The 72,089-nt window shown below is 36.6% G+C and overlaps 4 protein-coding genes across 7 annotated transcripts in view; 3 read left to right on the top strand and 1 right to left on the bottom strand.

The window, feature by feature from the left end:
- The window catches only part of stxbp4 (syntaxin binding protein 4), a 25,830-nt gene extending 20,990 nt beyond the window's left edge, over positions 1–4,840 (bottom strand). Inside the window, exons 1-6 of one of the 4 annotated variants that reach the window (XM_043253092.1) lie at positions 4,605–4,839; positions 3,682–3,832; positions 1,028–1,101; positions 760–855; positions 604–673; positions 446–520 (exon numbers count right to left, since the gene is read on the bottom strand). In XM_043253092.1, the coding sequence (XP_043109027.1) occupies positions 446–520; positions 604–673; positions 760–855; positions 1,028–1,094 (308 nt within the window). In that variant the 5' untranslated portion in view covers positions 1,095–1,101; positions 3,682–3,832; positions 4,605–4,839. The other 3 variants (XM_043253093.1, XM_043253091.1, XM_043253090.1) reach the window with 3 other exon arrangements.
- A 33-nt stretch (positions 4,841–4,873) lies between these two features.
- On the top strand, positions 4,874–7,864 carry LOC122355098 (cytochrome c oxidase assembly protein COX11, mitochondrial). The gene is made up of 5 exons (XM_043253095.1): positions 4,874–4,984; positions 5,968–6,333; positions 6,407–6,562; positions 7,047–7,172; positions 7,302–7,864. Exons 2-5 carry the CDS (start codon positions 6,016–6,018, stop codon positions 7,482–7,484), a joined length of 783 nt encoding a protein of 260 aa, XP_043109030.1. The 5' UTR covers positions 4,874–4,984; positions 5,968–6,015; the 3' UTR covers positions 7,485–7,864.
- An 828-nt stretch (positions 7,865–8,692) lies between these two features.
- On the top strand, positions 8,693–20,952 carry rab40b (RAB40B, member RAS oncogene family). The gene is made up of 7 exons (XM_043254310.1): positions 8,693–9,000; positions 9,088–9,275; positions 15,361–15,421; positions 16,105–16,165; positions 17,288–17,365; positions 17,773–17,995; positions 19,924–20,952. Exons 2-7 carry the CDS (start codon positions 9,110–9,112, stop codon positions 20,193–20,195), a joined length of 861 nt encoding a protein of 286 aa, XP_043110245.1. The 5' UTR covers positions 8,693–9,000; positions 9,088–9,109; the 3' UTR covers positions 20,196–20,952.
- Positions 20,953–29,052: 8,100 nt separating this feature from the next.
- grin2cb (glutamate receptor, ionotropic, N-methyl D-aspartate 2Cb) lies at positions 29,053–67,225 on the top strand. The gene is made up of 13 exons (XM_043253147.1): positions 29,053–30,727; positions 37,310–37,748; positions 42,989–43,584; positions 46,341–46,455; positions 52,081–52,292; positions 56,476–56,644; positions 58,049–58,202; positions 58,533–58,658; positions 59,234–59,463; positions 60,241–60,401; positions 60,822–61,009; positions 61,528–61,760; positions 62,288–67,225. Exons 2-13 carry the CDS (start codon positions 37,326–37,328, stop codon positions 63,665–63,667), a joined length of 3,987 nt encoding a protein of 1,328 aa, XP_043109082.1. The 5' UTR covers positions 29,053–30,727; positions 37,310–37,325; the 3' UTR covers positions 63,668–67,225.
- Positions 67,226–72,089: the final 4,864 nt, after the last annotated feature.

Below are 72,089 nucleotides of genomic sequence, written 5' to 3'. Positions count from 1 at the left end.
CGGCTTCATGTTGCCAGTATGGACTCACTCTATAGATCAAGTCTCCTAAGAAGATTTATAAACAGCTTTACTAATGTTTGGAGTTCATATTTTAAAAAGAAATTGTTTAACAAAAATAAAAAAAAAAAACAAGAAATTTAGTGTTGGAAAAACAGCATCACACTAAACAAATGGCAAAATTTTCAATAAAGTGCTAAAGACGTTAATGCACTTAAGTGTACTAAGACTATTTTTAGATTTCAAAAAATCGAGACGCTCATCTGTACTCATCCATTTATAGGATTAAGCATATAATGAACAGTATGCATTCTGTGCTTGGCAATCAGTATTTCCTGTCTCCATATAATTAAAATCCTTAAAAACAAAACAACACAGAAAAAAAAAAAAAAAAATCTATTCCCTTAAAAAAATGTAACGTCACGCAATTCATGAAAAGTCATCTTACCTGGAAGAGTCGTCACGTACAATCAGTAAAGACATGTGATTTGTAGCTGACGCCATCCGAAGAACCTCCACTGCCCTAATATCAAACAGATTTCTTAGATTAGCCGTTTGACTCCACTTTAGGCATCTTCTGTTTTAATACAATTCAGAATGCATTACTTTTCATTTGTAACACCTCCTAAATTCATGTTGTTAACATCTAAAATGAGGTCCCCTGCTCTAAGACGCCCTGAAAGACAAAAAAAAGTATATCATATATCATTCCAAGAATCTAAGCAGAAACATTGAGTGGAGATTTTGGGTAAGAGAACATACCGTCCTGTGCCGCCACGCCACCTGGCAAAATTCGTTTAATGAAAATGCCGAACTCTTCACCGCTCTGTTCCCTGTAGCCACCAATAATCTTCACGCCTGTCAAATTGAGAACAAGATTTTTAGGATTAATTTTTTATATGGGGGTAAGAGAACAAAGCAAATCAAATTGAGCACCGAATGCTTTGAACAATAGAGTAAAAATAGAGTAAAGCAGTTTTCTAGGAACATTATTATAGACTGTAAGAAATGATGCTTGTTTGGTTCTCACCAAGTCCTTTTTTACAGTCTGTAAACTCTAGTCTCTCCACAGCACGGTTGATGCCATGGGGCCCCATTATTGTCCTGAAAAAAAGAGAGATTCCTTGAAATATTAGTACAAGAGATATTACTATAAAAACAAGATTTTCAGAGAAATGTTCCAGACTGTTTTTTTAAAATACAGATTATTAAATGGATGGTAATAATGCGGTTGACCCTCAGAGGCATGAATGATTAAATCCTAAAAGAAAGGACATCATAATCATTCCTATTCTTTTCCCTCAAAATATTGCATATACAGAGAGTAGCACATCCGTCCATTATGACAAAAGATCATGTCAAATGTGAAATATGTAAAAATAAAAATATTTAAAGGGGGCATTCATATAAAATAGGTGAAAAATAATTTGGATGCAGACCTGAATGCTTTTAAATATCTGTAATGTTATGGACATAATATACAAAAAGCTAAAAAGAAAATCGCTTTTGAGTATAATAAAACAGAATGGTGGCTGAACTAATAAATGCTTAAATACTTATATAGGAAGCAGGTTACTTGTGTGGGTTTACATAAAAATCCCTTAAACATGTAGAAAAACACTCAAAACACCAAATGATAAATCCTTTATAGAAAGAGGGTATGTATCAAAGCCAACGATGGCCTGATCTCTATTACCTTTAATCCTTATAACAGACTGAAAGCAACAGAATAGAATGTTTTTGCCTTTAACTAGGACATCGAGTACAAATTGAGTAAAAGATTTACAAATATTACCACATATTTTCTGGTATTTATTTAATCTACATTTCAACCTCCATCATGTTCTTTTAAAGTGTACTTTAAATGCTTTCCTTTGGAGGCTACATGCAACGATGCATGTATAGAATTTTAAAAAAGCGATTTGAAAACCGATACACAACGTTCCCTTCTTATTCGTTTAAATGTGCATCTGACTTCATCAAAATTCAGCAAACAGATGTTATTTAAGCTTTATCCGTTTGTTAGACAAAGAAGTAGGCATGCACTATTGAAAAGGCGATTGTTATTCAGTAGCAACGGTGGGTTTGTTTGAGGTCAGTGCTAAACACAGCTAAAAAAATATATAAATATATAAAGAAATATAAAAACTGCAGAAAAATGAAATATTTAAATTTTAAGGAGTGTGCTTGTACATTGTGTATAATATTTAGAAAAACTAAGCATGTGAAATGCACTGCGTTTATTCATACCTGGAGTCGCTGAGACTCCAGATGTCTGTACAGTTTTATGAAAGATACAAGTTTATAAACATATCAGAAAAAAGTATGTTTTTTAACTTAAAATCCAGTCAATATTTATTTTGCATCGGCACTGTAATATACATATACAAATTATGATAATTGAGAAAATAAGTAATACAAAATAAGTAATAAAAAAGCAAAAATACATTCTGTATTAGTGTAAAAATTATTAAAAGTACTAAACTCATACAAAAAAAACTAGTTAAATGGAAACACGCATGTATTAACAAAAGACAACGTTTTTCATGGAACAGATGATGATACAACTTTTTAAATCTCAGACTAAAAGTGCTGTTTTTGTTTTGTTGAGTTCATGTGGCGGTCAGCGCGAACTGAACAGGATGACAAGGACAAACGCCTGCGCTCCTTGCTAGTGCTGTATTTAACCTGATTCCCATCTCTGCAATAAGCGTTCTTCGTTATCTCCCCCTCTGCATCGTAAACAATGCACTTTAATCTCAGTCACATTAAGAGCAACAAAGACAATTAGAATCACTGTACGTTCATGACGACACGATCCGTCCTTGACTGCAAGTCACGGTCGCCGCGCGTTTGCTTCCATCCAAAAGATTTTTTCCCAACGAAACACAAACATCGTGAAGCATTACGTGAAATAAAAAGATTTGTCTTTAACGAGTCACCATGAACAAAGAGAGCTCAGATGTAGCGCGTGAGATTGTGTTACAAAAGATCCAGCATTAAACTGATCACTTAATTCTACCTAATCTGTCTTACCTTGCTCAAGCCGTGTAAGGATATGCGCTCGGGTGACTACAGCAAAACTACGCAGGCTTCCCCCCTACGATGCATCTCGTCTGTCTTTCTTTAACTTTCCGCTTCATGCTAGTTCATCGCCGAGACAAAGATAATGAACTCTAAACGACGAGTTCTCATATGCTGTCAGCTGCTCTCCAGTAAAGCTATTTTCTCTGCATTACCAGACAATAGCAAACGCTTGAGAAGGAATACGCCGAAGTGTTCCAAGACAACACGTTTAAACAAGCAGAAGAATCAAAGACGCGACTCGAGCGCAGCAAATAAGGCTATGACAGACATCAAATAAGCTTTAAAAGCATTAGTATTTGCTTAATCTAAAGTCACTCAGCCTGATAACAACCAGATAATGGCATTTCCTACCAGTAGAGGAGCGACAGCCCGTCAAAGTGTTCTGCCTCCACTTGTGGAAGCAGTGCCATTGCAGGTCCACAAGCAACTGATGGTTCGTCGGAAAGTCTACAGTATCACCGGGTTGGGGGGAACGGCGGTTCAAATCAGGTCAGTCTCGATGACCGAGAGACAGCAATCTACCCAGACACTAACAGACATACTCCTACCTATCCGCTAATCTCTCCTGATACCCCGCAGTCACATGGTTCGCCTCACCTCTCTCTGCGCTGTCACAGCTGATGATGATTCTGCCTCTCCGGAGGCAGGAAAGCTCAAAACTTGACACCGGCTGTGATGTGGATCGAGGGGACGGGAATCCGACTGCATGATTTCTGACGCAGGGACGCTGAATCTACAGCGCAGTCTACTTAAAACCGAAAAGACAATTAAGAAACATATGTCAGCTTTGTAAAAATAATAACTGCGTATGCGTGTAAAAAAACTAAATAAAAACAAATGGAAATGCATTAAAAGTGTTTAAAAATGATGAAGAAAAAAACGTTTTACCACTCGCATCACTGAGGACGGTTTGTATTTGAAATACTCCAAGAAAAAAACAACAACAACCCTGACACATAGCCTATAAATAAACCACAATTTTTAAATATTTTAATCTTTTAACCATTCGTGGCCCTTAATCCTTGAATGGCACCACAGGAGAAATAAGGTTAAATGATGCCATTCATCTGGTGACCATGAGGAGGCGCTTTGAAGCCAGGCTGCAATTTTAAAGTACAGTAAGTAAGGCAGCATGATGTTTATGGTGATAACTCATGAAGACTAGAACAACAAAAATTCGAACATTATGGGGTTTTGCTATTTTTTTCATAAACTATTAAGCCAAATTTTACCTTAAATTTACTTCAAACGTCTTTACCTTATTTATTTAAATGTAACCATTCACAGCAAATAAAACCCGAGCTTTAAAAAAAGTGCTGTCAAATGATTACATATATGCAAACATATTTTTTTCATTATATACGTGCATGTGTATTTATATAAACAGGACATACACATGTATTCTTTATTTTGGATGCGATTAAACGTTTGTCGGTGCTATTTTGAAAACTTTTTTAAACTGTGGATAAATTGATCCCTGAAAGTTAAAGTGTATTTTTTAAGGGTTAAAGAATACTTACGTGTTGCATATCCGTGTTGTTGAAATGTTCATTAGGCCTAACATCGTGAGGAGAGTAACGTTATTGCTCGTTCAGACCATTTCGCGCACTTTTTTGATGACGGATTAAGACGCTTCTTAAACTTTTGCCATAATTAACTTGATTCAAGCGGTAACATACGAACAGTTATTATAATGTAACATCGTTCATGTGGTAATCACATTTTGTCTCAGTACCTCAAGCTAGGTCAGTTTCTTCAGCAACAGCCGGAACTGTATCACAGTAGTGCTTCGTAGCCGGGGAACTAAAATCTGTTGCACCAATAGATGCGTGTTGAACTTGACGTCTTGTAATATGTTGTTGAAGGGTGTACGTGCACATGCCTGCATAATTTGAGCCAGGTAATGCTTCAGCATCTGCTGTGTGAAATGCTTGTGGTTGTTTAAAGTCATATTAATTAGATATTTATTCACGAGGTCAACATATGCATTTACAACAGTGCGAATAGCTTGATAGCCGGTAGATAGCTTGCACTTTTCTGCATTATTTACAGTAGGTTGTACAATACTTACATTAAAAAGACTTTCTTTTTTTGCGTTATTGGTTGGCAGTTTATGTTGCCTTATGTTGCCTTTTTTTTTTTTTTTGGCCTGTGATGGCAAAGCTGAATGGTCCTTCAAAAATCGTTGCAATATGCTGATTTGGTGCTCAGTATATCCTAATTATATCCTAATATACTCCTGAACAAAATCTTAACAACGGGCGAAGCTTTACAAGTATTCATAGTTCACGCTTGTGGATTGTAACCAGGTTGTAATTACTGCTTCAAAATGCCAAAAGAAGAAACAGGACCAAGACACAAAAATATAGAAAATAGGCAATTTATGGAAAATGCATTTGAACTCAAACAGACGTTCGTCGGCTGATTACAAGGAAATCATGACAGCGTTAATGCCTAAAGAACAATGACACGAAAGCCATATTTTTGTGCAGGTTTTAACAGTCTGTTTGAGTTTATATGCAGTTTTTGGGGGTTTTTTTTGTTTCTTGGTCCTGTTTTTTTCTTTTGGCATTTTGAAGCAGTAATTACAACCTGGTTATAATCCACCAGCGTGAACTATGAATACTTGTAATGCTTCCCCCGGTCTTAAGATTTTGTTCAAGAGTGTTTATATTAGGATTGCTTGTTAAGTTAAAGACACTTATTACAAAACATTGGTAGCCTAGGCCTGTGTCTTACCATTTCCATCAGTAGACTGTTTCTTCAGTCTAGGTACTAGGCCTTTTTTTTAGTTGGGGTCTGTTCGCAATGCAATCGATATAATGTAATTTGTCTCTCACTTATTATTTAAGTGATCATTCATGTCCATGTTTTGGGTTTTAGGTGAAACATACCTGTCTTGTGCCGCATTTCACATATACCTCTTGGATTATGCTATTACCATTCCTTCTCCGTGGGGGCACCGCAAAGCACTACGTACAGCAAGCGCTTTCTAGCTCTCAGCTATGCATTACGTGTTGCAACATCAGACGACTCTCTACATCCAGTGGACAACTCTTCCTCAGAAGGACCCCTCAACGATTCCTCAACCAGTCACGAGGGGCTAAAACTCACAAAAGGAAACATCAGAACCAGGAAGATGACTGGAAGAAAAGGAACAAGACTGTCCTCACCTACATCGCGGCTGCCGGAGTGGGAATGATTGGCCTGTCATATGCTGCCGTTCCGCTGTACAGACTGTACTGTCAAGTCAGTATAATTCTAATAGTTTTAATAAGTGGATTCATAGAATTACAATAATATGTTCCTTTTCTTTTGTCAGGCAACAGGGCTGGGAGGCACAGCTGTAGCAGGACATAACACAGATCAAGTGGAGACAATGAAGCCAGTCAGGGATCGTATTATTAAAGTGACCTTTAATGCAGACACACACGCCAGCATACAATGGAACTTCCGCCCGCAGCAGTCAGAAATTTATGTAAGATTACTAAGTTTATTTTTTTTAAATAAGATATTAAGCACTACAATTATTTTAAACAATAGTAATAATTTTTTTTGAGTCCCAAAACAGCATATTAAAATGTTTCCTGTGACTAAAGACTGTTGGTGGAGAAAATTCAGCTTTTCTTCACAGAAATAAATATATTTTAAAATGTATTCAAGTAGAAAACAATAAATGCAATTAAAACATCTTAATTATTCCAAACATTTGCATGCATGTTTGTATATATTAAATTAATTTCCATAATCATAAAAGAGGATTGTAAAGGTAATATTATATTTTTATTATAAGTCTGATTCTTTTCTAAATATTTTCATGTAGCATTTAAAAAAGTCTTGTAAAATACAGATTTTAACAATGGACGTTCATATAGTATACCGTACACAGCATATTTTTTATTTAATGTTGCTGAAGATGAAGACTATCCAAATTGATTATTTTATGTTTGAATATTTCCCAGGTCGTACCAGGAGAAACTGCACTGGCTTTTTATAAGGCACGAAATCCCACGAACAAACCAGTGATCGGCATTTCCACCTACAATGTTGTACCTTTTGAGGCCGGACAATATTTTAACAAGATACAGGTAAATATACATTTAAATAAATGCTGACACTATTATAATTTATGTCTGTCCATTTGCTCCCAGGCTCACTAAAAAGATGCTAAATTCAATATTGTGTGCTAATACACTGCTCCTTTGTTTTCCCCCTAGTGTTTCTGTTTTGAGGAACAGAGGTTAAACCCACATGAGGAAGTAGACATGCCTGTTTTCTTCTACATTGATCCAGAGTTTGATGACGACCCCAGGATGGCACGAGTTAATACTATTACACTCTCATATACCTTTTTTGAAGCCAAGGAGGGACAGCAGTTACCTGTCCCTGGGTATAGCTAAATATTTATTACTCAGAGAATATTCATCGGAATTATCTTCAGGAGAGTTTGTTTAGTAATCATTTTGGTAATGATTACTGTATATGTTGTCACATTTCACTTAAATGTCTGTTTAGATTGAATCAAATAATTATAAAAACTGAACAGTGATGAAAAATGATCATCTGTCAATTCTGTTTAAGTTAATAAATCATAAGTCATTGTTTTTTTTATACACCATAAGATAAAAAATTATTTTGATATTAAACTACTGAGCTGTGTATGCAAAATTTGTGAAAATCTGCCAGTATTTGTGAGGATAGTCAGAAATGAGCTTGTTGAGCTTACTTATGAACACTAGAGGGCAACGTTTGTGCATTTTTATTATTGTTCTTTGATGTAAAACAAGATCTTAACACTTAACAGTTGCATTGGCGTAAAAAGCGCAAGACAACTTGACTATTGTGCAATAATTAATATAACATGACAGGTAATTTTACAGCATACTAGAACATTAGTGTGTGCTTGCATATTTGGATATCACACCTATAGCTGATACATGCTTTATAATATGCTCAGATGCTCTCAAGTAAACAATATTGCACTATAACACTAATACTTACATGTTTCTTCAGTTTGGATTATACACAATCAAACTGAAAAAAATTTATCTATCTATCTATCTATCTATCTATCTATCTATATATATATATATATATATATATATATATATATATATATATATATATATATATATATATATATATATATATATTAGAAAAATAGCTAACTCGCATTAATGCTTTTATAGCCTTTATATTTTCTGACTTAAATATAGTTTCAAAGTACTGCTTTTAAAAGGACAGAACAGAAACTACAATAAACTGTTTAGAAACTACAATAATCATATTACATCATTTCAACACTACGTCATTCTTCGTGCCCCGGAAAACAACAAACCCGAGCACGCGCTTGAAGCGCTCTACAGCGCTGACGCAGAATCAGCTGACAATCTGTTCGCGCGACAAAAGCTAAATGGATGAACACCCGGGCTCTGATCTGGAATCAGCGCTTATGGGATCAAAACAGCAGACTGGCCACACCCTCTTTAACACAAAATGGGCGTTCTCGGGTTTTGACGGACGGGATTATTGTCCAATGAGATAGCAGAGCTGCCCTAGCAACTCCACACAGGATCCAATCAAGGAAATTTTAAGGACGAACTCGCATTTTTCTGTTTAGGGAGGCTGATAGAAGAGAGGGATCGCGGCTGAGAGCTGAATGGACCAGGTTTGCTCGAAATGTAAAGATGACAAAACATTAGGAGTGTTTTATGAAGCTTAACGTTTATTATACAAGTATAAACAACCGATTTTAAGAAGTTACTTGCCTTTGGTTACTATACTGTAAAAATACGAGAGTCTTTATTTATCTACTAATGTGACGCAACAGCATCAGTGGATCCACAACCAGAATCTTTGAACAATAGGACAAGCTTTAGTGTAGTGGACATGAGATTCTGAACACAGTAGAGACCAGTGAGTACTACCTAGATTTGTTTTTAAAGCAGCTATATTGTTCAGTTGCACTGGTGGTCTGAGATATTTAATACAAGTCCATCAAAGGACAGTTACATGATGTACCAGAATGGGTCATCGGGCTGATGTGAAGATGAACCACAGGAGCAGCCCAGCAAAAGCTTATGATTTCCTCCTGAAATTCCTGCTGGTTGGAGACAGTGATGTTGGGAAAGGGGAAATACTGGCCAGTCTACAGGATGGGTCCAGTGAGTCACCCTATGGATACAATATGGGTAAGTTTTCATCTCTGTGCACAAATAAAACTAATGTCAGTCGCTCTGTGCATTTCCGGATAAATCTCACTATGGATTGTAGATTATATAACCTTTGTATCACTCATTTGATTATTAACTAGCAGGCAAGCATTTACATCCATTTATTTTTAACAGTTGCAGAAATGTTGTCAGTCTAGACAATGTAAACAAAAAATGTTATACACAAAAACAAGAGATCTGCATCTGTTCTATGTTTATTTTAAATCTTTTATTTATTATAACAGTAAATATACCACATCAAGATCACATCGCTCATCTAACCCCAGTTTGTCCCGCACTTATTTACAGCTCAGTAGTAGTTGTAGTTATTAGTTACTCGCTGTTTTGGAAAAAGTAACTCTTCTCGGGGGACAAAATCAACTGTAGTGAATCCCCCTTTGGGCTTTCACAGCTTAACAACATATTTTTCAGGTGTCTTGTTCGAAAGACCAACAACATTCGTTATGTGACGCAAACATGTGGCTGGTATCACAAGATCACATTTATACGTCTTGCACGTATTGACTTGCATATCGGTTATTAAATTATTAGCAATCTGCTCTCAATGTGACAACACTATAGGTCTCCTAATTCTTACTACTTTACATATTTACTCCAGAATTCTGTTTCATTGTTTTTCTGCGTGCTTGGACAGGAAGAACAACACGTTTTTCATTTTCAGTGCCGTTTTTCATTGTCACAGAATTTGGGTAATTTCCAAGTTCTGATGACCGTTCTGAGACTCACTGTAACAGCTTAGATTAGACTGGAGTGGTTTAGCAAGTACGTTGACAGGCAACCTGTTTGTTTAGGGTCAGAGGCTGATGGAGATCTGGGTGGCTTGCACAGTTGTGTTCTCATTTATTCAAGCAGCTGAGGAAGGAATGCCAGCCACTTTTAGAAGAGGGGCAACAGGTTATAGAAACAAAATCTTCTTTAGGCCAAAAGACTTTAAATAGTATTCGCCTTGCTTGGACAGGCATAATACTGTATATTCTTAAAGGAATAGTTTCTCAGGACATCCAAGATGGAGATGAGTTAGTTTCCTTATTGTAACAGATTTGGAGAAATGTAGAACTAAATCACTTTCTCACCAGTGGATCCTCTGCGGTGAATGGGTGCTTCACAATAATCAACAACATCAGTAATTCAATTCATGTATTTTGATGCGAAAGACGTTTTTAAGAAACCAATCCATCAAGACTCCTAACTGGTAAAATACGTAAAGTCCTCCATCCATAATATTTCTCTTTCCAAGTTTTTTTTTCTGAAAGAGAAGAAAAATTAGCACAAATCAAGTTCACTGGAGAAAACATTATTATGGATTATGAAATGTTATTTTGGCCGGAGGAAACCGCTTAAAGTTAAACGCTTTATTGATGGGTTTATTTATTACAAACATGCTGCTTTTTACTTCAAAATAGGTTAAATGATTGTCTGGAGATGTATAGATTACTTGTTGATTATTGTGATTTTTTTGTCAGCTGTTTGAACTCTCATTCTGATGGCACCCATTCACTGCAGGGGATAGCATAATTTAATACTCACTTTCTCCAAATCTGTTGTGACAAAGAAACTTGGTATCTTGGAAGGCTTGTTTAGCAAATCTTCATTTTTTGGGTGAACTACAACATGAACTGCAATTAAAAAGCCACTTCAGTAATATGACAAATATCTGAGCATTGTGAAAAGTGGGGTTTCCAAAAAAGGTGCATTGATTAATAATTCACAGTAAGATCAGGGATGTGCATTAACAAAGTAAATGGGCTGGATTTTGTTTTCATGTTAACTTTAAACTAGTTGCTCTTTTTTCCAGCACAACAGTGATGAAAATTTAATAACCCACTGCAGTCTTGTGAAAGTGACTTCATACTACATTCATTTACAAACTCTCCAAAAGAAATATTTCCCCCATAGGGCCAGTAAACAAATTCTAAGACATTGGGTATGCGAGCAATTATTAGACCAGTGCTGTAGACCTTTGCTGTTTAGGTTGCGTACTAGATTCAGAACATTTCCTACGTCCTGTTCTGTCATATTTTATAACTTGTGTATTTATTTTGTATTGTTACCTTGGGAGCACCTCACAAAATTCCTTATAAGTGCACGCTGTATGTACGCGGTCGATAAAGTCCATTATGATTAGACAGGGAGAGCGCTTGCCTAACCACCTTGCCAGCAGAAGTCTCTGTTGGAATTTCTGTTTATAGAGATTATTACTACTGGCCAAAACTCTTACGTAACTGTGCTCTCCGCTGAGCACAATGCTGCTGAGGGGAATGAGGATGCAGCCAGGCTTTGCTGGCGATAAAGGAGTAGAGCGTTCTGATGTTTATCTAAACACTTGCATGAACCTCTCAAACCACTTGTTTGTTGCAATGATGAAAAGGGTGCGTTGACTGTTGATTTTAAAGGAACAGTGCCAGTTGAAGCTTTGCATCTGTTCTTCTCCGAGAGTGAAATCAGTTCTGTGCCACTGAAACATTTATCCTACTGTCTTATGAATAACGTACAGGCTGATGTGTTGCTCAATGTGTTTTAGGTTATGTAACGCCTGCGGAGCTTAATCGGGGTAGACGGCATATTAAATTTTGCACAAATTAAAACAAGGCTGTAAATGGTAGAAGTACAGTTTGTTCTGCCCGTTGTATTGTCTGGGATCACATCTAAGATGATGCAACACGCATCCAATATTATTTTGTTTATGTTGCATTACCTTATATTGGAATTTATACTGACACCTTCATTAACCAGTATTCGATTTTTATGTCATTTTTGGTATCAGTCAATATTTTTGTAATAAATATTTAATTTTGCTTGGACATTTTCCTTTTTCCCATTTAGATCATCTTTGCTGTCATTTGACACACTTAAAAACATTATACATTTCATAACACTGTAAAATATAATCTTGACAATCTTAAAGAAAATCCTAAAAGAATATAGATTTTTTTTATAGTATATATTTTCATGTTATTATGCCTTAATTTTATATCATTTAAAGTGACTGATTTTATTTTATTTATTTGTAATATTTTTGTTTTTGGTTCCCCTTGACTTCCCTTGTATTGGAAAAAATATGATGGAAATCAATGTGAAGCACAAATATTTGGTTAACAAAACATCTACCTTTGTCTTCAGAAGAATTGTACACCGGTGATAACAGATGATTTTTGGAAGGACTGTCTCTTTAATTTCACTTAAATTAATTAGTGTAAAATTTCAGCATTAGTCAATTTTGGAACTAATATGACTCCTCATGTGGGTCTACTTGATTTAAAAAAGAAACTTTTTTTTATTTACTTATTTTATTGAATTTATTTACTTTAATTAGAGAGAAATTACTGAGTGCACTTTTAACTTTTAGGTCTACTTGAGTTTAATTATGCTGCTTTAAATTCTGGCTGATCTGTTTGATCTTTTTTTGAGGTCAACCACAACGTCTCCACAGGCCACAAAGCAGCTTGCAGTATTTTTGGTTTTTTATCATTTCGTGACTTGAAGTTGCACAGGGATAGATCAGTAAGTGTTAGCATAACTGTTTCTCCCTCAGCTCTAGATTTTGAACACCATTATCCACGGAGGCTTCATCTTCATCCACTTACTCCCGTTGATCCGACGTATGTGTCATCCTGTCAAAAAAGGTCTATGGTTCGCTTGCTGGTTGCTGTGAGGGAGGTGAGGAGAGGTGCAGAGCAGGGTAATTGCGCGGGGAGACAGAAAGAGTTAGTGTGAAAAAATCTGTCAGGATGAATCAGAGCTTGCCCACACAAACAGGAAGACTGCATCCTACAGGCAGACATTTTTATAAACGAAAAAAAAAATACTAGAGAGCTGGTGTTATACAATATTTGTCTAAAAGTGAGGCATTGCATTAAATTAAATAATTCACAATAAGCCTTTTATCAAAAGCTTGATAAAAGATTTATATAGTTGTGGAAAATATGATGTAAGCGCTGGTCATGTTTATTTGATCATTCTGTAGTTGAAGTTAGAGTCATATATATATATATATATATATATATATATATATATATATATGGTGTCCAGCAATTAATAGCAAGTAATCACATCAAAAAACTTTATGTATATACATATATACATGTACATATACATATATATATATATATATATATATATATATATATATATATATATATATATATATATATATATATATATATAGCACATATCAGCACAGTACGATTTTCAACATTAATTATAATGTTAACACAATGTTTCTTGAGCATCCAAATCAGCATATTACAACGATGTCTGTGACTACTGGAAATTGAAATGAATTGCATTTTAAAATATATTAAAATAGAAAACATTTTCTTTTTAAATTGTAATAATATTTTGTATTATTATGTTTTTTATTCTATATTTGATCAAATAAATGCAGCCTTGGTGAGCATGAAAGAAACATTCAAAAACAGTAAAAAAAAAACAGTTACTATTGAATTTGAGGCATAATAATATCACAAATAAATGAGTACATTTAATTTTCATTTTGTTATGTTTTATAGATCTGAGAGTCCCAAACAGAACTAATGCATCATTTTCCATTGAGGGCTTGATACCTGATACGTGATGTGCAATTTACAGGACATTAAACCTCACCATTAGTGCATACCTTTGGATATGCTGTAATTCACTAAAAGTGACCTCGTAGTTCACAGGGTGACACGGGATTGCGATCCGTTCATTTGGTTCCATTCTTTAGTGACAGCGATGGTGTTTTAAAATCCTCTCTCTGTCACTTTAATGGAATCTCCCAGTTGTTCCATGTATATTTTCACAGTGTTGGGTTTCATTCTCATAGCAGTGGAATGCGTGATGGGCTCTGAAATTCCCTAGGATAAAGAGTGTTCAGAATGCCAGTGTGTGTGTGTGTGAGTGGAACCTGGAACCCCCGCAGAGGTGACACTAAAGCTTTCCAATCTCAGCTTGGGCATCCTCCCCAAGTGTCATGTTCATACCAGCAGACGTCACTTAATCATAGTTACTGTCACTCGAAAGCTTGATCAAAAGAGGCTCTTTGTAAATAAAATATTGCCTAAGAGTAAAAGAATGCAGTCTTTATTTAAACATAAAATGCAGACTCTCTCTGGAATATTCTTCAGTGTTTTTCACCACTTGCCTTTCCCATTTTCAGTTATTAGATTATTAGAGAACATTACTATTGCACATTCTAGGAATGCGAACAAACCCCTGACGATAAGTATTAAAATTATGAAGATTATTTATTTTGCTAAACCTTTGGGCTTTGAAATTTGTGTGGAAGACAATTACGTAACCATATGTGAGGCTAGAATATCATAGAGTTAGGAGTAGGAGAAGCTACAAAACAAAGTGGCAACATGCTACACACCAGTTAGAAGACATTAGTAATCACATAGCAACAATCTGGCAACAATGGTCTGGCGTCATTACAGTGAAAATGTCATCGTCATTGTTTTCTGTCATCATTTGATTATTAATATCATTATTCATTATTTCTTCCATCGCTACTTTGCTCTTTTTGGAAATTGAACATATTGTACAATTCCAAAAAAGTTGATTTAGTACAATTTTTGTAGAAAGTCTACTATGCTTACTATGTATTTATATAACCAGAAATACTTTAAAACAGTAACACTGTGATTTGAATATTTATTTGGTGCTCACATAATATTTCTGAAACAGTTGTGAAATTTGTGGAAATCCCGATATATATTATTATGAGGATTCACTGAGTAGTAGTAAAAGAACAGCATTTATTTCAAATATAAATCTTTTGTAACTTTTGTCTTACTGTCACTTCTTATCAGATGAATGGCTCCTTGCTTATTAAATGAACAAAAATCTTACTGACTCAACATTTGACTGTGTTTTTTATGTTAAGCTTTTTCCTATAGTTGCTTTGTTTAGCCTGATTAAGTCCACCAGTAGTGTGAGTTTGGACAGTGGCTATCTGCATTTTGACCAATAGCATTACTTTTGCAGTTACACTTGGTGCCGCAAAAATGAAACATTTCACACTTCACCTTCAGTTATTTCGTTATTTCTTCTTCTCTTGTAGGAATTGACTACAAGACAACTACCATACTGCTTGATGGACGCAGAGTCAAGCTCCAGCTTTGGTTAGTAGCTTAACATCACAGTTGGAAACACAGAAACTGGAAACCCATGACTGCAGCACCTGACATATCCTAGAAACGCACGTTGAACTTTAAAGTTTTAACTTGATTTCCTCCTATTATCTTCTTAAACTCAAACCGAGCATGAAGAGAGATTAAAGATCACCCCCTCCATTCCATCATGCTTGTGTATGCTCAATAAGGTCTCGTCGGTTTCCAAAATATGAAGTGAACATGCCAAACGTCTGGCTATGTTAATTACAGCGCTCCTCAACAAACTCTTCCAATGAAAAATACAGCCAAGTCAATCCCACTAGCCATGGCTAGAACTTGTTTATAAATTCTGGCGCATTTTAAGAGAACCGAGCTTTTTGCAAGACTCTGGAATCAATTATTGATAATCTGGCCTTGACAGACGAAGCATTTTAGAGCGGAGTGTTTGTGATACTCCAGTCCTACCCGCTGCAACATGACTGGCACATCTTGGTGCTGCGCTCAGCCCTGGATGGTGAATGATTCATTTCACTGCTCCTACTCAAAGTCTGCTGCCCTGGCACCAACCACAGAGAGCTCCTCATGTCACCAGGCAGAGGGAAAGACAATAGCTACAGACGTTTTGACGAACAGACGTAAGAAGAATGTGTCCTTTGTCATGCAGACCCTCTGTGTTGTGTTGTTTTTTGCAGGGATACCTCAGGACAAGGCAGATTCTGCACCATATTTCGCTCATATTCCAGAGGAGCACAGGTATAATGGCAATAATTGATAAAAACACAATTATAATTAATATATTTTGTATAATGATTTTTATTGTTATTTGTTTGAATTTATTTAAATACAAAGGAAAGTTATTAAAAACATTTAATCACAAAAATAAATATATTTTCAGTTATCAGTCACTACTTGTGAGCCTGTATGCCTGTAAATAGATGTGAATAATTTAAATCAAATGTAAATATATATATTTTTTAAATAATTCATTTAAAATAAGCGAAAATAATATTTTACAAATTATGTTTTTGTAATTATAATCGATATTATTTATTTAAATTGTTGTTATATTTTGTTCTGATTTTCATCCAAAATCATTTGTGTGGCTGTGTGTGAGCACAATGTATATTTTGTTCAGTAATATTTATAAATATTTATTTTAATGAAATTAAATAAAAAGTAAATTTTTATTCAAAAATATAAATATAATACATTAAAACGAATGCCTAATGCCTGTAATAGATGTCAATAATTGAGAATCAATGTACAAATATTTGTAGAATTTTATTTATAATTTTAATTATTTAAAAATAATGAATTTAAATGTAACTACATATTATTTTTATAATTTTCGTTGTAACTATAATTGATGTTATTTTTAAATTATTTAATTATATTTAGTTATATGTTTTTTTTGTTGTGTATTTTCATCATTTTGTGGCTGTGTGTAATGCATTGTGTATAATGGGCAAAGAGCCTTTAGGAAATGAGCTTTTAAATATCTCTGAAATCCCAGTGTTACCAGACAGTTGTTAAACACCCCACCCAATGATCAGCAGTTCCTGTTGAAAGAGTGGTATGCTATAAATCGGACTGGACTGTTATTGTTGATATGACGTTTCCTTGTTCTGGCAAACACAGATATCCTAATAACAGAAATTCTTGGAGCAAAGCCACAGTCTTTATTGACATTACATCGTAAATGTCTCTGCCAACAATTTTAGTCACATACTGCATTAGATGTTAAATAATACCACTTCCAGTACCGCACTGACTTTTTGAAACCTCAGATGGTAGCTCATTTTCTCTTTCTTTCTGAAAGTGCATTTAAATTTAATAAACCGTATGCTGTCGATTAACAAATCTTGTTTCTCACAGGGTGTTATCCTTGTATACGACATCACAAACCGGTGGTCTTTTGATGGCATCGACAGATGGATTAAAGAGATCGATGAGGTAAAATCGGGTCAATCATAAAAAAACCTCAGTACTCGGTATTATGTTAAATACAGTATAAACAGCATAGTATAAACAGACATGAGTTCATACGAGTGGCTTTGAAATCACATTAAATACAGCATAAGCTAATCATTTTGAGAAAGTGCTAAAAGAGATGCGTATCAGGAAATGTGCTTGTTATGCAACTCAGTGACAGCATTTATGGTTATAATCATCGCAATGATACATGATACAGAGGCTTTGTAACTAATTTGTGTCGATAGCAGGGGGCTGATGATGCACAGCGTTTTCTTTCAAAATTGCTTTATTATTAAAACGATAATAATATAAAACAAATCAGCAAACCAGTTATGTCCTGAAGCGTGCTCATGTAACTATTATTTATGCATTTATTTTGTGCCCAGCATGCACCAGGTGTTCCTAAAATCCTGGTGGGAAACAGGCTTCACCTGGCCTATAAACGTCAGGTGACCACCGAGCACGCCCAGGCTTTCGCAGAGCGACTGGGGGTCACATTCTTTGAGGTCAGCCCTCTCTGTAACTTCAACATTACTGAGTCCTTCACCGAGCTGGCCCGAATTGTGCTTATGAGGCATGGCATGGAGCGACTTTGGAGACCCAATAAAGGTAACACCCTCAGTTTTCAGACTTTATATATATATATATGTGTGTGTGTGTGTGTGTGTGTGTGTGTGTGTGTGTGTGTGTGTGTGTGGACATTATTTAGTTTGGATGCAGAACACTTTTGTAGCTATATGCTAAAATAAAATAACAAAACAAAAAGGAAAGTGGAATGATTTTTTTGTAATTATCAGATTTGATTTTTTTTTTTAATTTAAATATTTAGTTACAAAAAACAAAGTGTGGAAAATTAAAACAAATTAATTATGAAAAATAGTGGAAATTATTTTTTTTTTTTGTATAAGGACTTCTTTTGAGGAGACACTAAAGAGACACTTTTTTCATCTATTCGCTTGAAACAATATATTCCCACGCAATTATTACATTTCTTATTATTATTATTATTCTCATTAGTATTACTTTTTTACATTATAAGTTGCCTAAAAATATGTTAATAATAAAAACAACAACTCTATGTTCTTTAAGATTGGGAACACCATATTTTGCCCATGTTTGTACATAATTTATAATCTCGATGTAAAAATACTTATTGAATCGTAATAAAAATATATAAAATAATTTAGAAACTAAATTAAAGTTATAATACATATGTACTTACAGAAATGCAACTTTTTAGAAAATAATGTGTTAAGAAATTTGAAAATGCCTTCATTTGCAAAGATCAAATGTAAATACAGAAATGTATATATTTATATATATATATATATATATATATATATATATATATATATATATATATATATATATATATATCAAACACAAATAATATATGTATATATATATATATATTATATCATATTATAAATATATGTAATCTGTTAAAAAAATGTATACATGTATAAAGTGTGTGTTTATGTATTATATAAATATACAGATACACACATATATTACATAAACAGTTTTTTTTTTTTTTTTTTTGGGATGCCATTAATCATTTGACAGCACTAGTATTGTTGTCTGATGCAGGGCATATTATTATATTATATTTTATTATAAAGGTCATAGTTTTAGTTCCAAACAGGATCATTCTGATCAAATATTTTATTTTATATAAATATTGAATATTTTTATTTGAAGAATTATTACAGTAAAAACATCACTTACCTTCACAGTTACATAAACCTGAATTATATAAATCAATTACAGATAGAAAGGACAGCTAAACATAGTCAGTAGTTCACAACAATACCACCGTTGTCTTGTTTTACTACACTTCTATCAACGTCTTCCTATGACTCATTATGTAGCTAGGTTCGAAATGTTCTCTCAGGGAATTAAACAAGCTTCACCATAAACGTTTCTGACATGAAATGATGCATTAAGGAATGCTGTCATAGAATAAAGCCGACCTTTTAGTGGAGCCTTTTCTGAGAATCACCACATAAGCAACAGCAAGTTTTTTTTTTCCCCCTCAGACCAATGCTGCAATTATGTATAGGCCAAAGGAATGCTTTAGAAACCTGAAGTATGCAAAGCTTTGAGACTTTATACCTCTCACAGCGTAGACACCCAGTGTTCAAATATCAATGTAACGGCCAGCCGCCCACACGCCACATTTCAGCTTTTAATAATCATAGCTTTGGTTTATGCTAGAAAAATGCCTGTAGGAACAAGGTCAAGCGATATAAAAACATTTACTTAGCTTAGATTAAGGCATTTGAATAAAAGTGTTTATTTTGACTGGAGATTATTTAAAGACCAAGCAATATGATAAAACAGCGGTTTCCGTTGAATGCCTTCATCATTTAAAGACAAACGCTGCTGACTGAAGTTCTGAATTATTATAAACTATCAGATAGCTTGCATTTTATAGAGACATGATATCATTTATAAAAAAAATTCATGCCTGTGAACCGTTTTATGGCTCCTAATATGCTTCATTCAAGCTTAACCTGTCGTTTTCTTTTGTCCAGTGTTGAGTCTGCAGGACCTTTGCTGTCGTTCCATCGTTTCCTGCACTCCAGTGCACCTTGTGGACAAACTTCCCCTTCCTGTTGCCTTAAAGAGCCATCTGAAGTCCTTCTCCATGGCCAACGGCCTGAATGCCAGGATGATGCACGGTCGTTCCTACTCGGTCATAGCCAGCAGCGCTAAAAAGAGGAACGGAACCAAAAAATCCAAAATCATCTACCCACCGTTGAGCCCATCCCAGAACTGCGCACGGACGAGCTGCAAGATTTCATAGATGAATGCAGTACACAATGCAATTTAAACAAGGAGCTAGTGTTCAAAACCACCACAGTCTTAGAATAAATAAGGACAAGTTAGAGAACTGTGGCCTGTGAGGTCTTCGATATATTAAGTGTTTGACCAAACTTGTTCCTCATGTTGGGTTTGTTTAAAACACATGGCCATATCCAATTGTGATTGCTGGACAGATGTACAAGAGGGCATCTGTTTCTAAGTGTTGCCAAGCCTTTATAATGCTCTGCATTGTTTAAATATATGTACAAGTTCTTTTGTCTTGTAAATGTATTGATGGTACTGCATTTTCCTGTGGAGGACTCTTTTTGCTACTGAACTTGGACCAAGCCAGCAGGAGAAACAAACAGCTTTCCTGTTTTGTGATCACTTTCACAAGGGACCTTACTGATAAGTAATACCAGCTTAATTTCCTTTAATACTTTTATTCAGACACTTTTCAGGGGCTTAGAGAGTCAAGGTTGAGACACGCAGCTCTTTGTATTGTGTATATAATTTGTTTTGTTTGATACTACATTGTTAGAATTCTTAATTATTGTGATACACTTGATCTGTGACCAATATTGTTATTGAACAATACGTTTATATGGGAAACACACCAAAGACGTGCAAGATTAAAATGTGGCTTCATTTGCCACATTTAAAAACAACGCTAATATTTCAGATTTACACTGCAAGCAAACAGAAATTTCTAACATGCTATCATATCAGGTTTTAAATAAAGCTCAACGATGAAATCAGAAAGTCACGTGGTCTTTTTTTATTAACGACATGTCCAGTAGAGGTCAGTGTTTTCTTGAAAATGGTCTTTTCTACCTGGCCTTACTGTTGAGATGGGGTAAGGAAGATTTGATTAAAACAAATAATGAAAATAAATTATTATTCCAAGATAAAGGAAGTTACTGCGGCTACAATTTAAATAGATAATATCTGTGGCGTTAGTGTAGATAACCACAAAATGATTTTGACCGGTCCTTCAGCAAACGGTTATCAGAGTTTTTGAAAGTACTAAAAAGTATTTATTTATTGTTTGTTTACTTAAGTGTTTTAATGTAAGGTTTTTTTTATAAAAACGTACGGCATTTGATTTGAGCGACATTTGTCTAATATTAATTTTAGTGTGGGACTATACTGTTTTGCTTCCTTGTCGATATCCTTCCGCGTTTAACGCTATCAATTGATCAAAGCCCAACACGGCTGATTTTTAAATCAGACAAGAAGCTAATGTGAAAAGAAGCTAATTCTATAATTTATATACTATGATGTGAGATTAAAAGCATAGAACACAGTACATAAATCTGTAAACGTTAAACAACCTGCAGAGGGCGTGCTTTACACATTTATGCAATATAAGATCTGCTTTGGCTCCTGTATGCAACTTGCCATTGGCACCTCAGCAATATTCGACCATTTCATAAAACTAGACAGTCTGTCCAGTTCCAGTTTTGCCTTCTGTTTTCTTTGTGTTCCGTGTTGCCTATTTGAGATACATTTTGGCTAGCTTCACATAGATGCTGTGTAATAATCTCCCGTTTTTCTTATCCATTTGTCAGAATGTTGACAAGTATGTTGAAGTATCGTGGGAGAGGGATAAGGTATCTATGGTGACACTGTCTGACCTGAACATGTAGTGGTCATATAATTCTGATGAGGACAAGCCTCACTTCAAGACACAGGGTGAATGACCCTGTCACTATAAGACAAATGGCTGACCCGTACAGCTAAATAGAAGGTCGAGAACAGGCATGTGCACATGCATATGCTCTTATACAGTGACACATTGGATTAGTGGACCTGTCAGACAGGAGTTATGAGGGGTGTTTTTTTCTGCATGAACAACCAGAACTTCCCTCTGGACTGGTCAGTTGGCCTTCAGTTCTGTTCTGCCTCTTAGTGAGAAGCATAAATAGGGTCAGCTTTTAGAAAGGTCACAAGTATATTAACCATATTGTATATGGTGAGTTGTATGTTGTGGTTCAAACACGTTGCAAGGACACTGTAGAGCCCCCCCCTCACACACAGAAAGTTTTTCACTTGTAGACCATTTGTGAAGATCACTTACGAAAGCTTGGCATTTCACGCACATCTGTGCTCATTTATGCAACCGAGTCTTGCATCCGAGTCTTGCAGTTTGAAATGCATTTGACTATAAATCATATCCGTGATGACCTGCATCCAATGAGAAAGAGCAAGATCTGTACAAAGCAATGGAAAATTCAGAGGGAGGAGTCTTAGTCTTGCATCTCTTCTTATGAATGTTTTTGGAAACTTGTCTGGGATTCTTTCTAGTGAAAACAACTTGATAATCAAAACAATCGTGCAGTGTGAAAGGAAAAGTGATCGGAGTCATGTAGTCCAGGTGTAACAACACTATTGTTTTTTTTCATTTACATTGTTCAATCGGATCAAAAATACAATAATAAATTGCATAATATACACTGTCTATATTTATTAACTATATATAAATACAAACACATGCATGTATATATTTAAGAAAAATATCTTATATGTTTATATATATATATATATATATATATATATATATATATATATATATATATGTGTGTGTGTGTGTGTGTGTGTGTGTGTGTGTGTGTGTGTGTGTGTGTAAAAACAACCTATATACATGCATATACTGTACATGGAAATATTTTCAAAATATACTGTATGTGTGTATTTACATAGACATAATAAAAATACACAGTACACCTACATATATTATGTAAACAAATAATTGTTGGACAACACTAATATATATATGTATAAAAAATCTATATTTTTACCCAGCCCATCACACCCTCTAAAATAAGTATATAATAATTTTTTTCTTTTTTTAGTGTTTAATACTGAGATACATAATTCAAAGTTTGTATAAGTATAAACACTGTGCTGCTATAAAAACATTGCTCTTTTTTGAGTCAAATGGGCTCAACCAATGGTATAGCCTAAATTAGGGGTGGGACTATCTGTTTGTCCAACCAATGAAAGACAGTGATGAGTGATCGGTAAAAGTGTTTGAAACATTAGTGCTGCAGAAAATGCTTTTCCCCTTTTAACATTAGTCATTTAGGCTACCCTCCAAAATGTTGTAAATGTATAGTATTACACGTGCCATATTGTCCAGAGCAACAAGAAGAATGCTAAGTTAACTTTTTATTCAGTATTCCAAGCGCCCATTTTTTTCTGCTTATCTCATAGCTGCCACGAAAGCTGGAACAGGCCATTATTTTATTAGCTGTGTTCTCACATGTTTCGTTTCATAGATAATATTTGCACTCCAATGAAATATTCATGACGAGTCTCTATCTCTCTTTCCTTTAAATGGTGCTCCAGCATAGCTCATGTCAAAAACATAATTTGCCTCCTTTGATAAATATTAGATCTAGTCTTGTGCTGATTATATCGTACAAATTTGCATAGCCCCGCACCGCAGGCTACATTGTCCAAACGGTCAGATAAGGTGTGTTGCACTGAGCCCCGGTGTTTGGATAGTATATCTGAGAGCACGGTGAGCCAAAAAACAGACAGATAGTCCACAGGTGTGGCTGCGCATATGGAGTCAAAACTCATCCCACCTTGCAGACAGCCATCTGGCCGGCACAGGAAGAGCTACTTCAAACTTTATGGTCATTAAGCTTATCCAGTTGTCTATCCCTCTGTCCTTCCAGTCCCTGTGAAAACCACTGTCCTTGTTAAAGTGAGAATATCAACTCTTTTACAGTGGGCTGTTAATAATTAATTTGCAATTAATTCAGATGTGGTTTAATGGAGTTGTCAAATCACGTTAAGGGTCTATTTTTGGAAACTAGACCACCAGGTAGTGCGTGTGTACCTACAGAGTGCAGAACAGTCATGACCATGAAATATTTATGAGGACAAAAGATACATTCGTGCTTCTTTCTCCCGTTCGGATGAACCCTGCGTGTTTACTTATCCCATGGGGATTTTTTTTTTTTTTTTACTTTGCAGACCACTTGCAAGATGTCGATTGTCCTTTTATCTCCCATGTGAATACCGCTCTTTCTTCTCCCTTCATACCATCTCAGAGCGGCGATACAGTGTGTGCAAATTCATTCAGACAGGATGATCATGAAATATGTGCTTTAGTCTCTAGAGGAGCTAAAGGTTGAATATAAGCTGAAATAACATACCTTGAGTATTTAAATGAAGGGACATGTGCTTTCTCTCTCTTTCTCAGGCGGAAGAGCACTCGTGTTGTTCACATGTAAACCTTTTCTCTCGAACCTACGAGCGCAAGGAAACGGCTTGAAGAGATGTAAAAATAGTTTCCGCGCAAATCTGGAGTGTCTTTCAAAAAACGCAGAGAGTAAAACCAAGACACGTCTGTTGAGCATCTATTAGTAAGCTATTTCATAGGACTGAAAAAACAGGTCTATAGTGCTGGTGAAGTCTGAAGAGCTGTGTAATGACCCTCTCTGAATAATAACTAAGCTCTGGAGCTACAGAACGTGTTTAATGTAATGTCAGAAATAAGCCATTCATTGTCTTTTTTTTTTCTTTATGATTTTCTCTTTTTCTTGTCAAGGCCTATAGGTGGCAGCAAGATTATTCCACAGAGGATCAGCTGGTTTTCCTCCCGTGGTTTGATCAGTTTTTACGATTTCAGTCTTAAAAGTGGCTCAGTTAATTGTCCAGATGAATATTATTTGCCTTTGTTGTGAGTTTAAATCTTACTCGACAGCCTTTTTTGTTGTTGTTGTTAAAGTAGATGTACCTCATTAATAGTAGTGTGTCTGTTAAGGTTGATTTGGTTTAAGGGTTGATCAGATTTCATTGGAATAAAGAGCGCTTGTCTAAAGAGTTAGAGAAACAGAATACATGTCTGCGAAAGCTGTGTGTGGTACACCTCTCACAGGGAAAGGGAAGGATAGAACATAATGTTAGAGTTAATGTTTTAAATGACTGCTAATTGAAAGAATTTCAAGTGAAATAACTTCAGACAGCTATTGCGGATGCCCTTTTCAGCAAACATGAAGTGAGATCACATGATCACAAGGGTGCTGACAGCCGGGTTAATTGCAGATTTGTGAGTTGGCTGTAATGTAAATGTGAGATCGAAGCCCACCTTAGTAGGGTTTAACAGCTATTATTGGTACCATTACTTTATACGAAATGTATGACAGCAAATGCATTAGATGCATTAGAATTTAAACCAAAATTTGATGTTAATGCACAACATAAATTATAATGTACTGGTTTCATTAGCTTTATTGTAAAGAATAAAACATTTTAAAATATTTAAGAGTAGAGTAGATTTCTTTGAGCTAATCATTTTACTTTATTAGATTTTTTTAAACCAAACTGCGTTGCAGCCAATTGACTTCCATTGTATAGACAAAAACATTTATCAAAATATGTCCTTTTATACTACATGGGGTCAAGAAACAGAATTTCCCTTTAAGCTTATTGTTCCCATTGAAATGCTGTACACCATCACACAAAAGACATTTTCTGATTTAATACGGGGACAAATATAGTTGAGCAGTTCTATTTATGTCCTATGCGTATCATTTTTTGTCGAATCGCACATTTGAGTTTGAGTAATTGCATATTTACATACTATAAATAGCTTTTCTGCATTTCTGGTTGTCAGTAAAATATTATGCTGTCATGTGGAGCATTTGAAAGCAGCATGAGGTGATTGTCTACAGATGTATGTCATATCAAAACCCGTCTAGTCTGTTAATATTGAAGGTGTTGTCATATGTTAAAGCAAAGTTACGGTCCGAATTGTGGCTCCTTTGATTTTTTTTCCAGTTTGCTTCTCAGGGGAGTTGTGTAACAAAGTTAACCCTGCCGCACGTTTCCTTCTTATTTTCTGCCTTCTCTTAGTAAAGTCTATCTAAAAATAGCCAGCAGCGCAGTAAAAAAATCTGAAATGTCACATTTCATAGATGAAAGATGGAAGATTGGATTTATTTATATGCATGGCAATATTTATATATTTCCAGAATGTTGCTATTTTCCACTTTCAGTCCATCTGATGCTGTGTAAATCTGGCAGTTTTTTGCCTTTGGCATGTTAGCTGTTGATGCCAAGACACCTGATGGACAGGCAGGCTCCACCTGAGCCCTTAGGGGACACTTGACCGCATGACATTTCCTCCCCAAGATCTGGCACGGCTACCAGCTGTACCTGGTGAACCTAAAGCATCTCCATTTCCATTTACACCTCAGAGAAACCCCCACATTTTGACGAGTGACTTAACAAGAGATTTTGTGTTGTTGCACACATGATCCATATTTCACAAAACAGCTCAATAACCTATTTCATCACAATTACAGTTCAGGCAATTATTCTACAATTGTAGGTACCGTGATGAAGGAGTTTTCTTTATTTAACTTATACAGCTGACTGAATTGGTTTGAACCGAAGACCCTTATTATGAGAAGTGCAGCACAACAGTAACTGAGTTTAAGTTCTCTCAGACGCCATCAGGGTGGAAAAATATGACAATATTGACATTTAATCAAAACTTGAGCACAGATTAATTTTAGAAAAGACAGTCTGTCACTCCAGGTACATCTCAATACTATGGACTCAAACAATCATAGATTTCTTTACAGCGATGAGCGCACTGTGGTTAAAAAGAATGGGAGAATTTGAGATATTCCACCTCGTCTTACCATTTAAATAAAGTTAGATCGATCTTAAATCTCACATCATTGTATGAGAACAAAACTCGACGCGACTGGAGATGAATAATGACTCCATTGTCTTGCTACAGCTGCTTTATAGCACAATTTGTATTTTGCCCCTAGTTTCAAAGTTTGCATCATTGATTTGACTACTTTCCTGTTTGTTTCTTTAAAGCTATATTGTATAAAGGTGCTATAAAAGTAAGTGACTTGAGATGAAAGGAAAACAGACATTGTGCAAGACCTTTAAAAAAAAGCTTACAGATTCTTTCAATGCTAATGACACAGTCTTCGTTTTAATATAATAGAATTGTGATCTGCTCTTTCAACTTGCATGCCTCATGTTGATCATAACAAACTTTAATTAGGAGTAAATGCATGCAAAAACAAGCATTTTTTCTGTGAGCACCATTTGGTTTATGTATAATATGTATTTTCTGTCAGTTTAGCGAACTCTGCATTCCAAAATATGACTTTAAATAATTTGATTTTATTTCACTGTGAGGTTTTATATCTTGCAATTGCAATTTTATTACTCTTGAATATAAAAATAAACTGTGATGATACTGTAAATCTTACAACTATGTCAAAATGTTACTTTATTTCCTAAACTTTTTTAACTTTTTTTTTGCTCCAAGGCAGGAATGGGTTTCCAAACGAAGTACTGCTGTCATACGCTGTCAGAAAACATTATGCATCAGGTACTATTTTAAAATAAAATGTTCAGTTTTTTTGTCAAAAATGTTTAAACCCATTTGCTTCTCTTAAAGACAGGTCATCATGTGTTGCAAGTGGCTTTCACTGTGTCAAAATGCACAAAAAGTTTGCGCAGTTTGGCTTGAACATGTTTGAAGAGTCACACTGGTTTCTCCTCCTGTCAGTATGCCTCATCACCTGGCCTGCTCTAAAATAGCACCATGGTATTTTTAGTTTCTTAAAAGCTGCCATGTGCACAAAGCGATTTAGACAATTTAGAGAGTTCCTTTTGAGCAGACAGAAAATGAGAGGAGACAGCAGATCTTTAAAGCTGGGACAAAAAAAAAGGAGGGAAATAATTAACTCGGGGTGAAAAAAACACATTTGTGTTACATGACAGCATCTTTTTTTATTTTTTTTTGATAGTGTAGTATATATTTAGTTTTGTGCATGCTGTACAGGTGCAAAAGACATGTTTAAAATATGTCAGCAATCAAAGAACAAAAAGCTGTGTGTAGTTTATAGCACTGATTTAACACGTTTATTATTAGTAGTCTGCTTCAGCTGAAATACCAGTGTTCTGTCATTTAATGCTCTAATGAATGGGAAAACCAGAGTGTATTTATCCTGGATTATGGGTTACAGTATGGATGAGACATGCAGAATCGTTCTGTCTCCTTACAGGTGGAAAGTTTAATTTGCAGCATCAGGAACAAAACTTGACTGGATTTTTTATTATCATTATTTATTTTTTTACTAATGAAATTAAACCAAATCAAATCTTAAAATTAAGTTTTCACTTTCATCTTTTAACTGATTTGAAGTATCAAATGAACCTTTTCTGTTCTTTGCTACTCAGGGTATTTCTTCCGTGACCACTCGATCGAATCTTTTTAATATAGTTAACTAACTCTTAAGAAAGACAGGAAAAAAAGATATTCTCACTTTCATCTTTGTTCTTGTGTTCTCTGAACAGTCTTTTCTCCTCAGGGAGAATTGCTTATGTTTTATTCTTCATCTATAAGGCTTTTGTAAATCACTTTGGGTAAAAGTGTCTAATAATAGGGAATACATGTAATACATGCAGATACTTATATTTTAATTTATTTTTAAAGTACGTGTATGTAGGTTTGGGGTCAGTAAGATTTTTTTTCTTTAAATGCGTCTCTTATGCTCACCAAAGCAGCATTTTAATTTGAGAAATATTGATGAATTTAAAATATTGTGAAACAATACTACAATAAACAAAATTATTTTTATTATTATTTCAAAGATCTTTCAACAGCAAAATAACAAAACACACACACACACACACACACACATACATATATATATATATATATGTGCATTTAATGCATCCTTGCTAAAGAATATGAATACAGAAGTGTATAAAAATGAGTATTTAAATATGAAACCCGTGTTTTATTGTAAAAAACAAGTTTTCCCCATGAGAAAAATGGCTTGATAAACAAATAAATAATGCCTCTATAAAAATCTAGAAAGGTTTGTGTAAAGGTAGGTTTAGGATTAGGGGATAGAAAATGTCATTTGCTTAGTATTAAAACAAATGATATGAAAAGCAAACGTTTGTGTAGAGGACGGGGATTGATTTTGTAATAGCTGTCTGACAAAAAAGGACAAAACCGCATTCGTAATAACCACAGACCGAAGGACAAGCAAGGTTGAAGTGTCTAGAAGTGTCAGAGACAGAGAGAGAGAGAGAATCAACAGGACAAGGGAACTTGTCTGTCGGACCTGCTCATCTCAGAATGACCGGAAAGCAGGAAGGCTTGAAAAGAAAGAGCATTTAAATTGCAGCAGGAGGATAATGACAAAGAAGATGGGAAAGATGGACAGAAGCAAGAGTAATAGAGGTAAAGAGAACAAACAGGACAGGACAGGGAAGTGAAAATCAGACATGGTGAAAAGGGACCCAGGATGGAGAGAGAGAGGGAGAATAAAAGCACGAGAGAATGAGGAGGGGGGAGGCAGGATAAATCTGTACAGCATCATGATTAGGTATCAGAAGCTTGTTCTGTGGTCTGGAGAGCAGAAGGCAGATCACATCAAACAGATGAGACACTCAGCACATCTGCTCTACAAACTGGACAAACATCATTTGTGAATTCGTATTTGTGTATGTATTTATTCTGGATTGCTTTCATGCTCTTCTCAGCCAACACTCCAAGTCCAAACTTTCAGAATCCGGACTAAATCCAAAAGCGACACCTGCGGATATAAAAGATCCAGAAATAAGCAACACATTTCGACTATCCGAGAAGCATCTTCATGGACTTCCTCCTCAAAATCATCAAACCGCAGCTCCAGAGACGGAAAAGGTCAGATACACAGCTCCAGTCTTTCATTCAAATCTATTTTAATCAGCTGTACTCTCTTCCCAGCATCCTTCTCATTTCATCATGATTATTCCCCAAGGTTGGGGAACTAGGTTGGTCGTGATGGAGCGGGCGGAGGCTACGGATGAGCGGTTTGATTGAAGATGAAGGGTTAGTTCATGCCAAAAACTCTTTTTTTTTGACTGGCGCACACTTTCAAACATACTTTCTTGGCTTCTGGTGTACGTGCTATAGGCATATCACAACTTCAGACAAAGGTAAACAAGACCCACGTGAGATTTATTGAAGATTTATAGAGTAAAACACCACCTCAAGCATTCGCACGCCAATCCGGTGAGCGCAGGGAGTCACCGCCACGCGGCTCCCCACCTGCTCTCGCACCTTTCCTCAGTCAGAGATCACAACTGCAACTCTCCAGCTGTCTCTCGTCGGCGTCACAAGCTGCTAACAGCTGTTTCTCTTCTTTTTTTGGACACTTGTCTCTCTGTTTCTCGCTAATTCCTTCCATCGTTTTCCTCACCGTGTCACTGACACCATCTTCAGTTTGACCCTCTTTGCCAGGAAGAGCGAGAGAGAGCGAGAGGGAGAGAAATGCCATCACCACAGCAGGGTCTTCAGCTGCCACACAAGTAGACTCACACAAGTGTTGAGAGAAGGAGAGACGGAGACGGCGCGAAAGACGGAAAAGGCCAAAAGGAGGTGAGAGGAAGCAAAGGCGAGAAGCGGAAACAAGAGGAGGCGGAGACGCACAGCTGAAGAATGTACAGCTTGGGGTCGGGCTCGGATGCATCCAGCCGGCACAGGTAAGGAAAGTCCTTTTCGTTCAGTCCGCTGTTGACAGCAAACATGCAGCTTTGCTCGACCTTTGTGCGTGTGTCCAGGGAGAGCGGCTTTCCATCTCTGGGTCTTGTGTGTGTGTGTGTGTGTGGTGGGGGGAAATGCCTGTGGGGCTAAAGCTGCCGTAGTTAACAGGTGGAGCGCTGCTCTCTCTCGTGGCTGAAACAGTCCTCGAAAGCATAACCGGCGGAGTGCATGGGATTCTGGAGACCTGAATGCTTTCTGACACTCATACCTGCACTGGGACTTTTTTTGGCATTGGGAATGTCAGAGGTGTGCATATATCAGCTCACAGACTGTGTCAGTGATGCTTGAGTTATTTACACACAATTACAACAGGCAAACTGGGTCAGTCATGAAAAATGGTGTTAAAAAGCACCTGTTTTTAATCGTAAACTCTTTAAATTCGTATTAAGATAGGTTTTGTAACTCTGTAATCATGCTTAAATATTATAGATGTATATACATATTGGAGACAGGAGATTAGCCAAGGTCAAAGAAGGTAAATTGATTTTTTTTTGCCATCATGATGTTTTCCTGATGATTTATTGCAATATGACAGCCTGTGTGAGTGTGACAGACAAAACAAGGTTTATTATTGATGTATATGCAGTATGTGTGTATTTATTTATGCAAACATTTCAGTTTGTCATAATAATGCTTCTAAATAGATTAGAAGTAATAGATGCATTCATGAACATCTTGATTCATTTATCACTCAAGTGTCATTTCCGATAATCCTGTTATAGATATGCTGTGTGGTTTTGTCTCAAACGAGAGCTTACTCGAAAGGTCCAACATGTTATTTTGATTTATTTATTACCGACAGTCCGGCCCCTCTTAGCATTCATAAGACAGAACAGTTGATTGTTGCTGAAAAGCTCATCCGTTAATGTCCAATCACAACTGTTTGGAGTGTGACTAATACATCACTATTAACATCCCATTCTGTCTGCGCCGCCACACAGTTACAAATGCTGGCAATGGTGATACTACCGTCTGTATTTCAATGTCATAATCTGTTTTCGTTTTATAGCAGACTCACTGAAACCTGTGTGATTATGGCTGAGATCACAGAGGTTTGGAAAAGCCAGATGATATGCGATACATGCAGATTTTGGGGGAACACTAATATGGGCTCTGACCATGACATTCTGAGCACTTTCACCTTGGACCACTGTTAAAAATGTATACAGCATGCAGTGGGTTTGTGTGGAATACTAAATAAGGACGTGATCTGTTTTTTAAATAGTCTCTGTATAGCCACACGGACCTTGAGTCGTCACTGTAAACGAATAATATGTGCCGTTTCGGTTTAGATTATAGTTAGCTTTATATGTGACAAATTTGAGTTTTGGGCTGGCAACTTTTCAGCTTCTTTCGAAATAGCTCATGTCGTTTCATGTACTTGTATTTGAGCTGCGGTTGCTCATACAGTGGTTAAAGCAGCTGGTAACATCTGGATAGTTGGGCTCCTGTCAAAACCTTTGTGGCTGAAACTTTAAAGGAAAACTTAACATGACCCTTTCTTATTTTCCTGCGTGATTGAAGACGAATACAATAGCAAGCGGCTCGTGTCCCACATTACAGAAAGCAGACAGATCGCTCTTCGAAAACCACGTTGAGACTATGAATTAGCTTTGTGCGTGTTAACATCACTCAAGTGAGAATGTGTTTGGGATTGTTGCTATAAATAGTTGCGCGAGTGTAACTTCAAATTTAATTGAGCTTGAAACTTGCTAACACTCTCGTTCATGGCGGTATTTTACCTCAGAATCACATACGTCGACAGAAAACACAAGATGTTAATTCGGTGTTAATGTACCACACCATCTGGATGATGTGTAAGACAGCCCATGTATGTTGTACAGCTTTTTGATTGTCATTTTTGATAGTCACAGATGTCAGCCTAACCACAAATGTGAGCAGTTCAGCAAATGTCTAGTTTGTATTTGGAGCAGAGCCCAATCTACTGTACAACCGTTTGAAGTTGTGCCGAATGGTACGTAATACTGTGTTCTCGTGCTTTACCAGACGAGACGAGAATGTTTTCTTTTTCCTTTCAGTTATTTGAATATAGATATGTTTTGTTGTAAGGAAAAATTTATGTAACTGTTATTATTTCATTTTTTTTCAGCCAACCAAATATTTCTGATGCCCAACTACTGCAGTTCAGCTTATAGTCTAAACTGAATGGCGGATGTGGTTATAGTTGTAGATGTAAAGTGTATTAAAGCCATTGTGCTTTAATCAGCTTCACCTATCAGATACCGCGTGGACAGCTGGCACCCACAGCTGGTGTTTTACTTTGAAAATATTTCTATCTGCGATTATCTACATGGAAGGTGCAGATTAAATTTTGCAACAAGTCGTGTTTATGTGTAATTCTGCGACTCCAGGGGAGTGCCTTACAGTAACAAAGACACCCCTGTGCAGTTATCACAAACCTACACTATCTGATCTCTATCGTGAGAAATATACTCTCTATTTCACCAAGGAAATTGTACTCAAGTACTTTTTTTTTTTACACGTACTCAAGAGCTTCAAATAGAAGACCAATCCTATCCCATGATGACATAAAATAGAATGAATGGCAGCTGTTTTTTGCCTGACATTGATGAACCCTTTCATTTTCGTTCTTTTGTTGTTTTGTTTGAAATAAGAGCACATGTTCTAGCTGTGTGATGTGATTGTCCATAGGATCTATGGTCAAACACATATCAAAGTGTCCATTTTTAAAGAGATCTGAGGACTTGAAAAGGACATGAGAAGATCACATCAACAGCAGATCTAACAGACTGAAAACGGGAGACTGAATATATTATCGTGCCGCAGCCTGACTGTGTGTGTGTTCTGTTTGCTGTCATCAAAGCAAGGCTCCAGGTGTCTCACTGCTGTTCACAGTGTCACGTGCAGTAGGCCAGTGAACACACACTCAAGACATCCAATATAGGGGTGTTTCTTCATCTATTGGCACTTGTGTCCCAGGGGGTTCATTATTATTATTGAAACGAACAGTTTGCAAGTTTTTCTTTTTTTATATTAGGGTCACATGAAAAGTGTCTTGGAAACTTTTGGCCAGGCGTTCTTCATTTATTTTGTAACTTTTTTAAATGCCAAACCTGGAAGCTAGATTTTCCGTCTGTGTCTTTAAACTATGAAAATCCATTATAAAAATATGTAATGGTACAAAAAATCATAAATTACTAACTATTATTTTTCTTTTGTCTTTATGAATTTGTGTAGTTTTGTTACAAAGAGGACTGAACTGTTATTGAATAGCATGCTTGGGATTTATTGCATTGCTATTTTAGTATCACTAAGATACATAGTTTGTATTATTGTTAGAATTAGTTGAAGGTATTTTTCACATTTCCATTTCGATTTAATTGTAAATGTTTAGTTATGTTTTGGCAAATTTTTCTAGTTAAACTTTAGTTAAATGTAGAAAACATAAATGAAAAAATATATAGATAATTTTTTTCCTTTTTAGTTTTTGTTAAAGTAACAACAAAAAAGGTAAATGGATCAGATTTTAATGCATCAGTTCCAGTCGAGCTGTAAATTTGTCAGTCCCAGTGAAAACATTTACATTTGATAATTTATTTGTTTAATTGCATTGTTCACATGTAGTCCTCCAAATGAAATTTAATTATAATTTTTACATCAGTTTTGAGCAATATGCCAGCAAATATGTTAATAGATTTGAACTATACTTAGTATGGAATAGATTTCCCTAGAATTTTGCTAGAGAGATTTAAGTGTAAAAATGTAATTAAGTAACGTAAAAAAGTAATATGCTTTGCCAATTTACTCCATGTTTAAAATGTTATTACAACACAGAATGCTATTGTTTATCCCAGACATTGTTTGAGATGTGCTGAAAAAGACACCGGTGGAAATGAACGCTGCTGGACACAGTTAATAGACAAAGCTAAGTGTTTTAAGACAATCCACAGGATCAGAAGTACGTACCTAGTTGAAGAAAAACCCCTAGATGTACATTTTTTTAAATGAAAGATGATTTTTTTTCACTCCTCTCTGTCGTGTTCCCTAGAAACTCGCCCAGCTGTTGCTATGTTAACTCCACTGCTCAGCTAAGTGTGAGGATTTCGTTGAGTTACGAGCATACAAATATGCTCATTGATGCTTTGCCAGTATTGAGTGGAGTTTGAACAGTGTCTTTTTAATGAGGATTTAAAAAAAAAAAAAAAAGCAGACAGACATAGGAAAAAAAACGGAGGACAGAGACCATGACGGCTTTAACTCTCTGGGTTTCTCATGGCAAGTCTTTTGTTTGGTTTTGTTGCTTTCGCAATTGGAATGCATATCTTCCTTCTTACTTCACCATCTGTCTTCCGCTTGTGCAGAAAGTACTTGTGATCCTGCATTGGTTGAGAAGCGTTGCTAATGAAGTCCATAGGAAGACAATGCAGCATCAGAGCGAATGAGCAAATCCACATGCATTCTTATCATAATATATCCTAAATGTTGTAATTAGGTTCATTAGAAGCCAGATGTATTCATGGGAGCATTTAAGGAACATGATAGCCATCACAATGTGACCGTTGCATTTATCATGCATAGTAATTACAGTCCGTGGTCCAACAGCTAGCTCTGATAGTTTAATAGGCTGCGGTGTCATAGTCGTAAGATGCTGGCATGGATGGATGGGCCTAACCTTTAAGATTCTAATTCAAGTGCATCTCATCAGATTCTGATTTAGTTTGCTGTTGAAAAGAAAGTCCTCGCTGTTGAAAAGAAAGTCCTGTTTTACAAGCTAGTTTTATTTGTGTGCACTGTAACACTGTAGAGGTAGCCTTATGGTTAAAGTTCAGCTCTGGCTGTGCAAAGGTTCCTGGTTCATTTCCAAGTAGCCGCGACCCAGAAAGTAGAGAGTTCACTATCTCCATGGATACCAGTAATGCACTTGACCCGAGGTCGCTCCAAAGGGCTTGTCCTTGAAAAAATAGACTTTAAAGTTTTTATATGGTCACTTTCTAAGATCAAGACAAGCAACGTATGCTGTAGACCTGTGCACTATATAGATATCCGTGGTTCACAAACCGGCAGTGGTGTGAATTGGAATCATTAAACAAGCATCCGTCGGTCACCTAAAGTGGGCTTTTGATGACCTGCACCATCTGCGGGGTGAGAGATCAGGGACCGGCCCCTGTGAAGTGTTGAGAGCTGAGTTTAGATGTGATTCCCTGCTGGATTCATTGTAAACCTCCCACTCAGCCTGCTAATGGCCTGTTGTGTCACAAAGGCACATGCACACTGTGACCAGAACACATGCAATCCGAGATTATAAGTGACAGAAATAGACATTCAGACCACGTGAATGGTTTGGATTACTATACATTAAAGCACATTTGTACATTTATTTATGTGCGATTTTTATATTGTGTGTCTGTCGACTATCTTCAGTAAGATACATTTAAATTTAAATTGCATTTTCATTTTAAAATCAGGGCTGTGAATCCACAAACGTTTAATCAAAATAATCTTTTGTTTTTAGTTATTGTTTATGCATTAAGTTTCTTTAACAATTGTTAAAATACTATTTGGTTTGTGTAGTTTGAGCAGTTTTGTGGCGATGACACTTAGGGCATATTATATATGCGTGCAATAAATACTAGACAGAAGTAGATTTTTGCAGCAGTCATTTTTATTTGTGTCATTAAGGCTTCTCTCGTGTTCACAACAATGCAACGCTGTGTCCTATTTTCATCTCATCACATCTGAACTCACAGAAATCAATATTGCTAAATAATTGCAGCTGCTTGTTGCTCATTTGCATGTTTCCCGTGATAAAAATGAAAAAATAATGCAAATGTACACTACGGTTTGGGCTGATTACTTTTTTTCCTTTTTTTTGAAAGCGGTGTCTTAAGCTCTTTAGTTTTATTATATTTATAAAAATAGAAAACCCTTGCTCTTGTTCTGGTTGACGTGTGTTCATGCTCTTCTGGGAGAGGTGCCCATTGCAAGGATTTCTGATCTTTATGTTTTCATGAAGGGCCATGCTCGAAAAAAAATGATAACACTTTTAATTTAAGGTTTACAGAAGGAGTGTATTTGACACTATCATATATTCAATGACTATCATATGTCCAATTTTTTTCTGAAACTTTGGGCATGTTTAGCACTCTTTGACAGTTTAAATAACTCAGAATGCATGCAATAGCATTAGACTAAACCCTTTTACATATAATTTATTAATGTAATGCAAAACATAGGTTTAAGGTCACATGATCCTTTAGAATTAAATTAAATTAAAAACAGAAACCATGATACTTTTCTCATCAGAATTCCGAACACAACTGAAAACGAGTCGTGTTCAGAACGACTGAAAACATAAATTCTATTTTTTACTGTATTGAAATGCATTGAAATTTCAGTCACATCTCAGTGCTAATCTGCGATAAGGAATCAATTGTTAAATAAAACCTAAATTCATTTTCAAACACTTTATGGTTATGGCTTTTCCAAACGGACAAACAAGTAATAATTCTGAAATGATGTTTGTTCTTTCTCTCTCTCAGGCTTTAGGAGGCTGAAATGGCCACTCCTCGAGGTTGTTGGGGTCCCTCTCTTCAACTCCTCCTCTTCTTTCATCTGTTACTCAATGTAGTGCCTCCCTGCCGGGGACGTCCATTCTTCGGCCCTCCTTCGGTCAACGTAGCTGTGGTTTTCAGTGGTTTGGCCCACCACAGTGAGATCAAGGGCCGCCTGAGTCCAGAAAACTTCCTAGACATGCCCCTGGAAGTGATCCCCATCACCGTGCTGGTGAATGACACTAACCCCAGGGCTTTACTCACACGTCTCTGTCAAACTATGGCAGCAGAGAGCCTCCACGGAGTGGTGTTTGAAGATGACGTAGACTCAGAAGCTGTGGCACAAATCCTAGACTTTATATCCTCTCAGACGTCCATCCCCATCGTAGGCATCAGTGGAGGTTCTGCAGTAGTCATCCCACATAAAGTAAGTGTTTGAAAGGTGGAGTGGCAGATCTTATGGATCTTTTATCTTAAAGCGAGGAGGTTTAATATGTAATGGAGATTTCCTGAGAGTACAATCCATTCAACACTTAGTTAACTTGCAAGTAGGTCGAGAACCTTTCTATCACCCAAAAATATATTTTAACGTGCCCCAATTTTCAGGTTGACATGCATGCAAGAGTCAAGTAACATTTTTCATTTTCTTATAATATGCATTTATTTTTACCTTATTTGTTCAACGACTCCTAAATGATTTGTTGAACGATTTATTTTTCCATATCTCTCCTTTCCATGACAATAATTCTGAGTTGTTAGGGTAGGTAGGATTAGGGATGTAGAATAAGGCATTAATATATGCTTAATTAGGACTAATAAATGTCTAATATTCTACTTATGTATGCTAATAAGAAACTAATAAGTGTAACCGTAAAATAAAGAGTAAGCAAGAATTTATACTTAAATTGTTGCATTTTGACAATGTAATGATTTACACCAAATGTGCAGAAATATAATTTATTCAGAAAATCATTCGCGGAACATTTTATATAGGAATTGTCACCAAAAACGTGCCAGAAAAACACTTAAGATTCATAAACATCATCTATGTGCATAAACAAAAAAATGTATTAGAGTTATGGTAATACAACAAAATCAGTTAAATTACAAACCAAATGTACATCAAAGCATGACAGAAAAACATCATATATGTATTTCAAATATCAAATTGAGATTTAATCATGGGTATCTGTGAAATCATTTCAAGAAGGCTGTTCTCAGAGCTTTTATTAGACACAGCGAGTCTGAAATAACTGCTGTGAGTTCGAGAACCGTTAACATGTGCATGTGGTTTGTGTGTGTATTTTTCAGCAAGCCCCCTGCAATGATATGTTATTGAACAGCTGCGTGGAAAAGTGATTTTGTGAGGTGTGAAAATCGATAGGTGTTATGATGTATAACCAGCAACCATCAGTTGTGTCCTATTTTCCTCTGATTACTGAGGTGTAGAAACTTCTGAATAACATCAAATTGCAGCTGTTAAACGCACATTTTTAAGGCAACTGCGTTTAAGAGTTTTTCATGACAGTAATTTTACATACAACGTGTGTAGTGAGGGCATTTTATGTACATTTATTGAGAGTCTGGTGGCAGCTTAAACTGTGAATGAAGTAAAAATTCAGTCTTGTCTATTATTTGAAAGAAACAAAGCTGAACAATCACACAAAAGTTTTTGTTTTTAGTTTCGAGAGACTTTCATTATCTCTCCAAACAGCGATACAGGTTTGAAACAACATGAGGTTGAGAAAATCATGACATAAGGTTAATTTTTGCCTCAACTAATCATTTCATTTGAACACATATTACTAAAGACACGTGTAGTTGTGTCGCTTTTTTACTATTACTCCACGCTCTGCGGATTTTGCAGCATCTGATATCTGAAAAGTGCACTTTTTTTTAGACAGTAAAACAATCATTACGCGTACAGACTGGCAAAAGATGTATATCTTTAAATGAGAAACACAATAGCCCTTGATTTAATGGGACAGATGAGTATCTTCAGTACCGGTTAGAGAGTAGAGGACTCCTTCCTGCCCAGCTGTCATTTTTCAAATGCCTTTCAGACTCGCACGATGTGCAGAAAAATGTTGATAAGATGTATGAAGCGGAACAGAAAGCCAAAAATATGCGTTTGACAGATAATGTGTACAAATTAGATTAAAACTAAGCATTCTGGCAGGCAGTGTTTTTTCAGGAGTTTAACCATAGAGCGTGAAATATAAAGATCTTGAATAATTTGCCAAATCTTTTGAACAGCCCAGTGACCATGTTCTTGTTTTTAATAAAAGACCACTTTTTTAGAGGAAAAACCTAAACTGAATATGCTGCTTCTTTGATATTTATAATTTCCAATTGGACATATTTTAGACAGAACAGAAAAAAGAGTAGAAAATTAATTCTGACTTTAATATCAATCAAATTAGAAAAGCTGCCACAAATAAATAGTAGCATAAAACTATGAACCATATTTCATGGCACTCTGAACAACCACACTTCCAGATTATGGATTAGGCATTTAATCTCCTTTGAGAAATGCATGCATATCATATCACATAAATTTGATGCGATTATACAATTCCTGTTGTATAGGCATGTGGTGGGTGGAGTCAGGGACATGCAACAGCCTGTTCTACTTTATTTGAATCTGGTTGTTCTATAGCAAGACAAACCAATGTATATTGCACATGTAAATCCCATGCAATTGAATAAGCTGTTCCTGATTATTTTTTCTAGCATGAGGGATTGGACTGGAGGTCACAAACATCTGGTATGGGATTTCTCATGAGATCCCAGTAGCATGAGGCACCATGTGTCAATGACCAAGTGCCTTCCAAATAAAGTGAGCTTAAAATATCACCTTTCAGGGGGCAGAGCTTGTTGTTCCCTTGTTGTAGAGTGCCAGCTCCAGCCCGAACATAGACCGTAATTTACACTGAACAAAATTCTAAATGCAACACTTTTGTTTTTGCCCCCATTTATCATGATCTGAACTCAAATATCTAAGACTTTTTCTATCTACAAAAAAGGCCTATTTCTCACAAATGTTGTTCACAAATCTGTGTAAATCTGTGTTAATTAGCACTTCTCCATTGCCAAGATAATCAATCCACCTCACAGGTGTGGCATATCAAGATGCTGTAAACTGGCCATAAAATAAGCTAACTGGCCATAAAAAAGGCAACTCTAAAATGTGCAGTTTTAATGTTTTGAAGGGGGGGTGACCACCATTTGCCTCATGCAGTGCAACACATCGCCTTTGCATAGAGTTGATCAGGTTGTTGCTTGTGGCCTGTGGAATGTTGGTCCACTCCTCTTCAAAACCAGGTTTCATCCTTAAAGAGAACATATTTCCAAAGTGCCAGATGCCATCATATGCGAGCATTTATCCAGTCAAGTCGGTTATGACGATGAACTGCGGTCAGGTCGAGACCCCGATGAGGACAACAAGCATGCAGATGAGATTCCTTGACATGGTTTAGGTCAGTTTGTGCAGAAATTATTTGGTTATGCAAACCGATTGGTGCAGCACCTGTCTGGGCGGGTGGTCTAAGACGATCTTGGAGGTGAAAATGCTGTATGTGGAGGTCCTGGGTTGGTGAGACCGGTTGGATGTACTGCTAAATTCTATAAAAAGCCTTTAGAGACGGCTTATGGTAGAGAAATGAACATTCAGTTCACGGGCAACAGCTCTGGTGGGCATTTCTGTAGTCAGCATGCCACTTGCACATTGTTGCGTTTATAATTTTGTTTAGTGTAATCGCATTAAAGTCATGTAGTATAAGGCATTAGTATATGCTTAATTAGCACTAATAAATGGCTAATATTGTAGTAATATGCATATAGTAAGTTAACGCTAATAAGCAATTACTTTCTAATTTCATTGTATCTGCAAAAATGCTGCCACCTTGGAAGTAAGTCAGACAATTTTGGAAAGACTTGAAGATGAGCAAATGTTGACATAATTTTCATTTTTGAGCGAACTAAAAGCTCATATGACAAATTTCATGCCCAAAGTGTACATGTAATGCCTATTACCAAAGTCCTGAAGGGATCATGCCATTTTGGTACTTGAGTGCAAGTTTTTTTCAGACATAAAACACATTTTGACTATTACGGCATGCCTTTCGAAATGGTCTTGTCAAGGCTCGTGAGTGCTAATCGCAGGAGAGCTGAGTCTGGATGATTGTACAACTTTTTAAAAAAGAAATCTGGTAGAGAGGGAGGACCGGTGAGTCCCAGAGCACCTGACATTCACAAGCCCTCTCTCTCTCCAAGAGGTAGCCTACTTTAACCACAGAAGTTATTTGAAGGACACCGGATCAGTCTGTCAGGAAAGAGGAAAGCTCTAGTCAGAAGGAGTCTTGGGAGAAAGTCTCTGGACTCCTGACACTCCCAGACCTCCACACCCATTTTTCTCACTTTGGAACTTAATTGGACACCACCTCCTCCGGTACCTTTGAGTCATCTCATGCTGTGCGGTGGAAGTAAATGCGGTTGGCAGTGTAGGGCATTAGGACACTTGCTTGTTTGAAGTTAACTAAGTGCAAGTGAAATGAAAACAGCACTTAAGAGATAACTTTATTTTTTACATGCACAATTGCGACTTTATATTTACAGTAAGTGTGACGATTCACACATTTGTATATGCAAATATAGTTGTGCATATTGTTTTCAAAGAGCACTTCACACCGGCATAATATTGAACGGCTGCATGGATAAACGAGTATTAGGTGTCAAGTGTAAATCTATTCAATGGGATTACAGAAAGAGGAATAATGGTTGAAAGTCAGGCAATAAATCAAGTCTGCTACGCGTGGCTGTGGTACAGATAGGATCGATAGTCTAGTGAATTGTCTTTGCGTAGTAAATCCAATTCTCGTATCTTATACTTTGGAACAGATTCAAGGTTAATGTTGCTCAGTAATACATGTTATTTCAATGATGTGAGAAAGTCTCATGTACCATGATTGAGTTAATATGGATCTCCTTTATGTGTTCAGCAACCTGTAAAGCTCAAATGCAGAACATTATAGTACTGTGTGAGTTATAGTTGCCATCAAAAGCTCATTTATTGGCAAGTTAAAACAAACTTTGGGCTTTGGTTTTGAAGTTTTAAGCTCATCAAAGCTGCATTGATTTGATCAGTATTGAATACATTTAGCATTTATTTGAAACAGAAATCTTTTGAATTTAAAGCAATAGAATTTTCTTCACTGTCACTTTTGGTCACCTTAATATATATATATAAGATATATATTTTATATATATATAAAAGCCATGAAAAGTCCTCTCTATGTACAGTAGTTCTGGAAGGTCAATTGCAGTAACTACTTTGTTACACTCTGCCACTTTGTTGTTACTAAAAGAAATCAAACTTTCCAACAGAATTTTTTTAAAAGAACCCAATTTAGTTTTTCTGTAATACATGACTCTGGGTGTGTGTTCATGGTGTGTTTGTGCACATTGCCAAGTATGGGACACCATGCTTGGTCCCACGTCACATCTTTTTTTCTTTCTTTATGTGTCTCGAGGTTTATCCCTTGTAATGATTGCATATATTAAAAACATTTTAGTATCCTTAACAAATTTAGGGTACCCCCTTGATTGAGCTATAAACATTCACCAGCAAATGCAGAATTAAATATATCTCTTGTCTTAATTCTACAGGCTGAAGGCTCTACCTTCCTCCAGATGGGAGCTTCTATAGAGCAGCAGATAAATGCAATGTTCAAAGTGATGGAGGAGTACAACTGGGGTAACTTTGTAGTGATCACCAGCTTGTATCCCGGCTACGAGACCTTCGTGGACTACATCCGCTCTTTCACAGACACTAGCTACTTCCTGTGGGAGCTGCAGGATGTGCTGAGCTTTGAGATGTCCGTAGGGGCCAACGACATCCGCACACGAAGACTACTACAGCAGGTGGACTCACAGGTATATCTAGTGTACTGTTCCCACGAGGAGGCACAGTACTTGTTCAGGATGGCCTTTGATGTGGGGCTGCTAGGGCCCGGATACATCTGGGTCATCCCCAGCCTGGCTGTGGGGAACCCTGAAGTGTCCCCTCCTGACAGTTTCCCAGTGGGCGTCATCAGTATTATCACAGACCGCTGGAGGAAAACACTGCGCCAGAGGGTTCGAGAAGGAGTCGCAGTCATAGTTAAAGGGGTGAACAGCTTTCATAAGAACAGAGGATTCATTCCCGAGGGTCACAGTGACTGCAATAGCCCTGTCAAATCCTACGCCAACAATTCTCTCTTCAGGTAAGATTGCCAAGATGTATATTTTAATGTCTTTTTTCTATTGAAAATATATTTAATGTTGTGTTCTGGTCATTTTGAGCAATACTGAATTATCTTTTTCCTGAAAATGCAAAGACTATTGCATTGGACCAGTATTTACGTTAACACTTTAGTATAGGGACTGATTCTCACTGTTAACTAGTTCCTTAGTAGTATGCCTATTTTTAGCATATTGACTGTTTATTAGTACTTATAAACCACATATTCTGTATGGCCATATTCTACATCCATATTTTAAGTAGCAAGAATTGGACCTCAATTGTGACCACAACTTACTGCTTGCACAGAATAAACCCAGAATTTTAATATAGAGTTTAATATATTTATAATGATCATGTTGCAGTTTAACACTCAGAAATAAAGGTACAAAACTTTTACTGGGGCTGTACCTTGTTAAAAGGTACATGTTTGTACATATTAGTACTTAAAGTGTACATATTTGAACCTACTAGGTACAAAAGTGTACCATTTGAAAAAAGTACTGTCCCAGTCACAGCTTTTGTACCTTCACTTCTGACTGTACATTTTAAAAACACACACAAATAAATACACAGTCTGTACATCTAAATAAGAGCATTTCTTTAAAGTATGACAATCAAAAAAATCATACTTAAAATCATACTTAAAGGAGTAAAAAAAAAACCTAGTTGTTAAAGTGTAATTATCATTAACATCCTCGTTAACATCATGTCCTGAAAAAAAAGTATATCATAGATATCCCTTTGGAATATCTAGAGTACTCAGACTGCCAGTAATGTTCTATAAAACTGTCATATATTTAGTCCTCCCTTGGCCAGCATTGCCCTATTTTTTGTTAAACGTGTTGATCACATCAAATTCGACAGGAAAGTGTGGGCGGCAAATTTACAAATCCTCAAAATCCTGACATTTTTAATTCTCGCAGCTTAGTTTGCCTCTGGAGATTTCATCATAAACAGCTTTCCAGACAAAACATTGTGCTCTTGCGCTTTTTCTTGTGGTCTTCCTCTGTTGTAATGAGACTAGGAGATTCTCCAGATTTCCTTGTTAAATCTGCCGTTCACCTGGGAGTCACCGTCCTCATTAAATAGTGTTCCAATTGCCTCTCTGAGCTTTCTGTGATCAAGCGTATCAGAGACACATGAGTGACTGGGTCCTCCATCCGGAATGTTCTCAGGCTTCAGTGCTGTTCAGGTGTCTGCCCATCTCTCTATAGCATAAAAAGAAACATCTGTCAGAAGACAGTTAAGAAATCTTTAAAGAACTGGCTTCGAGACGGGACATGGTTCTTTTCAAACATGTGACTGGTTGGACAGTATCAAAGGATTCAGGTGGCAAGACAGAAAATATTCTCTTGAAAAAACATTGCATAAAGAATAAATCGCATATTTACTTACCTTCGTGTTATTTCATGTATCTTCACATGGTTCTTTTCAATACAGTGACGAAAACCAAAAATGAAAAAAGGGCATAAAAGTCATTGAGAACTGAATCAGTGAATGAATCACTCTTTTCAGTGATTTGCTTTTAAATCAAAATGTAACTCTGACTTGATCAAATCGCAGCAGTTTTTAAACGAACATCACTTTTTTTGGAAATAGGCTCATTCTCCAACTCCCCCAAAGTTAATAAATCGAGCTTTACCGTTTTTGAATCTATTCAGCCGATCTCCGGGGCTGTCAATAGCACTTGTAGCATAAATTAGCATAGATCATTGAATCTAATTACACCATCTTAAAACTTAACTCTTCTTGACTTTTCATTTTCCACAGGTCTTAGTACACAATGTAATGAGCCTATTCCTCCCATAAAAAAAAAAAATTGAGTGTTCCTTTAAATTTAAAGCGTATGAGAAGGGAAGATTATCACTAAATAATCGTACATTTCTTTCTGTCTTGCTTTATTAGATTATTAGGCTTTAGACGTTTTGGATTATTGCATACAGCGAGTTGGACTGCTTTAATGGTGTTTTTTATTCAGACATGCATGCTTAGACTTGGTGAACTTTGCACTGCCATTATATGAAGAAAGATCTGTGTAAACTAATGTTTTATTTAATAGACATTGATATTCTCATTTTAAATGACATGAAGGTCAATAAATGGTCACAAAATGTTCACTTTGGTAGTAACTATTGCTGTTAATGTAATTTACATTCATATTTACTGCATATTTGTCCAATATAAAAGTGAATGAATTGTTTATGAGATTTGTTGTTTGCAAAGTAGTTATGAATCTCAAAGATGGTGCGTAAGATGGATATAAAGCTGTGTATTTGAACTCCTGTAAGATTTTTATGTCGTAAGGCGTGTCATGATTTTAGCCATTATGAATTATCAGTGATGTCTGAATAACGCTACTTGCTGCAGCACTTTGCATCAGTAAAATTGAATGGCATTGTTAAATCCTTCTTCATGTTCTGCTCTACCCATAGCTGGTCCTATAAGTGAACAATTCGTTCAGAAAAAATGTTCAGGTCTATGAGAGAAAGAGGATTAATAGAGAGAGAATGAATACTGTAAATGTATTAGTGTCTGTGCGCTCTGATTTATATTCATTTGACTTAGTGGAAGAAAAAAAATATAGGCTTGTATTTGAAATGTCCTCCTTTCTTTGCCTAATAGTCTTCTGTCTCATTTCAGAGATGGATAAAATCCAGGCAATTGTACAATCACTTAAAATTCAAATCTACTTTTTTTTTGGTCTGCTAATTTAAAGCTGCTAAATTTGTTCTGCAGGCATATGCTAAATGTGTCGTGGGAGCACAAGGACCTCTCCTTCAATGCTGATGGCTATCTCACCAATCCTTCCATGGTGATCATCGCTTTGGATCGAGAGAGACACTGGGACAAGGTAAGCCTTAATAAGTAACAATAATAATGTTGAAACATTTCAGAGGGAACACACAGCTGGAGATACAGTCTCCGTCATTGCAGGTTCTAAAGTCTTTATAGACGTAAATGGTTGGAAATCATATCTCTCTATTTCAGGAACACTATTTTCAGAGTAACACTACAGGTAATATAACGACTCAATTGTCAACTGACTACATTGTACTTTCGTGGCACTGGGTGGTAAAGAATATTACAGTAATGCCAAGATTATGGTTTCGAATGCCTGGCAATATGAACATTTTTGGTGATGCACAACTATTTTCAACTTTTATAGTAATAAATGTTTCTTGAACATCAAACTAATATGTTAGATATTTTGCTGCTTACTACATTTGTGAAAATAGGATTCAGAATTCTTTAAACAGAAATGTCAAAAGAACAGCATTTATTTAAAATAAAATGTTTTGAATGATAGTGTATCACACATTCCATAATAATTAGAACGTTTTTTGAACACCAAATCAGTATATTAGAATGATTTCTGATGGATTATGTTACACTGAAAATAAATTCCATTTTAGAATGTATATAAATAGAAAACATTTATTTTAAATTTAAATAATATTTCACAGTATTAAAGTTGTTTGTGTTTTGATCAAATAAATGCAGCCTTGGTGAGACCAGAGACTTTTTTTCAAAACTATTGTCATTCTAATTCTTCTTTGCCTCTTATTATGAAATATCGACAGCTCTTTCTCTTATTCATTTTAACATTTCAATAACATTAAGCTTTTATTGATCGCAGATTTTCACAAGAATCATAAAAGCGATTTTCACAGGCTCCTTCCACGCTAGAGATTTATTACCATCCACACCAGGTCATGATGCAATTACACTTGGCTCTCTGAAACAGTTCTTTCTTCCTCACATGGCCAACCCTCCAGCACTTTGGCCTCTGTGATAGGGACATGTGTAGGCCGTCTGGCAATGTGTGAACACCACCTGACTACAAAAAGAGATTAGGGAAATAAATAGAGATCAAACTGACATCCAAATTTACATCCGGTCATCACACTCTCCTTTAGGTGGATTAGAGGATACGGATATTAGAGGATGTGTGTTGTCGTCTGAGACTGAAATAAATATTATTGCCTAAATTCACTCAGAATCTCAGTCCTGTTAACGGCAGGTAGATGGCAACTAAATATAAGCGAAGTAACCTACTTTTATGAACCGTGAATTTGAGTGGCTGGATTTATTTTTCCTTTTCCTTTGCCACTATTATCTGTGGCATATCAACTATCCGGTTTAACCAGCTACTGAATGTAATGCAATTTAAATTAAATATTTAAATGAGATAAATGTCATTCTTTTTAGCTCAAACAAGCTTCTTTCTATGTAAATTAGATACATTACATATCGTGCCTTCATAGCTTTTTGCACAGCTGAATTAACATTGTTATGTGGGAATTTAATTCAAAGGAGATAATACATTTAAATAAATTTTTTTATTGGTCATGACAGCAGTAATTCATCAAATGATGATCAAATGATGGAGAAAACTGTTATGATTGGGCATATATCCAACCACGCATTGGTGACAAGTGATTTTTGCACTTTTAAAGAGATGAATTAGGCATCTGGATCGTATTGGTGGAGTAAAGCTATGCAGTTCAGGAACGGTATGCTAGAATCTGCTCTACTTAGTATGACATACAAATAGCTTTCAGCACAGATTTTGCAGGTGTGTTTGCTAATTTGCATAATTCCTTTAGTAAATTAAGCACTAAAACAATGCAGATAGTGTGTGCAAATAAACTGTGCAATTAGTGAGAGTAATTCATTAACAAGTGCAGGACAAGTATACTGACATGGGAAGGAGCTGCAAAGAGATTTGATAGATTTCTTTTCAATTCGGTATTTAGTTTTAACTCCCTTTTCTGGCCTTCACGGCTCACCTGACCCCCCTCAGTGTGACATAACAGTTTATCTATATCTGGTCACCTTGCTCTGTAGCCCCTCTCACGCTCCCATTGACACTCTCTGCACCGCCTCACTTTCCCATGCTGTGCACACCCTGCTCATGTTGTGTGCTGAAGTCATTAGCGAGATGAATCATTGCTTCCCTATTTTAAAGTACAGGCGTACTGACAGCACCGAGACTGTGTTTCTCTGCTGGTATCACAATAGTATCTCCAAGACAGACAAAGCGCAAATGACGCAGATCAATCTGCGGAAAACGCAAGTTTAATAAATGTCCTTGTACATACTGTGTAATTAGTGCACAGTTTTGAAGGAAATGTAAGAATAGAGGCTCGCTTGATGTCCATTGCAAAGCATCTGGGTCCTTAAGTGGCAGCCTGAAACAGCATGAAGCTTATTTGTTGTCCAAAATAAACAAAAACAATGCCATCTTTTGAGATTTCTGCCTAATTTGCCTTGCTTCTTGAAAATATGTAGCGCTTGATGGGACACTCTGCCATTGATGTCAACAACCAAGCATATGGGAAATATTGTAACGCTATTTTCTACTTGTATTAAAAGGTAATTTTGCCATTTAACTGAACAATTAAATGGTTAGTTGCATTTTATATTTGCATTTAATGTTTTTTACTGCACACCAGGAAATGGCAGTTGACAAAAATATTTTTTTTTAAGGAAAATGAAGGAACAAGGAAGGAACAAGATTTAAAGCCCTTTTTCATATTTTTTTTTATACTTAGCAGTAATAACTGGTAGGCTCTACGACTAATGAGTGATCCTGGAGCACAAAACCAGCCATGAAGAGCACAGTATATTAGTAGCAATAGCCAAAATTATACATTTTTATGTTATAAAAGGATATTAATAGGATATTAAGGATATTATAAGGATACAAATAGGATATTAAGTACAGATCATGTTCCATGAAGGTATTTTTGATTACTGATAATTATTGATTAGAACTTCACAGAAGAACACAGAAGAACACTTCACAAGTGTTTTTTTTGCATCTTTTTTAGATTCCAGATTTTAAAATAGTTGCATCTTAACCAAATATTGTCCTATCCTAACAAAGCACACATCAATGAAAAAACTTATTTATCATATTTATTATAAAATAAATGTACCCTTATGACTGTTTTTGTGGTCCAGGGTCTTATAAAAGTCATATTTTCCCAAATCTATTTAAGACAAGTAAAGATAGCAAAGACACAACTGACAAGCAATAGAAATATAAGAAATTAATAATATAGAACAAAGACACAAACCTTGCTTTTTTAGGTCTAACAGTATTCAGGTAAAATATACATTGATTTTTATTCAAGCTAAATGTACTTTGAGTATTCACAGGAGCTCTCTTTCATGGTTCATTGTGCTTTTAATATCAACCACATCACAATCTGTGCTTTCAGATTCATCCGTGTTTCTTTAATGCTCTAATCTGTTTACAAATTTTTTTTAAGTATATTTACATATAAATAACACACATTTAGTTTGAAAAGCAGAACGTGGACATCTTCCCATTTCCAAATCGTCCATACTCTCTGCAACCTTTCAGAAAGGACCTGCAATCCATTTTGGTTGTGGCTTGCCAGTTGAGAATCACTGCAATAGACAAAATGCTGTTGTAGTTTAAGTACATGATAACTTGGTTTAGTGTTTAGGCAGACATTGGCTTTTGGAAATCTCTGTTGAAGCATCCCAGGTATGCCAGGCAGCTGTAAAACGAAATAGGCTATTCCAAACACCAGGTATCAACTCCCACCGAAATCTGGTTTGCGCCTCAGAACAAGAATAGAATACCCTGCTATTACAGCCATTATATTCTGCTGAATTACTATACCTCTCACTTTCACTACACAGCCTATTTCAGGCTGAAATTGCTCACTAAAACAGGCAGAAATAACTGCTTGGCTTTGTCTGGATTCATTCTTTACATATAAAGAACAGATTCAGAACACCCTCATTTAATCTGCAAATAAAATGTTCTTTAGTGCTCTCGTCGTCATTGCTAATGATCAGATGTGATGTGCCACCAGGCTGTCATGTTATTCACACCTGGAGTTCAGAGATTGAATCTATTTGTTCTGCTGAAGTTTATGAATGATTCTTCAATAAATCCCTGTTGCCGAGGTTTATCACGCTCACTTCCCCTCACAGCTAATACCATAACCAAACATGGATTACAATTCCCAATCCGAAAAGCCTCCGCTGCATTTGGGAAATGCTGTCAAACAGCTGCTGCACAATTAGTGGCAACACTTTCCTGTCTTTTATGGTAAAAGAATATGCACAATTTTGGGTGGCTGGGTTTTTTTTTTTTAATGGCTTGGGAATACCGATGTGAATCTGCTCAAATCGAGCAGCTGGGGTCACACATTTAAGGAGAAGTCAGGTAATAACAACACCAGCTAATGGACTGCAGCTTTTAGATTTTAGGAGTGTATGTTCTTAAAACAGGGTCCCAGGGACAGACAGCAGGTCTCCTTTGGTTTTTGGGTGTGACGCATAAATCCTTGGGAAAATTTAGCACAGGCATCTCCGCAACCAACTCTCCATAGTCTCTTTTAAGCTGTGCTGGACCAGTGGGTTGAGCTCTCTCTGGATAATAGGGCTTTTCCACAGTCTACAAACAGTTCTGTAAAGATTCCCCGTGAGCCCCTGAGCCCTGGGAGATTTACGGCTTTGTGCAACACCTTCATTACTGGAATAGTATAAATTCTATCCATTATTACGAATTCATTCCAAGTTCAGAGGAAAAACCTTAACAATAAGAGCAATAAAAGAGAATAACATAAGCTTTGGGATATTTGATTATACATCACGCTGATGGCGCGACAAACGAATAACGTATCATATTAAATAGCAGATGAAAAATACAACATACCCCTGAGGAAGACACTGTGAATTGGACTTTGGAACATTTTCCTTTATCATTCCTTTCATTTGCTTGAATGTTTGTGTGTGGTTTTACAAGGTTGAAATAGAAAACTGAAATGACAAACATTGTGTCTTAACCCTATAAAACCAAGCAAATGTCTTGATCAAACATGATCAAACCCCGCTGCAATGCCTTCTGTTGTCTGACTGATAGTTTATACTTCCTTAGCTGGTAATATGTCCACTTTTTCATTGTGTTACATGTGTCAGAAAAAGAAGAGAAAGAGCTTTCATCATAAAACTAAACATTTAAATATATAATCTTACTAAGGCATATTGTTGGGAGTTACAAAATGAAAAATTATATGCATTTATATGCATTTTATGCAAGTATGTTATGCTATGCTGTAATAAATGTATAATTGATTTACATCATTAGCTTAGTATTTAATTTTTATTTTTGGCTATATAAATATCAAACCACAAATGAAATTGGCCTCCAAATGACATTTTGTTGTTGTTGTTCTCTAGCAGGAGCTCCATATGTCATATAAACCATGAAAATCATTAAAAGGGTAGATTTTTCGGACTATTATTTCATATGTCAGGCTTTACAGGGTTAACGAGAATCTAAAAATACATGGTTTGTTTTAGCTTTAAGGGATAGAAAATATAATTAGCTCAGTATAAAAACAACGGAAGTCAATTAAGAACACCTTTGCTTTGTTTGCTGTCCGTAAGGTTCAATCTATATTTAAACCTTTTGTGAATCACTCCACAGGTGGGAAGCTACGAGGGAGGGATTCTGCAGATGCGGTACCCAGTGTGGCCTCGTTACGGCAGCTTCCTGGAGCCCGTGTCTGACAACCGCCACCTGACTGTGGCCACGCTGGAAGAGAGGCCTTTTGTCATCGTGGAGAGTGTCGATCCTGCCACAGGCACTTGTGTGCGCAATACTGTGCCGTGTCGTCGGCAATCTAACAGGACAGAAAGGTACATCTGTGAAAGTGACTTCAAAAAGGTCAACATCTGTGGCTGTTGTTTATGAAGATATTCCTCAAAGGGCTTGTTTATGAGACCAGTATCTAGAAAATTTCATAAAGAGCACAGGCTCCACATTAGCTCATCCTCTCTTTGCTGCACATGCAAACGTACTAATTTGATTACATTGATCCTAAAAATGAATGGTCTCTTATTAAGGGGAGCAATAAAGTGTGTCCACTGGATGGATTGTACCCACTACAGAGATAATAGGTACACATTAATAATGATAAAATAAGCGACAGCAACCTTTTCACTTTCTAGAATGAGTCACCGTACAAACACAAACAAGAACATCTGAAGCCGAGAAAGAGTTTTACTAAACTTTACATAAAAACATCTAACATTCTGCATTATATGTTTGCCAGCTTTTTCTGATATTAGAAAACAAGTAAAAAACTGAGTCTGCTAATTAAAAAGAAAAGTCTAATAAAGCCTACACAAAATTGGCAAACATCCCCTTTTAGCAATATGCTGTGAGAGTCACTTAGCATATGCAACTTGTCACAGTCCAGCAAGCTTATTACACACTTTATTGGGGTGTTGCATCTGCGAGCTTGTAGAGAGTTCAAGATGCAGCTAATTACCTTACAAGAGTATTATTCAAAGGCGTAGTTCACTGAAAAGAAAGTTATTTGCATGACTTAGAAGAATCTTAATGCAGTTCTTATTCAACAGTTTGCCAAAGCTTGAGAAAAGGTATGAATCAATAAGCTCAGTTAAAAAGATATAGATATAACTGAGCCCTGCTTGTTCACGATAACATCACCTTAGAGCAAAAGCTTGTTAAAAAGTCTTACTCACCAGGATTTTTTTTTGTGTTTCTATAAATGGAAATAAGACCCAACTTAAGCACCTTGGAGGCTTCCAAACTGAGCTACTAAATTTTATTGCACTTGTGAATGCCACCAGTCTCATCTTCATTTACCAGAGGGCTTAATGATTTAAACAAGCTCACAGGATTGAAGACCCCAAACCTATTATTAGGAATTGTTTTGCTCATTCCGGCAATTAATCCCTCAACCCTCCTTGCCCTAGGCATAAACTTGCAATTTAAAATCTGTGACTCCCTGATCACAGTAATTTGCTTTCTTCTGTCGGTGGATTTCCTAGACTTGAATGGTAAAATGGTGTAATTCGCAAAGTTTTGTCGTTGGTTCCCTCAGGTAAATGAAAGCAAGTTCAGTGAATTGTGCAGCTCTGGAGGTAACACATGGTGAGTGAGGAGTGTGTCGTGCCCAGAGAGAGAGAGATGACAGGCTCATTATGGCTCCATGCTGAGGGGAGAGAGTGTAAATAAATCATAAAGCAGAGTAATCACCCCTTGGGGAGTGTGTGATGGCTGAGGGGGAAACAATGATCAATAACCATAATGGTGACGTTCTGCTGTGGGCCCATCACACACCTTCATGCTAATTGGCACTGGTGTTCAGGAAGTTCTGGAAAGTGTGACAACTGCTTTTAATTGGACCTGAGGTAACAATAGGCATTCGTGTGTGAGAGAATTTATAAGCTCATTATATAATCAGTCCCAATTCTTGTCTACAAAAGTGTTTTACATATGTTAATTAGTCACTGGATTTGGCATAAAGTGTATATGCCAAATTATGGCTGGGAAGACCAGGGTTTGTAGTCACAAACAGTTTTTGAGACCAAAATTCAATTACAATAAAGCAGTTGCTTTGTGTGTTGGTTTCAAATTGTACAAATTACAAATTTTAATATTTTTTGTCCTAACGTGTCACTGCCATACATTAATACAGGATTCAGCTTGTTCATCAGCAGATTGTTTAATAATGCTGTTTTTTTTATAGAATATAAAAATTACTATTTCTGGTGGCAGTTTAATGCTACCTTTTTCATTTGTTCTATTTCATAAAGCACCAAAATTGAGCACCAAATTATTTCTGAAGGATAATGACTGCTTTTTCATCACAGCAATAATTACATTTGTAAATATATTCAAATAGAAAACAGCTGTTCTAAATTATAATAAAATGTAAAAATATTACCCATAATTGTTTGTAATAAAGGCAGCCTTGGTGAGCAATTTTGGCAAGATTTTTTTCTTACCAACAATAAACTTCTAATCGATAGTTTGAACTAGGTCTGCGCTATATGGTATATTCTTTCTAGAGTCAACACCATCAGAGTGCAGACACTGGCATTTATGATGCCACGTAAATATCAAGGTCAGCAGACTATGGCACTAATGTGGCACTGTGTTTGGATATGAAATGCATTAGTCCACTACAACCAGATCAATGTGCTACACCCATTTCTGCAATAGATAGGTCAAGCCACTGTCTCATCCAGCTGCGATGGTTTCACAATAACGGACTGTACGCCAATGATAACAGAGATCCATATTACTCAATGTACTGTACTGTAATTAACTTTAAAGGAGAAATAATTGATTGGCACTCCCTAGGCACCAAGTGTGTTCATGCGCCTGTGTCCATTATGCCAGGAAACAGACTGACACCAACTTTCTCTTCATCTCTGTCCCTTGTGCTTCATGTCTGTGTATGTGTTTGACTGATTAAACGGCTCATCCTCAATTCACAGTCCACTTAACCCAAAGCGCCAGCACCGTTTGCAGGTGGCGAGACAGACTAGAACAGAGACAGGCTTGTTTATGTTACGTCCAGACTGCTTGCAGAGGGGGACTCTCATCTTTCCAAACACTTCATTTGTCTTTCTTTGTTATGGTTGCTGCCAGTGCTGCACACCCTGCATTGCCAGCCCTCCGCCCCAAGTCCACTCCCCGTACAGCTCATTACACTGGAGGTCTGGGGGAGGTTAGAGGTGATGTATCATTATTGCTCTCTGAGTTTCTCTGCTGAGTGCCTCCAGCATCTAACGGTTAATGGAGGCCATCGCTTTGTTTTGAGCATTTTACTGTGAATGCTTACAACCAAGACGCTATTTCTGTAGATTCTGGGATTAGACAGGTTTTTAAATGATAGTCGTTTGTGAAGGAGAGCCATTGTTTATTTGCGTTTTGAGTCTGCAGATCTACTATTATGAACGGAAGCTTATTTTTGAATGCAAAAATAAGTAAATAAAAATGGTAACTGCGACATTCCCTTTAACAACATTTTTTTTAAAGATAAGAAATCTGAATTGGAAGATATAAACTTGCAATTATATATGTCTTAAGCCTGTGATACACTGCATGATGTCTGTTTGTCCTAGACGAAAGATTGGCATTGTGAAACAATCGTGGAGCATCAGAAATCGCTGAGATTGTTTCACGATCTTAGTCTTTCGAAAACCATGCAGTGTGTTTCAGGCTTTAGAATTGGTAGATTTACAAAATAGCAAGGTAATAACAATTCTGTTTATATTTAGCAATTTCTTTTTTTAATATTCTGATATTTTTCTCACAATTTTTCTCTCCCAATTCTTAGATACACTAAGTACAGCAAGATAACTCACGATTTTGTACACAACTCTTGTGACATATAAATTAAAAAATGTAAGATAAGAACTTGCACATCTGAGATTATATCTCAAATTTCTGAAAGGAAAAAAGACTTTTGAGACTTTTGTTATACTTTGGTGGAAATAAGATTATGTAAATATGTTTAAGGATGTAAGGTAAACATAATTATGTAAACTTCCCAGGTCAGTCAAATATACACTCTAGATGGTATTTACCTCTGTATATGAAGAATTTTGATGTTCTTCATATCCTCTGGCAGCACAGATCATTTTCTCTTTCTGTATTCATGTCTGTATTATTCCAGTTATAATTAATTAGCCTTTCTGTCATAATCTTTCTTTCAGATGTGTGTCACACCATATGTTTTACCGTAGAAGCTTTGATCCTCTTCACCAAATGTTCAGTGAAACATGTGCGACTTAAACTTTTTAAACTGTGGTTCCTGATTGGGTAAAAGGAATAGCCACCTAAAACAAAGAATAGGGTTACAACAAGGAACATGGACAGAAGAGTTCAAACTTCAAAAACAATGCAAAAACATAAAAGTGACATAAAAGGGCATATGACTTGTGTATAAATTTTGAGACAATTTCTCATGTAAAGATATCATTTGGCTTAATTTGCCTTTGTTGTTTTTGAAAATCGTATTAAATGTTTTTTGTTGTTGTTGTTTTTTAATCTGTGCAGTATAACAGGTCACACTGAGCCTTACACCAAACTCTGCTGCAAAGGTTTTTGCATAGACATCCTAAAGAAGCTCTCACGCACCATCAAGTTTTCATACGACCTTTATCTGGTCACCAATGGGAAACATGGCAAGATGGTCCGTGGCATCTGGAATGGAATGATTGGAGAGGTACGAAATGGCACATTCTCTCTCTCTCTTTTTCTCACATAAACGCACTCACACTTCAAACATGTCAACAGTTCAGAGCTCATGGGAAATGAGCTAAATTAACATCTGAGAATATAAAAATAAAACGGTTTACAGCGTGATACGGAAAATAAATCGGCTTCCTATGACAGTGTCAACGCGCTTTTCCTAACATTACTCACACCCTGTTTTCTTTCAGTACATAACAGATCTCTGAAACCTCCAATTATTGCAGCTAAAGTTGTTAAGGGCATTCATGGAGCATAACTGGTTTTAAAATGCGATCTTGACACATTTCATCCTGTGACCTCCTGCTGCGTGTAGTGTCACTTAATCCGGTGGTTAAGTGTCTTCCACAGCTGCTGATCACTTCATCGGTTCTCATCACCTGCATCTGCTCACACGCTGATGAGTTTAAAGATAGCAAACCCTCGCTCCACATACAAGGCTTAAATGCTTTCCACAGCGTGTGAGAAATAAATCATTAAATGAGATAAATACGGATTATATAATAGCTAGATAGTGATTCCGGACTGACATGAGTGTGATATAAGGAATTTTCGTTTATGAGGTTGATTGCGAGTGACGGCAAAACAAATCTGTCAACACTGATTTGCGACGTTACAAGTTGTGTGATGACAGGGCTAGTGGTTTGTGTCCATTTCTATTCCTTGAAGAAATTGGAATCCAGTGGCTATTATAGCATTAATTGTGATATCCACAAAAACATTCAGTACTATGTCACGTTTATAGTGGGTATTGGCGTGGCTGACACTGATGTTAGTTGAACCGGTATACATTACACGCATATATGTATCATATGTGTACCATTCAAATGTTTGGGGTTGGTAAGACTTTTCATGCTTTTAAAAGAAGCTTCTTGCTTAACATATTTGATCAAATACACAGTATAAATAGTAATATTATAAAATAATAAATACAGCAATATTATTACAGTTTCAAATTAAGTATTTTAGCAGTCTAACTTATTCTTTAGATAGCAAAGCTGAATTTCAGCAAGCAACCCTGCTTAATAGAAATCAGTAGAAAGTTTAACAGCAGTGTGGCAAATTAATATTATGTATGAATAATGAAAAATTAATGTATGACCAACACTTTGTGCACACTTTCTTATCTCTTAAGTACACGGTCGAGTCATTGTAATTGTAAATGGCAGAAAACAATAAAGCTGTAGTAGGCCACATGGTTGGGTGGGAGATAGTTATGTCCAGATTTTATTCATACTTAGCATGTCCAGACTGTGTTCATACTACTGTCTGCCATACTAACGTTGCCTTGTTGTCTATAGCTTTATTGTTTCCTTGATGAATACCTAACTCACTTCACTCACTTCACTCACCTTCACTCACTTTTTCCTTGTTCAAGGTCTTCTACAAGCGTGCAGATATGGCAATTGGCTCGCTTACCATCAATGAGGAGCGGTCAGAGATTGTTGACTTTTCAGTTCCGTTCGTGGAGACTGGGATTAGTGTTATGGTGGCCAGAAGCAATGGAACAGTCTCACCTTCTGCCTTCCTGGGTGAGAAGCCATCATTATCTGTCTCTTTCCAAGACCACCTTCACAAAGACTGTAAGAGATGCTTGCAGGCAGTGTTAAATATTCCCTACCAGAGGTGGTTTTGATTAGAATGTGATTAGATTCGAATTTTTAATAAATCGAGAATAAATCCTAGATAGGGAAAACATTTTCTACTGGAAAAACTATGCTAACTGCACATCATTAACATCACAAAAAAAAACAAGTTATAAGTTATTTACAATATCTTCAGTTAATTTTGTATTTTGTCTTCTGTAAAGCAAACGTGTCTTTCTTTCTTTCTTTCTTTCTTTCTTTCTTTCTTTCTCGCAGAGCCTTACAGTCCAGCCGTGTGGGTTATGATGTTTGTAATGTGCCTGACTGTTGTGGCAGTCACCGTATTCGTGTTTGAGTACTTCAGCCCTGTTGGTTACAACCGGAGCCTTGTCAGTGCCAAAGGTCAGCCTTGGTTTTTCAAACAGTATTTTCTCTATCAGACACAAAGCGCTAGGAGAGGAAGAATAGTCGTGGAAGCAGCCTAATCAATCCACATAAACCGAGCTGACAGGGTGTGTACTTGTCTCCTAGTGTAAAAGGTCATTTTTCGGAGGTTTAATTAACGTTTGTCGCTTTGCTAATTTGACTTTGATTGATTGCTTGGCTTTTCTGTGGCTGTGTGTGAGACACAAGAACCACATTAAGAACTGATGTCAAGGTGGAACTAGAAAAGAAAGTTTGCCCATGTGGACTGATCTGTGACTAATTCAATCGAAAGAGACGGAACATCTGTTATATATAGGACGTACATGTGTGTATTATATAAATCATTCTAATATGCTGATTTGGTGCTTAAGAAATATTCTTGTAATCAGTGCAATGTTGTGTTGCTTTGTTGTTGAGCTTTTGAAATAGAAATCTTTTGTTCTATCACCTTGGTTTTATTAATTTTTAAATTAAATAATGTTATCAAAATATATTCATATTAATTGTTAGAATTTGATTTCATGTATACTATCAATGTACCCCTCTTATAGCCCCTGGAGGTCCAACCTTCACCATTGGGAAGTCTGTCTGGCTCCTGTGGGGAATCGTCTTCAACAACTCTGTTCCTATTGAAAACCCCAAAGGCACCACCAGCAAAATTATGGTCCTAGTGTGGGCTTTTTTTGCTGTCATCTTCCTCGCCAGCTACACAGCCAATTTAGCTGCCTTTATGATCCAAGAGCAGTACATTGACACTGTGTCTGGACTTAGTGACAAAAAGGTAAATGTTATGTAATTGTAAATGAGCTTTATGCCAGTGATGCTGCATTTGCAATTGATGTGTTTTGTGTGTGTGTGTGATAGCAAATATGTCCAAAAAAAGGAAAGACCTGGTTACACTTAATATCTATTTTTATTATGCCAGCTATTAAACAAGATTTTAAAATTAAACCAAACCTTAAATTTCATACTGTGATAAATTGTCAACTTTTTATTCAGGGGCTAATAAATATTTAAATTAACTAAAGTTTCATGTCATGTCTCAAAGATAAGAATAGTTGTTTTTTTATAGTTTACACTGAATACAATATGAATTGGACGAACAGGGAAGAACAACAACAGAATAATCATTTGAAGATTTTAAAAAACACAAAAACAAATGCTTATAGCCAGGCTAATAGATGCTAGAAGCAACATAATATAGTAGTGTTATAGAATGCATATTTATGTGTTGTTCATATCTCATACATTGTAGGCATTTGAGAAGCTTTAAAGAAAAATAACTTTATCGTTTAATATAGTCACTTAGTGTGATTTACTTTATCCCTTATTAAGTTTAATGTGCATAAATATGAGTGAATTATTTCTGACCGTCCAAATGCATGAAACAGTAAAGAGAAAAATATAAGAGCAATACTTCCTCAAGGTCACTATCACCCGGGCAGTAGGTGATTCAGTGTAAAGTCCATGTAATCTGTGTTGATCTACACTATTAAGGTTAAGCTGCAACCTGCCTCAGCTAAACAATTGAAATGCCATCTATACCTTTTTGTTTCAGTTTCAAAAACCCCAGGAACATTATCCTCCTTTTCGCTTCGGGACAGTCCCAAACGGCAGCACAGAGAGGAACATTCGAAGCAATTACCCTGACATGCACACCCACATGATAAAATACAACCAGAAGGGAGTGGAAGAAGCTCTCAACAGCCTTAAAACAGGGTGGGCTTCAGCAATAATGTTTTATGTGTGTGTGATTGTGTGGAAGAATTCGCTGAAGAGTTGCTATGGTGGTAGCATTTACATGGTATTTCAAGATGCTTCAAAGAAAACCGTGATACCACCATATCACGTGTCCAAAAACATGGAGCTTGTGTGTTGGTGAAGTGTTTAGTTAATAGTCTGTAATGATCATTATAGGCATCGTTTAAAAGCATCTTTGTTAGATAGCCTATTTTGGAGTTGTAGAGATCTAAGGTCAGAGAAACATTGGTGTAAAATAGCCAAGCATAAATAATGCACCGCTCGCCATTTGTCAAGAAAAAAAGGACTATAAATTAGCAAGTGCTAATTATTTACTTGACATAATTACGTGTAATTACTAAGCCATTTGCCTTGGGCTCATGTCTGTCCTCTGTGTAGGAAGTTGGATGCCTTCATATATGATGCAGCAGTTCTTAATTATATGGCTGGCAAGGATGAGGGCTGCAAGCTGGTCACCATTGGTAGTGGGAAGGTGTTTGCTACCACAGGCTACGGCATTGCACTGCAGAAGGACTCCCGCTGGAAGCGCCCCATAGACCTGGCTCTCCTCCAGTTCCTGGGAGATGGTAAATTGCACTTGGGGGACCGGAACTGGTCTACACTTAATATCCTCTACCCCAGCATGGAAGCTATCACATTCCCCTCTTACCGTAAAAAAAAAAACTCAGTGTGCTGAGAATTGAGAGGTTAGGCATGAAATGTCAATGCAAGCTACAGGCATTAGAAAGCCTCCACCGAACAGTAGAGACAGACCCTGTTTTAAAACCTACAGAGCAACCTTTGCTGCCTATTTATTTTTTTTTTGTATTGAATCAAATTTAATCAATAATAATTTATTGACTTATTTTTACATTCAACACAATGCTTTCTGCAATGGCCTTTGCCATGTTCAGTCCATGCAATATCGCCTAAACTTAGCTATTTTTTTGGAACAACCAATGTCTTAAAATTATGTCTAGGTGGGCAGCTTACTAGGTTTTCGGAGCAGAAGCACATATATGGTTTTTACAGTATCCTCTTGTTTCTGTCATAGTTGAGTAGTCTGTTTCTGGCATTGTTCCTGACCCTGTTTCCTTTCATGCAGGGGACACACAGAGACTGGAGACAGTATGGCTGTCTGGAATATGCCAGAATGAGAAAAACGAGGTCATGAGCTCCAAACTAGACATAGACAACATGGCAGGTGTTTTCTACATGTTGCTTGTGGCCATGGGCCTCAGCCTGCTGGTTTTTGCTTGGGAACATTTACTTTACTGGAAACTGAGGCACTCTGTCCACAAGTCTGATCACTTAGACTTTCTTCTGGCCATTAGCAGGGTAAGACTGCATTGATATTGATTTCATTACAATTTTTTTTTTTTAGATTTAGACAATGCAATGATAAATAGGGCTGGGTATCAATAAAGATTATAACTAGTTTCAGTTCCAGATTTGATGTGGTTTGATTTCAGTTCATTTGAGTCCATTTTGCTTACATACACTACCATTACCAAGTTCTATGTGTTTTTTTATTCTTTTTTTTCATTAACGTAATCTAAAGAAGCAATAAAGACATTAATAATGTTACAAAAGCTTTCTATTTATTTCTAAATAAATGCTGTACTTTTATATATAAATAAATTTATGATAATAATAATAAATGTTTCTGGTTGAAGTATAAGCATATTCCAGTAAAAGCACATTCTAGTAAAAATCATCAAATAATTAATCATAAGTAAGCATGATAAACATCAACATGAATCACTGAACTGATAATGAATTCAGCAAAATGCTCACAAAATAACATTGCCATGTAGGAATCCACAATCACTGCTCACTGGTCATTATGATGCTTTACATTCCAGGGCATATACAGCTGCTTTAATGGCGTTGAAGATATTGGCAGGTCTACAAGCATACAGAATCCAGATATCACGGCCAATTACGCCCAGGCCAACATGCTGAAAATGCTGCAGACAGCCAAGGACATTGTCTCCTCAGCCAAAGTAGAAAACTCATTGGATAACGCCACCAAGACCATTGAGAACTGGAGTCGACACAGCGGGAGCCTGCCAGCACGTATACCACTGGTGACCACGACTGAAAAAGTTCCTGGTCACTTTTCTTATATTACTAACGTCACGGAGAACCACATACCTCACATGCAGCGTTCCATTACTCCACCTTTCACACAACACACCAAAACCACTAGCCCTCCTCCAATGATTAACCACAGAGTCTTAACACGGCCAACTCCACTTCGCTACACACTTCCAGCCAGGACTAGGGGTCTCTATGACGGTATGCTTCCTGTATCCAGTCTGAGCACACCTCATCTAGCCATGCATGATCCTCCATCCGACATGGTCCGTCCTGGTTCTTCCTTTGTCCCATATAGAGACATCTACACCGAACACCACAAGCCTTGTCACAGCGATTTCTCAGATGCTGTCAGGCGGAAAAAAAGACCCCAGAATCTCTTGGTTGAGTCCATGGATCTGAGGGGGCTTCACGATTATAAAAACCAATCAACATGTCATAATGAAGCAAACAGTTTTGCCGAAAACCACCTGTCCTCATCCTTCAGCGAAAATCCTTTTGCAGCCGCGGACACAGCTTGTAATTCCTGCGTCAAAACGTACTTTGACCCCACATTTGATGATATACCTCTGATAGGGAAAAGGAAACTTCATCGCAGACCTTCGTTCCTGAAAGCCACTTGGGGTCCCGACAGAGTTCGGTTCCCAGGTGACAGACCCAGTGCCGCAGCCTCCCCACAAGTAACTATACCTGACCTGTTCCCTTGCGTGGATGTACATGGACGAGTGAGGAACACCCTATGTTACGCCCAACCAATGGATCACAACTACCTTCACGCCTTTCGGCGGAACTCCAGGAAAAGTCAGAAGCTCAGACATAGCCAATCCACAAGGCTTCCCTCCTACAAAGAAGCAATTTTCCACAACGTGGCAGCTGTCAGAAGGGCATCCAGTTTGGTACATAGACCCTACTCCTACCCAGAGCTGCCAGTCTACCAGAGCCCACTGTCATATGGACCTGCTGAATTATGCAACATCTTCCCATGCATGGGACATCCCAGTGACAGTGTATACGGAGGGTATAGAGCACCAACACACCTACAGAATGACCATCTAGTGCCTGTTCCAGGCAGCAGGGTGGTTCATAGCAGCCCTATTGTGCCCATGACATGGGGCAGAATTTCCAGTCTGGAATCAGAGGTTTGAACATCTCCTTTCATGTGCCAATTATAAACTATTTGGCCTACAAGCTTCTACTGACCAATAAAATGACTTCGCCTTTAACTTGAGCAGAAACACAAACCACATTACTGGTTTTCGTTTGTTTTGTTGTTCAATTATTTATTTAAAATTAATTTATTTTTCAAAGTGCAATAATTGAAGGAAGTATTTAAGGAAGTAGTCAAATCCATTCTAAATGTTGAATGGATGAACGAATGGACATGTAGAACTGTAAATGATTAGCCGTTCTTATCTGCTTAGTCCACAAAATGCAATATATTGCTATATGTACTGGACTGGATGAAAGGTTTATTCTTTGAAGATTGTAGTAGAGACACTAATCTATATGAAGTGTTCATTTTGAGGTACATTTGGTATTATACACTATGTAATTCTCTATGATACTGAATTTTGTAAACACTTTAGACATAGTGTCCGATATTTTTTATTTTAACAGCAGGGCTAAATAAGTGGATTTTTCAGGCTCAAACGTTCCCTTCCCGTGTCTTGTTCAGTGTCCAATCTCCTCTCGCTCTCTCTCTCTCTCTGCTGTGAGCGGGCTTTTGAAGAAGAGCAAATTGAATGGTACTCTAATATTAGCATCATCAAGGATCTTCACACTTTAATAAATCACAAAGGACCATCAGTTAGTCCTTTGTAACTGCTGTCTTCTTTAGATGGCTGACGGATATAACTCTTTGAACACTGCCTTTTATATGCAGAGCCATGGCATATTTTTAACAGGGATTGGCTGTTTGCAGCTGTGACACGACGAAAAGACGCATTACTTTAATAATATCACACAAAAAAGTCTGCTGCCTGCCACCCATAAGATCAGGTTTAGGGCAGTTTCGCTGTTGGCGTTGGACGACTGCTATCAAGTCTGTTTGACCTGCATACTGAACCTCACATACCCACGAGGAAATCTGTCTGTGCCTCAAAATAAACTTGCGATGCTCCAGAGTGTGAAAGAGCGAGAGAAGGATGGCGCAACGGATGGAAAAGAAGAGAAACAACAAGGAAATGAGAAACCGTACTTCCTTCAGTTGGGATTTAAGCTACAATATCTGAATGTTTATGAGCTCATGAGGCTCATTTGAGGTTGTCATAAGAGTCTCATTAAAGCAACTCTGTGGAGTGATTATACAGGAGGACGAGTTACCAAAAAGTGTCCTTTACTCTAGGATTTCATTATGTCGGCTGTCTCCACCGCACGGCGTTCTCACGACGCACAAGGTGACCTAGGCTGGGGTAATTATGCTGTAAGGCTTTTGTTATCTCCCGATAAGGAGCCTTCTTTTCAGGCGGCGAGTGAGGAGCGTTTGAGAATCTAAACATCGAGAAACTTTACATTTTTTCATCAGGAGCTTTTCTTTGTTATTGCCGTATTACAGTTCATAGTGCGGCAGCAGTGATTTAATCTTCAATGCTGCCAGCGTGCACGGATAGATTTATGTACTGCAGGATAATTGTACTTCTTTCATAATGTTTCTGCCAGTTCTGTGACATCAAAAAAGAGGCCCGCTGCAGTACGACACACATTTCATTCTCATAAAAAAGGAGAGGCAGGCTGAGGCCATCATCATCATCATCATCATCATCCAAGCAAAGTCTTATTTCTCTGTGTTCCTGAAAAGCGTATTATTGAATGATTTTGGAAGTTGATAAATGATTCAATACATGCATATAAAAACATCAAGGGAGGCTAGGGATCGTCCTCTGGTAGAAATAAGCAGCAATATATCAACGCCACAGGTAGCTGTGGTGAAAAATGAAATGCATTTAAAAGTCAAGGGGCCTTGGTCTCTTCCAGCCATGAAAAAGATGCAATGGAATGACTAGGCAGACGCGTTTTTTGAAACATTAATAATTCACATGTTCATTTGAATGTGTTTGATCACTTTAAGGATTTGTTTGCCTTTCGGCCCCCTTGGAATCACCCAGGGCATCTATTTCCACTCAAGTAATAATAAGAGTGGTATTTTTATGATTGTATTATTGCCACACTACGCTGAAAAAGAAATGAGTGAACATTTTTCACTCAGATATTGCAAATAAATTTTACAAATAATTACAAAGAATCATCAAGAAACAAATTACATAAATAGTTCACCCAAAAGGAAAGTATGCTGAAAATACAGTCACCCTCAGGTCATCCAAAATGATTGATATTTGATATTTGATATGAGAAATTTAGCATTACTTCACTTGTTCACCAATGGATCCATTGCCATCAGTAAAAGAATCCAAACGGCTGACGAAAACATCATAATAGTTCACCAATAATCGACACATCTCCAAAATAATCAAATCCTGAAAAGCAGAAATTTTGCAATAAACCCAGAATTCAACATTTTAATGTTAAACCATTGCTTCTAGCTAAAATATGAGTTCTCTATCCTTAATATTGAGTGCTCCTATGCCGTTGTGGTCTCACAACAAAATCATATGACATTTTAAATTTTCCTTGGTTTTGCACATTTTTCTCTTCTGATTCAGACAAGACAACTGCAGCAAGAAATATAGGAAGAGGATATTTTAGTTTGAAGTAACAGGAAGTTACTTCAAACTAAAGAAAAAGTGTTGATTTGTTTATTGAAAACATGAAGCTTTTGCTTCATAAGACTGTAGAATTATTGTGATATTTCTATCTTATTCTGTCGGCACCCATTCACTGCGGTGGTTCTATTGGTGAGCAAGTAATGTAATGTAATGCTCACCATGATGTAGTTGGATCATCTTTTAATTTTTCTCAGGTGAACTATTTCTTTAAATGTGATATTTAGAAGTAGAAAGACCCACCCTCCAATAATCTATTATCACAGGGTCATTATTGAAAAAGAAACAAAGCTAAACACCATACAGGAGGAGGAAGGAAAATGCACACATTTACGGACACGCTCACAATAAAACAATTACTCACACCTGCACTGTCACGCCTTCATATCATTGCATTTCTCTGAAGCATCATTTCAGGGCTGCAAATTGTCCCAGATGCTGCTGGTCACCTTGAGCCAAGGGCTTCACAGCCTGGCGGGAGAGGGGGAAAGGCGATGGAGAAAGACACCACAGAGAAGCTGGCAGTCTGAAATTCCATCAATTAACAACCGAACAGGCTAATAAACACGTATGTTAACTCACTGCCTGCCCGCAAACAACAAACCAACTGAAAATATATATACGTTTTTATATTCTGTATTCTGTTGCAAGCCTGTCAGTGCGCTACTGAATGTGGTTACAACATGAAAGATGTAAGTTAATGTAGGTTAACACACAATCACAAGTACGTTGTCTGCACTGAGCGTATCCAAATCAAATGAGGTGATTTTATCAAGTTGCTAGCACAATGTTAATTAACCTATGAGTATTACGTGTACTATACTGTTCTGTCTGTTTTATCGCATCGAAGAGTAGCAGTGATATCAGGAATCCAGGGTCTGTCCTAATCTATCAAATCTATAATTGAAGAGCTGTAACTAAACGTTGCACATTAAAGATAATGAATCAAAAAATATAGTGTTATTAGTTTGAATCACTACTTGGAAAATGGGTTCCAACAGTATATATATATATATGAATATATGAATGAATATATATATATATATATATATATATATATATATATATATATATATATATATATATATATATATATGAATATATAAATGAATATATATATAAATGAATATATATATATATATATATATATATATATATATATATATATATATATATATATATATATATATATATATATATATATATATATATATATATATATATATATATATATATATATATATATATATTTTTTTATTCTTCCAGTGTTTCTAGATGAGCTGGTTGCTGGTTATTGCAGTGGTTTGTATAAGTTTACATGTGTCCATTTTTTTTATTTGGGTCTAGCTCTACATATGTTTTGTCTTTTCTGACTGTCACATCATTCTCATGGAGAGACCTCGTGCTCACTGTTTTAATTAAAGGAACCCTGTGCTGTGTGAATTAATAGTTCCCAACCTTTGTACTTATCATCTGTTCTAGCTCTCGTCTCTGCTCAAAGGGATCTCATGATACGACAGCGGGTCGCAAACACTCATTTCTAACTGACCTGATTCACTGGCCTTTTAACCTGAATCCTGCCGAGCCTTCAGCTTGAGCCCATAGGAGAGGTTGTGGGGTTATTAGCTTTGGTTAACCGTCTCTTTTGAGATGGCTTCGTTGAATCAAAAGGTACACGCCGCTGGCTAAATATTAAAAAGCTGTGTTTGAATGACAGCTCTGTGATAATAAAGCAATGTTCTTGTCATTAGAGGCTGGTTATCTTTGTCCCTTAATAATTAAATAGGATGTGGCTGATCTTAAAGGACAGAAACTTTTAGATAATCTAACACCATCCCAGGGAAATCTTATGGCGTACATGTAGATTGAGCTAGACTTTTATGGCCTGAGTATCTAAGGGGGTGGTTTAAGACGAGAATGTTGATAGCGGTGGGAACTGTGTAAAATGGTATTTCAGTTCTATTGTTTGCAACCATTCTGAAATTGCCAGAGGTTCTATCTTTAGATGGAGTTCAAAATGTGTTGGCAAAGACCAATTTCATCTTGTGTCAGGAATGGCCTGACTACGTACAGGGCCATATATAAGCAATAGATCATCGGTTGTATGGGCAGTGGTGAATGAAGCAATATAGGATGTAAGAAATGGATATACTTGTATTTTCGCCTCCAGACCTGAAATTTGAACATATGGATGAACGGAGACGTTGGAAACTTTTTCATTTTCCTTCCTAACTTCATACATTTTACTAAGGACAGCAGCATGGTATGCTCAAGAAAAAAAAAGTTTAACATTTTTAAATGTTATTTAATATCATCGGATGATGCAACATAGTTTGCTAATTTAATTTTTGTTCACAGTACTGCTGTTCATTTACACATCTAAATATGTAAATAAATAGGTTTTTCCTCCTTAAGTGAACATATAACACTGAAGTCTAAAACTTTTTTTTTTTACTTTTTACCAAAACATCCATTTTAGTAGCTGCTCTCAACTGTCACGGTGTGGTTAGCATGAGAGCACGCAACGAGCATAAGGTAAAGGAAAACACTTTAACCTTCTCAGAGATGAAAAACAATATCTTTACAGGCAGGCAGGCAGGCAGGCAGGCAGGCAGACAGGACAAAAATCACACGCATATTAATGACAAGAACCGATGATTCCACGGGCTCAAACTAGAACTTAAATACAAACAGGAAATAACTAAATTAACTAGACACAGCTGAAGACAATGACAATTAACACAAACGAAGGTAGGGCACACAGAGCACATGGCACAGGACAAAAACAACAACAAAAAGAGTCCAAAGACGTGACATCAGCACTCTCAGAATTAAAGGTAAAGCTGTCACTGGGGCAAGACCTTTTCAAAAGGTAACCTTTTGTAACCTATTAGGTTAAAATGTGTACACAAGTACTAATATGTACCTTAAAGTACATAGTATAGCATGTAACGGTATTAAACAAAAAAAGAAAAATGTCATTCTCTACTTAAATTATGACAGACAAATGTCAGTGTGCATTCATGTCAAAAGGTTAAAGTAAAAACGTCCTGAATAAATCCTGCATTGTTTATCATCGTTCATTTTGTCCTTCCAAGGTGACAGTCCCAGCAGTAGGCTTGGCTCATAACATGGCAGCAAATTAACATCCCCTAGGTGGCCATGCCATAGGCCCTGGTATGAGTGAGACTACACTTTAGCAGCTTGCCAGTGAGCACTTGGATACATATTCATTTCTAATTAAGAAAGGCTTGAGCCTGCACCACCGACTGAGTTTACAATAAAAGCCTTACTTTAAGCAGCAAACGCATTTACTCATCCTCATGGCGTTCCAAACCTCGCGTGACTTAATGTCCTCTGTGAAACAAATTATGACAAATACTGAAAAGCATCCTAACTCAATACATTTTTAAAGAAATAGTTCGCCGAAAAATGAAAAAAATCTATCCAAAATGCTGCTTTCTCCAGTGAGAGAAACACACAGATCGAGTACTGTTTACAATGAAATATTCCAAAACTGTTCTAAACAAATATGTTGGTGGATTTTGATGATTGGTTGATTATGGACTAGTAATTTGTCCAAAAGCAGTGGTTTGAAGAATAAACGCACCTACCTTGCAAACATGCAGCTTTTAATTTCACAAGATGTTAAATATGAACTGGAGTTTTGTGGATTTTCAAGTTTTGTTTTTTTGTTTGTTTTTTTAATTGTATTTTGCAGATATATAAAATGCATTACAAGAAACCAAGAAAAACAGAAAAACAAGAAACGAAACACCACAAGAACAAAACCTCCGCCCTCAACCCCTCCCAAAGACCACCCCTTAAAAATAATGTAAATAAAATAAAAATAAATCAATAAATAAAAATACAATTCCACAACACAATCAAGGTCTGTTGTGTGAATCTAGTTTCTTTTTTTTTTTTATTCGGACGGCACCCATTTACTGCATCCATTGGCAGTAAGTTTCCCCAAATCTCTTCTGGTAACAAAACAAATTCATCTACATCAGGATGAGTAAATTTTAAGCAAATTTTCACTTATGGATGAACTATTTATTTAAAACATTATATCCCATGACTTGTGAAGCACTACAATTGTTTTGCGTGATGAATAGGCCTAGATTTAAATCACCATCTCTCCAATCTCCCTCCACTTATCTACACCACAAATAACGTTTGGTCACGTCACACAGACGTCACCATCTCTTTAAAAAATGAATAATGACTGCAGACGGTCCTGTCTAATATTAGGATGTATTTCTTTCACACCTAATGTAAACCTTGTGGCTGGAAGAAGGTACGATTGACTGAAATACTAAATAATACGAGACACATCCGAAGTGGAAACGAAAGCCACAACACATTTATTGAGAGAGTCTTAATTTTAAGAGCCACAGAGACGATTCGGCTGTCCTAAAGGAAATCAGTTTTGGAGGCTGGATCCATTAGACTGGCCAGCACTGCCTATTGTAGAAATTATCTATGAAATCAAGTCAGGTCACCCGTGTCCTTGACAGAACAAAGGCAGAATAACCTTTGGTCTACACATATCCATCTCTCAGGGAACAGGAAGCTGTAATGGATTTTGCTATGGCTTTGTAAATTAAGTTCATATAATGTCCTGCTGTGGCATGAATGGGTCATATAATATATGTAAGGTCATTTCTACACAATGCCAATTGCATTCAGTCTTGACAAATATAGTGCTGTATCCAAACCAATTTTCATAGTATTTAAGTATATAATGCATTTCTGGTTATAGATTAAGAGCGATAAAAGTAAATATTGAATTTTGAAAGCAACATGTTATAAAGGATATGTTTACATGCATTTACATTTACAGACGTGGACAAAATTGTTGGTACCCTTTGGTCAATGAAAGAAAAACTCACAATGGTCACAGAAATAACTTTAATCTGACAAAAGTAATAATAAATAAAATTCTATAAATGTTAACCAATGAAAGTCAGACATTGTTTTTCAACCATGCTTCAACAGAATTATTAAAAAAAAATAAACTCATGAAACAGACCTGGACAAAAATGATGGTACCCCTAACTTAATATTTTGTTGCGCAACCTTTTGAGGCAATCACTGCAATCAAACGCTTCCTGTAACTGTCAATGAGACTTCTGCTCCTCTCAGCAGGTATTTTGGCCCACTCCTCATGAGCAAACTGCTCCAGTTGTGTCCGGTTTGAAGGGTGCCTTTTCCAGACTGCATGTTTCAGCTCCTTCCAAAGATGCTCAATAGGATTGAGGTCAGGGCTCATAGAAGGCCACTTTACAATAGTCCAATTTTTTCCTCTTAGCCATTCTTGGGTGTTTTTAGCGGTGTGTTTTGGGTCATTGTCCTGTTGCAAGACCCATGACCTGCGACTGAGACCAAGCTTTCTGACACTGGCTAGTACATTTCTCTCTAGAATTCCTTGATAGTCTTGAGATTTCATTGTACCCTGCACAGATTCAAGACACCCTGTGCCAGATGCAGCAAAGCAGCCCCAGAACATAACAGAGCCTCCTCCATGTTTCACAGTAGGGACAGTGTTCTTTTCTTGATATGCTTCATTTTTTCGTCTGTGAACATACAGCTGATGTGCCTTGGCAAAAACTTCGATTTTTGTCTCATCTGTCCACAGGACATTCTCCCAGAAGCTTTGTGGCTTGTCAACATGTAGTTTGGCATATTCCAGTCTTGCTTTTTTATGATTCGTTTTCAACAATGGTGTCCTCCTTGGTCGTCTCCCATGTAGTCCACTTTGGCTCAAACAATGACGGATGGTGCGATCTGACACTGATGTTCCTTGAGCATGAAGTTCACCTTGAATCTCTTTAGAAGTCTTTCT

Source organism: Puntigrus tetrazona, chromosome 12 (genome assembly GCF_018831695.1).
Source record: "Puntigrus tetrazona isolate hp1 chromosome 12, ASM1883169v1, whole genome shotgun sequence".
NCBI lineage: Eukaryota > Metazoa > Chordata > Actinopteri > Cypriniformes > Cyprinidae > Puntigrus > Puntigrus tetrazona.
The sequence above is the reverse complement of the archived record's forward strand: the minus strand, read 5'-3'. Positions and strand labels throughout refer to the sequence as shown.

What these genes read in the sequence shown, in the direction of transcription:
- rab40b (XM_043254310.1), top strand. Translation starts at nt 9,110, where the DNA reads ATGGGTCATCGGGCTGATGTGAAGATGAACCACAGGAGCAGCCCAGCA. An exon ending in ACCCTATGGATACAATATGG is followed by an intron (nt 9,276 to 15,360) that starts GTAAGTTTTCAT and finishes CTTCTCTTGTAG; the next exon opens with GAATTGACTACAAGACAACT. An exon ending in GGATTAAAGAGATCGATGAG is followed by an intron (nt 17,366 to 17,772) that starts GTAAAATCGGGT and finishes TTTTGTGCCCAG; the next exon opens with CATGCACCAGGTGTTCCTAA.
- LOC122355098 (XM_043253095.1), top strand. Translation starts at nt 6,016, where the DNA reads ATGCTATTACCATTCCTTCTCCGTGGGGGCACCGCAAAGCACTACGTA. An exon ending in TGTACAGACTGTACTGTCAA is followed by an intron (nt 6,334 to 6,406) that starts GTCAGTATAATT and finishes TTCTTTTGTCAG; the next exon opens with GCAACAGGGCTGGGAGGCAC. An exon ending in CGCAGCAGTCAGAAATTTAT is followed by an intron (nt 6,563 to 7,046) that starts GTAAGATTACTA and finishes AATATTTCCCAG; the next exon opens with GTCGTACCAGGAGAAACTGC.
- grin2cb (XM_043253147.1), top strand. Translation starts at nt 37,326, where the DNA reads ATGGCCACTCCTCGAGGTTGTTGGGGTCCCTCTCTTCAACTCCTCCTC. An exon ending in CAGTAGTCATCCCACATAAA is followed by an intron (nt 37,749 to 42,988) that starts GTAAGTGTTTGA and finishes TTAATTCTACAG; the next exon opens with GCTGAAGGCTCTACCTTCCT. An exon ending in CAATCTAACAGGACAGAAAG is followed by an intron (nt 52,293 to 56,475) that starts GTACATCTGTGA and finishes TAATCTGTGCAG; the next exon opens with TATAACAGGTCACACTGAGC.